Below are 72,089 nucleotides of genomic sequence, written 5' to 3'. Positions count from 1 at the left end.
GTTTACCAGTGGAGGCAAAATTTGCAAACTTGAAATTCTTTTCATACCTTACTGAAGGAAATATGCCCTAGAGGCAATAATAAAGTTGTTATTTATATTTCCTTATATCATGATAAATGTTTATTATTCATGATAGAATTGTATTAACCGGAAACTTAGTACATGTGTGAATACATAGACAAACAGAGTGTCACTAGTATGCCTCTACTTGACTAGCTCGTTGAATCAAAGATGGTTATGTTTCCTAACCATAGACATGAGTTGTCATTTGATTAACGGGATCACATCATTAGAGAATGATGTGATTGACTTGACCCATTCCGTTAGCTTAGCATTTGATCGTTTAGTATATTGCTATTGCTTTCTTCATGACTTATACATGTTCCTATGACTATGAGATTATGCAACTCCCGAATACCGAAGGAACACTTTGTGTCCTACCAAACGTCACAACGTAACTGGGTGATTATAAAGGTGCTCTACAGGTGTCTCCGATGTACTTGTTTGTGACGCCCGGATAATTATGCTACAGTAAACCTACGCTAATGATGCCTCGTCACCTCTGTTACTGTTGCTAACCTCGCGTTAGATCAAAACGTTTCAAAATCAAATTTAAATTTTAGGCAAACATTAAAAGTTTTCGAACATAAAAACTAAAATGTTCTAGAGGTGAGAAATATTGCATAGTTAATTATGGTGGAGAATCCACATATTTATAAAATATTTAAGTGCACTAAAATAAAATATTAAAACTATTTTATTATGGGCTAAGAATTAATCTGACAGTACTTTATTTATAAATACAAATTTAGATACTAGTGGTAATTTTTATAAAACTAAAAATAAAAGAAACTAGAAATAAAACAGAAAAGAAAAATAAGAAAAAGAACTGACAAAACAAATAAAGACAAAAGAAAAAGAAAACCCCCTCCCTCCCTGGGCCTCGGCCCAGCTAGCCATCGGGCCAACCAGGCCGGCCCACCCCAACCCCCTAGCCTAGATGGCCTTCCCAGGCCAAACCCTAACACCCCCCCGACACCCACACTCTCCCCCACTCGCTCTCTCCTCCACCCCTTGATCTGGATCGGGATCGAACCCGATCCCGTCGCCGTCCATCGCCCGAGGACCTCGCCGGACCTCCCCGCCGGCCTGCCTTCCCTGCGTACGACGTCTCCGACCTCCACCTCGCGCCCCACTGCCCCGTCCCTACAACATCCCATGAGCCCCCCTTCCTCCTTTCCCCGCGGTCACCGCCGCGACGCTCTTCGCCTTGCCTCGTTGCAACAGCTGCGGCTGCTGCCCATGGACATTGCCGAAGCCACTCGCTGTTGCTCCCATCGTGGCCACGGCCTCGTTCACGGCCCCGTCCGCGCCCCCGCGGCGCTGGCCTCCCGCCACTGCCACTCGCCTGCTGGAGCCTCATCGCGCGTGCACGCGTCGCGCCATCCGCGCCAGTGCATGGCCGCCTCTGCTCCCCCTCGACGCGCTCACCGCGGCCCCCGCACTAGCCCTCGCCCGCGCCGGCCCGCGCTCGCGCGTGGCCTCACCCTACTGCTGCTCGCGCTGCCTCCCACTCCTTGGCACGCCCCCGCATGCGCCCGTGCCGCGCCGTGCGCCGTGGCTGCTGCCGCTCCTCCCCTACTCTGCTCTGCTGCTCCGCCGTGCTGCGCGCTGTCACCACCGTCGCCTCGCCCCTACTTGCCCGCGCGCATCCGCTCCTGCTGCTGTCGCGGCCACCCCGTGCCTCCCCGTCCACGCCACTGGCCGCCGTCGCTCCGACCAGCCAGCTCCCGTTCCGGCCACGGCCAGCGCGCCTCCCCGCTCCCCACATCGCCCGCTCGCGACCACCACCGCCCCACGCCATCCCGCTGCAGTTCGCCAGACCCGCCGCTTGCCTCCACCTCGCTTCCAGTTGCCCGCTGTGGCTCCTCGCGCGCGCACGTCGCCCTGCTCGCCGTCTCTACTCGAGACCGCCCGCGGCGACCCCGCCGGCCACCGCGGCCATCTGCGCCGGCCTCCTGCTCCAGTTCCACCCCTCCGCCGCTTCCCCTGGCCGGCGTCATGGGCGCTGACGGCCGTGCCGATGGCCTCGCCCGAACTAGCGCTTGGGCTCACCCCTAGTCGGGCGCGCCCGTTACCACCAACGCCTGTCGCCCGACCCACTATAGGCCATTGGGCCTATGTCACGAGGGCCCCACGCCCTAGTACAGTTTTATATAAAAAAGAGATATAAAAAGAAAATAAATAATAATTTAATTAATTAATTAACTAAATTAATTAACATAATTAATTGTGATTAACCAACCTAATCATTTAACTAATCTAATTAATCCTGATTAGTTAGTCTCAATGAATGACAAACGGGACCCACCCGTCAGCTTGACTGGTCAAAGGTCAAAGCTGACCGCTGATGTCATGCTGATGTCATGATGATGTCATAAATGCAAATTCAAATTAAAATAATCTGTTAATTGTAAAAATGATTTAAATCTTTAAAAATTAATATAAAATAATCTGTAACTCGTATGGAAAAACTTTCTACATGAAACTTGCTCAGAACGACGAGACGAATCCGGATACGCAGCCCGTTCGTTCGCCACACACCCTAGCATATCGAACACGCAACTTTCCCCCTCCAGTTCATCAGTCCGAAAACGCGGAACACCGGGGATACTTTCCCGGATGTTTCCCCCTTTGCCGGTATCACCTCTTACCGCATTAGGGCACATCTAGCACCGCTCATTGTCTTGTCATGCACCGTCATGCTTATGTTTGCATTATATTTATTGTTTCTTCCCCCTCTTCTCTCGTTAGACACCGAGACCGACGCCGCCTCTGCCCGATCGACTACGGTGTTGACGACCCCTCCTTCTTGCCAAAGCAACCAGGCAAGCCCCCCCCATTGATCACCAGATATCGCCTATTCCTTCTCTCTACTGCTTGCATTAGAGTAGTGTAGCATGTTACTGCTTTCGGTTAATCCTATTCTGCTGCATAGCCTGTCATTGTTGCTACAATTGTTGATACCTTTACCTGCTATCCTAATGCTTAGTTTAGGATGCTAGTATTCCATCAGTGGCCCTACATTCTTGTCCGTCTGCTATGCTATACTATCGGGCCGTGATCACTCGGGAGGTGATCACGGGTATATACTATATACTTTATATACATGACACATGTGGTGACTAAAGTCGGGTCAGCTCGTTGGGTACCCGCAAGTGATTCTGATGAGGGGGCTGAAAGGACAGGTGGCTCCATCCCGGTAGAGGTGGGCCTGGGTTCTCGACGGCCCCCGACTGTTACTTTGTGGCGGAGCGACAGGGCAGGTTGAGACCACCTAGGAGAAAGGTGGGCCTGGCCCTGGTCGGCGTCCGCGGATACTTAAAACTAACACGCTTAACGAGTTCTTGGTATTTGATCTGAGTCTGGCCACTGGCCTATACGCACTAACCAACTACGTGGGAAAGTTATGGGCACTCGACGTCGTGGTATCAGCCAAAGCCTTCGTGACGTCAGCGACTGAGCGGCGCGCGCCGGACTGGAACATAAGCCTGCTCTTGTATTAAGGGGGCTAGTTCTGCTTCCGGCCGCGTTCGTGATACGTCTCCAACGTATCTATAAATTTTGATTGCTCCATGCTATATTATCTTCTGTTTTGGACATTATTGGGCTTTATTATTCCCTTTTATATTATTTTTGGGACTAACCTATTAACCGGAGGCCCAGCCCAGAATTGCTGTTTTTTGCCTATTTCAGAGTTTCGCAGAAAAAGAATATCAAACCGAGTCCAAACGGAATGAAACCTTCGGGAACGTGATTTTCGGAACGAACATGATCCAGGAAACTTGGACCCTACAACAAGGAAGCTTCCAGGAAGCCACGAGGTAGGGGGGCGCGCCCTCCACCCTCGTGGGCCCCATGTTGCTCCACCGACGTACTCCTTCCTCCTATATATACCTACGTACCCCCAAACTGTGACACACAAAATTTTATTTGGCTTTTTCAAAAAAACTTTTATTTAAATTGAGGGAGGTTATTTAAATTTTTCTTCTGAAGAACTCTCCCTCTCAAAATATTTTTTTTATGACAAGTGTTTCATTTGAATTCACCCAAGACTTGGTTTTTGGTCTTGGAGGTTTTCCCTTTTTGTTTGGACTCAAAACCAAATGCTTTTCACTTGGGAAAATTTCTTTTGAAAAATCTTTTAAATAGCCCTATGGCATTTTGAGTGATCCTTTCCCCTTTTCAAAATCCCTCTTGCCATGACATGAGTGGAAATCCCCTCCCATAAGCCTTTTCCCATCTCTGGATCATGATATACTTCAGATCCAGAAGTTTGAACCTCCCCATAATTTTGTTTCCATTTATTTCTCATCAAAAACAATTTCTGCCTTCTATCTTGATCCTTGGAGGTTTACAAAGGAGCTACACTTTCTGCTTTGAGTTTTGCCTCCAAACCAACTTCCCTAGCTAGTCCTTTGAGCCCTCAACCAGGATCCATGAAGATCCACTGGTCTCCAGTTCAAAATTTTCAAACTATACTTACTGCAAGTTTGAACCAGATTTGCCAAATTTGATGAAATTCATTTGAATTCTTCTCCTAAAAATCTGAGAAAATTCAGGCAGCCTCTGGGTGCATTGAGAGGTCACCTCACCAAGTCCCAGCTCCAGAAAAAAATTTCTTCATGCCAAATCTTTTCGTCGAACACCTGCAGGGCATTGTCACTGTCATGTTCAGAAATTCAGAGATACAGTGTCTGAAACTACTGTCGTTTTCTTCAGTGTTCGTTGTCAATATCGCCAGTAGCCGCGGTGGCGCCTTGCTCCCCGTCCCCTCCTTCTTGTCCCTGCGCCGCACGAACGCCTGGAAGGTTGCGGGCGTCGGCGACGAGCAGGAGGAGGTGCGCCACCCCGTGAGCGACGGCAGCGGCGGCTTTGCGGCCGCCAGAGAGAGGCGCAGCGTGGACGGCGCCGTCCAGCGCCGCCCAAGCCACCGGAGGCCGCCGCGTGGCCATCCACTCGCCCGTGCGCGCTGACACCCTCGTCGTGAACTGCTAGGCGCGGAGCACGCTCTCTGCCGCCGCCGTGCCCGTACGGCCGCCCCGTCGAAGACCGGCGCTACTACGCCAAGCCCGACCAAGTTTAGCAGTGGAACGGGACCAGTAACTCTCACTGATGGTGCCTAGCCTCCTAAACCCACTGCCCAACCACTGCCTCACCGTAATCGCTCGCCGGAGATTTCCCGTTCACGGCCACCCCCTCGGATCGCCTATAAATAGAGGCCCCGAGCTCAAACTCGAACCCACACCACCTCTACACACCTCCAACACCACGCCTAGCCACTGGAAGAGCCCCGAGGGAGCCTTCTTCCCCAACTCCGGCCGCCGCGACCCGCCACGGGACCCAGCTCGATTTGCTCCCGTGCGTGCACCTCTAACCCTCAGCTCTTGCAATTAGCTCTCTAGTGCATCCACTCTGCTGACCCGCGCTTCAATTCGGAGTTTGCAGCACCCACCGGAGTTCTCCACCATCACCCGAGCCGCCGTCCGCCGGAGAAAGTGTCGCTGTCGACGTGGTGCTCTCCGTCGGTCAAGTCCACCACCCACCGACGTGGAAGGATGCACTGAACCTCTTGGTACCCTCCGATCTCCCTGCCTCGCCGTGGTTCAACGCCGGCGACCACCGCAGCCTTCGGGCGCCGGCGAGGTTTTTAAACCTGACATGTGGGACCCCCCGTCAGCCTCTCTTCTGTTTATCTCTCGAACCGTTTTCTGTTGGCGCCTTCGGGCAAATACGTTTTCTCTTTGGGCTGGCGCGTTTCTCTCCGAACCGTTTTCTGCTTTCTCAGTTAAGTCCCTGGATCTTTTCTGTTTCATCACAGATTAGTCCCTGGACAAAAACCCTTATAACTTTTTAATAAAAGATGATTTTTGAGTGATTCTTTTTCTGTCAGTCTTGTATTTTTGTCTAGTTTTTTTATAGTATTTATTTGGAAATTTTTTGGAACAATTTTTATGCACGCGTTGATTTTCACGTTAGTGTACGTTTTCGCTATACCGTAGGTTCCGGAAGAGGTGACGGAGCCGCGAACTTTGCCGAGCTAGACTCCGACTTCTCCGAACCAGGCAAGCATGTTTGAACCTTTGATATGACGGGTGTTTTGCATGTTTGCTTGAATGGTTTGTGCATGGCATATGAGCATCGGTGAGTATCTCGTTGCATGTGAGGCAACTATCCGTGAGTTCCAAAGTTACTGTGATCTCTGATGAGAGATGGCCTAGTCATGTGGTGACATGAAAGGCAGTAAGGTGGTATTGTTGTAGCATGCCAGCCTTACGACATCCGATAAACTCCAACGTTAACGTGGACTGAATCACGTTATCGTTCTTCCCCTTCCGTGCCGCCACATGTTTTCTGCAAAGAGTTCGGTTTAGTAAGTTGATAACCTCTTTCCGTGTACACACCAAATGGAGGGGCCGGGATGAGGGTTCCATGGCCCTGGATTAAAGCCAGTCATCCGGTCAGGGGGCATGGGTGTTTCCGGTTGGGACCGAGAGGGGGGCACCCCTTAGAGCGCGCGTATATAAATTTGATCCCATGCTACGCGAGGTTGTAGCCTCCCCGTCTCAAAGTTTTTCTTGAACGTTTCCGAGGGTGATTCCTGGCTTCGGAATGTTGAATGGGTGTGTGCTGGTTAGATGTGTTTCTTCCAAAACACCGGAAACGGAACTAGTCCCCGTGACTACTGAAATCCGTTGGCTGTGGTTAAAGTACAAACTCTGCAGAGTCAAATCCTTCCGAGTCATCGTATCCATGGTCAAGGACCGTGACCAGTGTATCCATATCTATGTCACATCCTCGTGGTTTTTCCCCGGTGAACAAGCTTGAGTGGTAAATTGGTTGAACGTTATTCCGTGGATGGACTAACTCTGTTGTTTATTTCATACCTGATTATGCCCTTGAAATGATTTAAATTCTTGAGCTACTGAGATATCAAGTTATGAAATATAAGCCCTTTATGTGATGTCGCTCAGACGTCCGACTTTGGCACTCTTGTTATTTACTTTTGATATAAGCCCTTTATGTGATGTCGCTTAGACGTCCGACTGTGGCACTCTTGTTATTTACTTTGGATATAAGCCCTTTATGTGATGTCGCTTAGACGTCCGACTGTGGCACTCTTGTTATTTACTTTTGATATAAGCCCTTTATGTGATGTCGCTCAGACGTCCGACTGTGGCATGCACTGTTATTTATATTCTGTTATAAGCCCTTTATGTGGCATCGCCTTGACGCCCGACTGCGGCATTGTTATTTCTTTTGTTTCCTCTCGAGGAGTCATTCAGACACTCGTTTGGCCCTCGGTATTATTTTGGGATTTCGGGAGGACTACCGCCCGACTTCTCTTTTATTTCTCATGCATTATTATCTCATTGTCTGAGTGCGCTTTGCTAATCTGTTCATATGCATCATGTTTACATTTGTTATATCTTATGTCCGAACTGTCTTGCGAGTACTTTCATAGTACTCACCTGGCTTGTTGATTTCGCCAGATGTTGACGAAGGCGATCTCATGGATGAAGAGTTTGATAGTGAGTCCGACGCCTAGAGGAATCCCAGTCAGCCCCGTGCGATCCTGGATATTGGTCACTTGTATCATATACGCTTCCGCCACCCACAATAAGTCTCCTCGAGCCTCACTCTGACGCTCGAAGAGCTGTTAGTTTTCAGGAGTCATATCACCCACTTCGCTGTGATATATCCACCACCGCTTTTATCGTGAGTTAGTAGTTATGCCACCCTATCCGCCGTTATGCTTTATCGGCGTGCTTGTAATAAATCGTTGAGCAGTCTCCGCTCAACCTTGTATTATATTCAGTACTCCTGGTATTTTCTTCTGTGATCAAGATTTTGTCTACCAGTAAGAAGGATTCTTCTCTACTGGTCCGTAAAAGGGATCGATTTCTCAATAAATATTTTTATTGGAAAACCGGTCGTGACAAGCTTGGTATCAGAGCCAGGCTGACTGTAGGAAGCCACTAGGTGCGATCGCTAATCGGTTATTAGCGTCTTTTGTGCTTTTTCAGCATTTTGCAAATGTAGCTATTTTCTGTTGGTCATCATAAATTTATGACATGACTACTCAGAATTTTTGCCTACTTTTGTAGATGGCTGGCAGCAACTGCGACACTCGGGTGTTCACTAACGTGCCCGAGGGGTTTGTCAAACTCCTCGTCTCCATCTCCAAGCTCGCAATCGGGCCAGCGACTCGTCCGGAGTTCACGCTTTACCAGCACAAGCTCAACGACGACGTGTCTATGCACCAGGCCGTGGTGCAATTCAAGGGAGGACGTTCGGTGTCTCACCACTTCCGTTTTGTGGGAAGGGCCATGCCTACGGAGAGGCATGCCATGCAGATGGCTGCCCATGAGGCGATAGCTCGCCTTCGGGACATTCTTCCTATGATGAAGACTCGTCGCTACCGCTACCTCCCATGCCATGTGCCATATACTTGTCACTATGCATTCGCCTGCCATAGGGGAGAGCGAGATGAAGCCATCGAGATGGTTGTGGAGTATCTCAAAGCTCTGGAGGAATCTTTCGATAACCTCGTGGACGATCTTGTGGCTGCCCGCATGGACTTAGTTCGGGGCGGTCCTGCCAGCAGGAAGGAGCTTCTCCACATGGCACCGCCTCTGACATTCGTCTCGTCTTCAGCATCTTATGCACCGGCCATTTTGGCCACTGCTCGCCGTCTGCCTACCACTGAGGAGTTCGACCGAGTCATCGCTCCTACTCCAGTCAGAGCTGCACCGCCTGCCGCACCCGCACTGCCGCCTGTCGCTCCCGCGCCATCACCTCAGCGCAGTGGTACGCGCCTGGAGCCTGCTAGAGAGGGGGTGGAGGTTGAGTCTCCTGCACCGCTGGGTCTTACCCTCGGCAAGGGGAAAGACATCTTCACCATCTCCGACTGAGTGCGCCGAGTAGCCGCACGATGTGCCTGCATGTATGATGTGTTCTTTTTGTACGTTAGTTTGTAGTTTTCTTGTGCGCTTCATGTAGGGTCCCGGAGGAGTGTGCTAGTCTAAATAACATGTCAGGAATGTGTACGCACATCCTGAGTGCTGTATTGTATGTTTGCGTATCGCGTGTAAGATTTGTGTTAAGCAGTCATTCCTCGTGCGAAATCGTTTATGTTTTCTTGAAAAATCTTGAGGTCTTTTAAATTTTTGCCCTTGCAAGATTTTCCTTGTGCCACACAGTTCTCCTCATGAGTTTTGCAAAATAATACCCCAAAGTGGAAAATGTCTCGTCCATGGACTCTTTCCATGCCCAATCAACCAGAAGAAGCTTATGGAACACAAACAAGCAACAACTTCACTCAGGGACAGTCTAGTCAACAGGACAGCGAGGCAGCCTTATCTCAAGTATGCCGCCTCTTCGAACAAAGCCAGCAACAGCACCAAGAGATGATGAATCACGTCATCAATATGGGAAACCACCGTGAGCCGTACCAACCACACTCCAAGTTGTCTGAACTGCAGAAGACACGCCCTCCAACGTTTGCTCACACTGATAGGCCACTTGAAGCCGATGATTGGCTTCGTGACATCGAAAGGAAGCTGATTATTGCTCAGTGTTCAGATCATGAGAAGGTGCTTTATGCACCTCACAACCTCACTGGAGCAGCTGCAGCATGGTGGGAAAACTTCCTGCACATGCATCCCAGTGAACACAACAACACCTGGGAAGAGTTCAAGGAAGGCTTTCGTGGGGCACACATCCCCAGGAGCATCATAAAAATCAAGAAGAGAGAATTTGATGACCTCAAGCAAAGGGGCATGTCAGTGACAGAATACAACGGTCAGTTTACCCAGCTATCTCGTTATGCCTACGACGAGCACATGACAGAAAACAAGAGGATGGAAAAAAATTTGGACGGCCCGGCGCCAGCATTAAGATGCCAACTGGTCGTGCACACTTTCCCGGATTTTAAAACTCTGGTGGACAAGGCCATTACCTTGGAGAATGAGCGCCGTAGTCTGGAGGATATCTGTAAGCGAAAGAGGGATAAGACGACTCTTGCTCGCAACAACCGAAGCAAGACTGATGTTCAGAGGACTGAAGCAAGGAAATCCACGACTACTGATCTAAGGCCAACCAGACAGTTTCATTCCAGGGACAAGGACTTCACGTACCGTCCAGGGGTCACATGCTATGCTTGTGGTGAAGAAGGGCACTATGCTAAACAGTGCCCAAAACCAAGGAACTCGGCCCCCAAGCCGAACAATAGTGGGAACAATCCAGCCCCCAAGCGCAACAATTTCAATCCCAGCAACAATCACAGGAAGGGCCACCTGAACCATGTGACCAGGGAAGAAGCGCAGAATGCCCCAGACATCGTGCTCGGTACGTTCCCTGTCAACACAATACCTGCCACGGTTTTGTTTGATTCTGGAGCTTCCCATTCGTTCATTTCGAAGAATTTTGTTTTGCAACATGGTTTTCCGATACTTCCCTTGGAAAAATCTATGATCATCAAGTCCCCCGGGAATAAGCAGATCGCTCAGAGTTACTGCCAAGGAGTGATCATTGAGTTCGAAGGACTAAAGTTTCAAGCTAATCTCATCGTGTTGGAAAATAAAGGACTGGATGTCATCCTAGGGATGGACTGGTTGACCACCAACAAAGGATTTATTGACTGTTTCAATCGGACTGTGATCCTCACTCACCATCACGGCAAGACAATAAAGGTTACAGCTCAAGAAAGACCACGGTCCCGACATCCAAAACTGAACAAAGTGGACCTTTCAGAATTGAGAAAAGTTCCAGTGGTGTGCGAATTTCCCGACGTATTCCCTGAAGAACTACCAGGCATGCCACCAAACCGAGAGGTAGAGTTCAGCATTGAACTAGCACCTGGCACCGCCCCCATCTATAAGAAACCTTATAGAATGGCACCCTCAGAATTGGTAGAATTGAAGAAGCAGAAAAAGGAATTATTGGACAAAGGATTTATTCGAGCCAGCTCCTCACCATGGGGTTCACCAGTGTTGTTCGCCAAGAAAAAGGATGGGACACTGAGATTGTGTATAGACTATCAAGCTCTCAATATGGTCACCATCAAAAACAAATATCCGATGCCACGGATCAATGATTTGTTTGACCAGCTCGCACAAGCCAAGGTGTTCTCAAAAATTGATTTGAGATCGGGATATCATCAATTAAAAGTACGGACAGAAGATATCCCTAAGACAACATTCACCTCCAGATACGGATTATATGAGTTTACAGTAATGCCGTTTGGTCTGACGAACGCCCCCGCATATTTCGTCCACCTCATGAACAAAGTGTTTATGAAATTCATGGACAAATTTGTTGTGGTGTTCATTGACGATATTCTGGTATACTCAAGGACACCAGAAGAGCATGCTGAGCATCTCAGAATTGTTCTGGGAGAATTAAGGAAACATCAGTTGTACGCCAAATTTAGCAAGTGTGAATTTTGGCTAAGGCAAGTTGGTTTCCTAGGCCATATATTAACCCAAGAAGGCGTGGCCGTAGACCCAGAAAAGGTCAAAGCCATACTTGACTGGAAACCACCAGCCAACGTGACAGATGTGCGAAATTTCCTGGGAATGGCCGGATATTACAGAAGATTTATTGAAGGATTCTCCACTGTGGCAAAACCAATGACACAGTTGCTCAAGAAAGACAAGAAGTTTGTATGGACGGAAGCATGCGAGAAGAGCTTCCAAGAACTCAAGAAGAAACTAACAACCGCACCGGTCTTAACTGTGCCAGACATACACAAGAGTTTTGAAGTGTATTGTGACGCATCTCGAAAGGGGCTCGGATGTGTGCTGATGCAGGATGGCAAAGTTGTCGCGTATGCTTCCAGACAACTACAGAAGCATGAGGAAAATTATCCAACTCATGACTTGGAGCTAGCAGCGGTCATCCATGCACTCAAGGAGTGGAGGCACTTTCTGTTGGGAAATCGTTGTGAAATATATACGGACCATAAGAGCCTTAAATATATTTTCACACAACCAGAGCTAAATTTACGCCAACGACGCTGGTTGGAATTGGTCAAGGACTATGATGTCGGCATTCACTACCATCCAGGGAAAGCAAATGTAGTGGCAGATGCTCTTAGTCGGAACCCCAGCCCGGGCAACGACAGTCCACAAAACTTGAGGCCTGAGTTTCAACAGGAGTTCATTAGACTCAACATGGTGTTAGTCTCTGAGGGCACCGTATCAAATCTGGAGATACAACCCACCCTAGTGGAACAAATTAAGAAGGCTCAGCAGGGACATCCCAGCATCGAGGGTATAAAGAGGAAAATGAACCTTGGCAAGGCTTCAGAGTTCGTCACAGACAGTGAAGGAATATTATGGTACGGGGACAGACTTTGCGTACCTAACATTGAGGAACTCAAGCAACAAATCCTAACCGAAAGCCACACCGCTCCATACTCGATCCACCCGGGAGGAACCAAAATGTACAAAGACATTCAGGAAAGATTTTGGTGGCACGGTATGAAAAGGGATATAGCCGCATTCATTGCTTGTTGCAATTCTTGCCAACGCATAAAAGCCGAGCATCAAAAGCCAGCAGGGCTCCTCCAGCCAAACAGGATACCGGAGTGGAAATGGGATGAAATTGGAATGGACTTCATCGTCGGACTACCTCGATCGCAACGCGGAAATGATGCCATATGGGTCATCACAGATAGGCTAACCAAGGTGGCACATTTCATTCCCGTAAAGACGACCTACTCCACTCAAAGACTCGCCAAGCTTTATCTCTCCCGTATAGTTTGTTTGCATGGAGTCCCAAAGACTATAATATCCGACCGAGGCACTCAATTTGTCTCTAAATTCTGGGATCACTTACAACAAGCTCTGGGCACTCAACTAGCATTCAGTACAGCGAACCACCCTCAGACTGATGGGCAAACGGAACGCGTGAATCAAATCCTAGAGGACATGCTGAGAGCCTGTGTGCTCACCTACGGATCCAGTTGGGAAGAAAGTTTGTCGTATGCCGAGTTTGCTTACAACAACAGTTACCAAGCCAGCTTACAAATGGCACCCTTTGAAGCATTGTACGGACGGAGGTGTCATACCCCACTGAACTGGTCAGAGACAGGTGACAGTCGTATCTTCGGCCCAGACATGCTCAAGGAGGCCGAGGAGAAAGTTAAACAGATCAGGGACAGACTCAAGACAGCTCAAAGCCGACAAAAGAGCTATTACGATCAAAAACATCGTGAGGTCAGCTTTGAACCCGGTGATTTCGTATACCTACGAGTGTCTCCTATGAGGGGCCTGCAACGGTTCAAAATTAAAGGGAAGCAAGCCCCGAGATTTATTGGACCATTCTGTATAGTTGCACGAAGAGGCACAGTGGCCTACAAGCTAGACCTACCCAAGGAGCTGTCAGACGTCCATGACGTGTTCCACATCTCACAATTGAGGAAATGTTTGAACAACCCGGAAAAGCAGGTATCTCATGAGAGCATTGATGTGCAACCAGACCTCACCTGCAGAGAGCGGCCAGTAAAGATTTTGGAAGAGTCTGAAAGGAGAACCCGTCAGAAAACAACAAAAATTTTCAAAGTCCAGTGGAGCAATCACACCGAGGATGAAGCTACATGGGAAAGAGAAGATTTTCTTCTGGCAGAGCATCCATATCTATTTGAGGATCAGCAGAAATCTCGAGGACGAGATTTTTCCTAAGGGGGTAGGTGTTGTGACACCCAAAATTTTATTTGGCTTTTTCAAAAAAACTTTTATTTAAATTGAGGGAGGTTATTTAAATTTTTCTTCTGAAGAACTCTCCCTCTCAAAATATTTTTTTATGACAAGTGTTTCATTTGAATTCACCCAAGACTTGGTTTTTGGTCTTGGAGGTTTTCCCTTTTTGTTTGGACTCAAAACCAAATGCTTTTCACTTGGGAAAATTTCTTTTAAAAAATCTTTTAAATAGCCCTATGGCATTTTGAGTGATCCTTTCCCCTTTTCAAAATCCCTCTTGCCATGACATGAGTGGAAATCCCCTCCCATAAGCCTTTTCCCATCTCTGGATCATGATATACTTCAGATCCAGCAGTTGGAACCTCCCCATAATTTTGTTTCCATTTATTTCTCATCAAAAACAATTTCTGCCTTCTATCTTGATCCTTGGAGGTTTACAAAGGAGCTACACTTTCTGCTTTGAGTTTTGCCTCCAAACCAACTTCCCTAGCTAGTCCTTTGAGCCCTCAACCAGGATCCATGAAGATCCACTGGTCTCTAGTTCAAATTTTTCAAACTATACTTGCTGCAAGTTTGAACCAGATTTGCCAAATTTGATGAAATTCATTTGAATTCTTCTCCTAAAAATCTGAGAAAATTCAGGCAGCCTCTGGGTGCATTGAGAGGTCACCTCACCAACTCCCAGCTCCAGAATTTTTTTCTTCATGCCAAATCTTTTCGTCGAACACCTGCAGGGCATTGTCACTGTCATGTTCAGAAATTCAGAGATACAGTGTCTGAAACTACTGTCGTTTTCTTCAGTGTTCGTTGTCAATCTCGCCAGTAGCCGCGGTGGCGCCTTGCTCCCCGTCCCCTCCTTCTTGTCCCTGCGCCGCACGAACGCCTGGAAGGTTGCGGGCATCGGCGACGAGCAGGAGGAGGTGCGCCACCCCGTGAGCGACGGCAGCGGCGGCTTTGCGGCCGCCAGAGAGAGGCGCAGCGTGGACGGCGCCGTCCAGCGCCGCCCAAGCCACCAGAGGCCGCCGCGTGGCCATCCACTCGCCCGTGCGCGCTGACACCCTCGTCGTGAACTGTTAGGCGCGGAGCACGCTCTCTGCCGCCGCCGTGCCCGTACGGCCGCCCCGTCGAAGACCGGCGCTACTACACCAAGCCCGACCAAGTTTAGCAGTGGAACGGGACCAGTAACTCTCACTGATGGTGCCTAGCCTCCTAAACCCACTGCCCAACCACTGCCTCGCCGTAATCGCTCGCCGGAGATTTCCCGTTCACGGCCACCCCCTCGGATCGCCTATAAATAGAGGCCCCGAGCTCAAACTCGAACCCACACCACCTCTACACACCTCCAACACCACGCCTAGCCACTGGAAGAGCCCCGAGGGAGCCTTCTTCCCCAACTCCGGCCGCCGCGACCCGCCACGGGACCCAGCTCGATTCGCTCCCGTGCGTGCACCTCTAACCCTCAGCTCTTGCAAGTAGCTCTCTAGTGCATCCACTCTGCTGATCCGCGCTTCAATTCGGCGTTTGCAGCACCCACCGGAGTTCTCCACCATCACCCGAGCCGCCGTCCGCTGGAGAAAGTGTCGCCGTCGACGTGGTGCTCTCCGTCGGTCAAGTCCACCACCCACCGACGCGGAAGGACGCACTGAACCTCTTGGTACCCTCCGATCTCCCTGCCTCGCCGTGGTTCAACGCCGGCGACCACCGCAGCCTTCGGGCGCCGGCGAGGTTTTTAAACCTGACATGTGGGACCCCCCGTCAGCCTCTCTTCTGTTTATCTCTCGAACCGTTTTCTGTTGGCGCCTTCGGGCAAATACGTTTTCTCTTTGGGCTGGCGCGTTTCTCTCCGAACCGTTTTCTGCTTTCTCAGTTAAGTCCCTGGATCTTTTCTGTTTCATCACAGATTAGTCCCTGGACAAAAACCCTTATAACTTTTTAATAAAAGATGATTTTTGAGTGATTTTTTCTGTCAGTCTTGTATTTTTGTCTAGTTTTTTTATAGTATTTATTTGGAAATTTTTTGGAACAATTTTTATGCACGCGTTGATTTTCACGTTAGTGTACGTTTTCGCTATACCGTAGGTTCCGGAAGAGGTGACGGAGCCGCGAACTTTGCCGAGCTAGACTCCGACTTCTCCGAACCAGGCAAGCATGTTTGAACCTTTGATATGACGGGTGTTTTGCATGTTTGCTTGAATGGTTTGTGCATGGCATATGAGCATCGGTGAGTATCTCGTTGCATGTGAGGCAACTATCCGTGAGTTCCAAAGTTACTGTGTTCTCTGATGAGAGATGGCCTAGTCATGTGGTGACATGAAAGGCAGTAAGGTGGTATTGTTGTAGCATGCCAGCCTTACGACATCCGATAAACTCCAACGTTAACGTGGACTGAATCACGTTATCGTTCTTCCCCTTCCGTGCCGCCACATGTTTTCTGCAAAGAGTTCGGTTTAGTAAGTTGATAACCTCTTTCCGTGTACACACCAAATGGAGGGGCCGGGATGAGGGTTCCATGGCCCTGGATTAAAGCCAGTCATCCGGTCAGGGGGCATGGGTGTTTCCGGTTGGGACCGAGAGGGGGGCACCCCTTAGAGCGCGCGTATATAAATTTGATCCCATGCTACGCGAGGTTGTAGCCTCCCCGTCTCAAAGTTTTTCTTGAACGTTGCCGAGGGTGATTCCTGGCTTCAGAATGTTGAATGGGTGTGTGCTGGTTAGATGTGTTTCTTCCAAAACACCGTAAACGGAACTAGTCCCCGTGACTACTGAAATCCGTTGGCTGTGGTTAAAGTACAAACTCTGCAGAGTCAAATCCTTCCGAGTCATCGTATCCATGGTCAAGGACCGTGACCAGTGTATCCATATCTATGTCACATCCTCGTGGTTTTTCCCCGGTGAACAAGCTTGAGTGGTAAATTGGTTGAACGTTATTCCGTGGATGGACTAACTCTGTTGTTTATTTCATACCTGATTATGCCCTTGAAATGATTTAAATTCTTGAGCTACTGAGATATCAAGTTATGAAATATAAGCCCTTTATGTGATGTCGCTCAGACGTCCGACTGTGGCACTCTTGTTATTTACTTTTGATATAAGCCCTTTATGTGATGTCGCTTAGACGTCCGACTGTGGCACTCTTGTTATTTACTTTGGATATAAGCCCTTTATGTGATGTCGCTTAGACGTCCGACTATGGCACTCTTGTTATTTACTTTTGATATAAGCCCTTTATGTGATGTCGCTCAGACGTCCGACTGTGGCATGCACTGTTATTTATATTCTGTTATAAGCCCTTTATGTGGCATCGCCTTGACGCCCGACTGCGGCATTGTTATTTCTTTTGTTTCCTCTCGAGGAGTCATTCAGACACTCGTTTGGCCCTCAGTATTATTTTGGGATTTCGGGAGGACTACCGCCCGACTTCTCTTTTATTTCTCATGCATTATTATCTCATTGTCTGAGTGCGCTTTGCTAATCTGTTCATATGCATCATGTTTACATTTGTTATATCTTATGTCCGAACTGTCTTGCAAGTACTTTCATAGTACTCGCCTGGCTTGTTGATTTGGCCAGATGTTGACGAAGGCGATCTCATGGATGAAGAGTTTGATAGTGAGTCCGACGCCTAGAGGAATCCCAGTCAGTACCGTGCGATCCTGGATATTGGTCACTTGTATCATATACGCTTCCGCCACCCACAATAAGTCTCCTCGAGCCTCACTCCGACGCTCGAAGAGCTGTTAGTTTTCAGGAGTCATATCACCCACTTCGCTGTGATATATCCACCGCCGCTTTTATCGTGAGTTAGTAGTTATGCCACCCTATCCGCCGTTATGCTTTATCGGCGTGCTTGTAATAAATCGTTGAGCAGTCTCCGCTCAACCTTGTATTATATTCAGTACTCCTGGTATTTTCTTCTGTGATCAAGATTTTGTCTACCAGTAAGAAGGATTCTTCTCTACTGGTCCGTAAAAGGGATCGATTTCTCAATAAATATTTTTATTGGAAAACCGGTCGTGACACAAACAATCAGATACGGAGCAAAAAACCTAATTCCACCGCCGCAACCTTCTGTACCCACAAGATTCCATCTTGGGGCCTGTTCCGGAGCTCCGCCGGAGGGGGCATCCATCATGGAGGGCTTCTACATCAACACCATAGCCTCTCCGATGAAGTGTGAGTAGTTTACCTCAGACCTTCGGGTCCATAGTTATTGGCTAGATGGCTTCCTCTCTCTTTTTGGATCTCAATACAATGTTCTCCCCCTCTCTCGTGGAGATCTATTCGATGTAATCTTCTTTTGCGGTGTGTTTGTTGAGACCGATGAATTGTGAGTCTATGATCAAGTTTATCTATGAACAATATTTGAATCTTCTCTGAATTATTTTATGTATGATTGGTTATCTTTGCAAGTCTCTTCGAATTATCAGTTTGGTTTGGCCTACTAGATTGATCTTTCTTGCAATGGGAGAAGTGCTTAGCTTTGGGTTCAATCTTGCGGTGTCCTTTCCCAGTGACAGTAGGGGCAGCAAGGCACGTATAGTATTGTTGCCATCGAGGATAACAAGATGGGTTTTTTTTATCATATTGCATGAATTTATCCCTCTACATCATGTCATCTTGCTTAAGGCATTACTCTGTTCTTATGAACTTAATACTCTAGATGCATGCTGGATAGCGGTCGATGTGTGGAGTAATAGTAGTAGATGCAGGCAGGAGTCGGTCTACTTGTCTTGGACGTGATGCCTATATACATGATCATACCTAGATATTCTCATAACTATGCTCAATTCTGTCAATTGCTCAACAGTAATTTGTTCACCCACCGTAAAAATACTTATGCTCTTGAGAGAAGCCACTAGTGAAACCTATGGCCCCCGGGTCTATCTTCATCATATTAATCTTCCAACACTTAGTTATTTCCGTTGCTTTTTACTTTGCTTTTATTTTACTTTGCATCTTTATCAAAAAAATACCAAAAATATTATCCTATCATGTCTATCAGATCTCACTCTCGTAAGTGACTGTGTAGGGATTGACAACCCCTTATCGTGTTGGTTGCGAGGATTTTTTTTTTGTGTAGGTGCGAGGGACTCGCGCGTAGCCTCCTACTGGATTGATACCTTGGTTCTCAAAAACTGAGGGAAATACTTACGCTACTTTGCTGCATCACCCTTTCCTCTTCAAGGGAAAACCAATGCAGTGCTCAAGAGGTAGCAAGAAGGATTTCTGGCGCCATTGCCGGGGAGGTCTACGCAAAAGTCAACATACCAAGTACCCATCACAAACCCTTATCTCCCGCATTATATTGTTTGCCATTTGCCTCCCGTTTTCCTCTCCCCCACTTCACCCTTGCCGTGTTATTCGCCCTCTCTTTTCCGTTTGCCTCTTTTCGCTCGTCTTTCTTTCGCCATGTCTGAATCTGGGGAGGTTATCACCAATGAAGGCAATAATAATAACTTGGGAACCTTTGATGATGTCGATGATCCTCTTGAGGAACCTACATCTTGCACACCAAAAAGTTTCGAGTCGGTAGTGGCAATATTATTGGGAAAGGAGTTATTCAAGATTTCTTTACTTGTGCTGGAGCTTTGCCTGTTATGGGTGTCTCTATTCTTCATAAAACTAGTAGCCTTGCGGATGCAATATCTTTGCTTGTAGTTGAACTTGAAAGGCAATTTCTTCATATGCATCCTTGCATACAAAGAATTTTCCTAGAATTTTCTAATATTGAGCATTCTTCTATTAAGCGTGCCGCCACTATCTTTTTGGCTCATGAGTTTAGATTCATAATGAAAGAGGCTAGAGAAATCTTTGCGCATTATAGGGTAGATGCTAGTCATCCTCCCATAGAAGCTATCCTTTTTAATCAAGAAGACATGATGCGTTTACAATCTTTGGATCACGTTGCTTATAATGAAAATCTTAGGAAAAAGGTTCCATCTGATGTTCTAGTTCATAGAATTTTCGAGCTTAATGATGATTTTTCTATTCAGAATAATGGATTAGGTTTTTCTCTTGAACGAAGGCTTGTGACTTTTTTGCCAAAAGAATGCTTGTAATGATGAATTGGTTGTGCAATACAAAGGGCCAAGGGAGGAACCCATACCTCCCGAGATTGATCTTGGGGACTTTTGTCCCATTAAATTTAGCCCTTTTGATTATTTTTGCTTGCCTCAAAGAAAACTTGCTGCTGAACGTAGAGAATATGAGAAAAGTTTTCATAACTTGTTGTACCATTATTATGGCAATACCTAGATCTATCCTTGCTTTTATGCCTAGCTAGGGGCGTTAAACAATAGCGCTTGTTGGGAGGCAACCCAATTTTATTTTTAGTTTTTTTGCTTTTTGCTTCTGTTTAGGAATAAATATTTGTCCTGGCCTCTGCTTAGATGTGTTTTTATGTTTTAATTAGTGTTTGTGCCAAGTTAAACCTATAGGATCTTCTTGGATGATAGTTATTTGATCTTGCAGAAAATTCCAGAAACTTTCTGTTCACGAAAAAATTGTTAAAAATCACCAGAACGTGATAAAATATTGATTCCAATTGCTGCTGATCAATAAACAAATTTTCTAGGTCATCCTATTTTGTCTGATGTTTTGGAGTTCCAGAAGTTTGCGTTAGTTACAGATTACTAGAGACTGTTCTGTTTTTGACAGATTCTGTTTTTGGTGTGTTGTTTGCTTATTTTGATGAATCTATGGCTAGTAAAAGAGTTTATAAACCATAGAGAAGTTGGAATACAGTAGGTTTAACACCAATATAAATAAACAATGATTTCATTACAGTACCTTTAAGTGGTCTTATGTTTTCTTTCGCTAACAGAGCTCACGAGATTTTCTGTTAAGTTTTGTGTTGTGAAGTTTTCAAGTTTTGGGTGAAAGATTTGATGGATTATGGAACAAGGAGTGGCAAGAGCCTAAGCTTGGGGATGCCCATGGCACCCCCAAGATAATCTAAGGACACCAAAAAGCCAAAGCTTGGGGATGCCCCGGAAGGCATCCCCTCTTTCGTCTACTTCCATCGGTAACTTTACTTGGAGCTATATTTTTATTCACCACATGATATGTGTTTTGCTTGGAGCGTCTTGTATGATTTGAGTCTTTGCTTTTTAGTTTACCACAATCATCCTTTCTGTACACACCTTTTGAGAGACACACACATGATTCGGAAATTGTTAGAATACTCTATGTGCTTCACTTATATCTTTTGAGTTATATAGTTTTTGCTCTAGTACTTCACTTATATCTTTTAGAGCACGGTGGTGGATTTGTTTTATAGAAACTATTGATCTCTCATGCTTCACTTAGATTATTTTGAGAGTCTTAAATAGCATGGTAACTTTCTTAAAAAATCCTAATATGCTAGGTATTCAAGATTAGTAAAAACTTTCTTATGAGTGTTTTGAATACTAAGAGAAGTTTGATGCTTGATGATTGTTTTGAGATATGGAGGTAGTGATATTAAAGTTGTGCTAGTTGAGTAGTTGTGAATTTGAGAAATTCTTGTGTTTAAGTTTGCAAGTCCCGTAGCATGCACGTATGGTAAACGTTATGTAACAAATTTGAAACATGAGGTGTTCTTTGATTGTCCTCCTTATGAGTGGCGGTCGGGGACAAGCGATGGTCTTTTCCTACCAATCTATCCCCCTAGGAGCATGCGCGTAGTGCTTGGTTTTTGATGACTTGTAGATTTTTGCAATAAGTATGTGAGTTCTTTATGACTAATGTTGAGTCCATGGATTATACGCACTCTCACCTTTCCACCATTGCTAGCCTCTTCGGTACCGTGCATTGCCCTTTCTCACATTGAGAGTTGGTGCAAACTTCGCCGGTGCATCCAAACCCCGTGATATGATACGCTCTTTCACACATAAATCTCCTTATATCTTCCTCAAAACAGCCACCATACCTACCTATTATGGCCGTTCCATAGCCATTCCGAGATATATTGCCATGCAACTTTCCACCATTTCGTTTATCATGACACATTCATCATTGTCATATAGCTTCACATGATTATGTAGTTGACATAGTATTTGTGGCAAAGCCACCATTCATAATTCTTTCATACATGTCACTCTTGGTTCATTGCATATCCCGGTACACCGCCGGAGGCATTCATATAGAGTCATACTTTGTTCTAGTATCGAGTTGTAATCGTTGAGTTGTAAATAAATAGAAGTGTGATGATCATCATTTTCTAGAGCATTGTCCCAAGTGAGGAATAAAAAAAAGAGAAAGGCCATAAAAAAGAGAAGGCCCAAAAATTGAGAGGAAAGAGAGAAGGGACGATGTTACTATCCTTTACCACACTTGTGCTTCAAAGTAGCACCATAATCTTCATGATAGAGAGTCTCTTGTTTTGTCACTTTCATATACTAGTGGGAATTTTTCATTATAGAAGTTGGCTTGTATATATTCCAACAATGGGCCTCCTCAAGTGCCCTAGGTCTTCTTGAGCAAGCAAGTTGGATGCACACCCACTTAGTTCCTTTTGTTGAGCTTTCATATATTTATAGCTCTAGTGCATCCGTTGCATGGCAATCCCTACTCCTTGCATTAACATCGATCGATGGGCATCTCCATAGCTCATTGATTAGCCTAGTTGATGTGAGACTTTCTCCTTTTTTGTCTTCTCCACATAACCCCCATCATCATATTCTATTCCACCCAAAGTGCTATGTCCATGGTTCGCGCTCATGTATTGCGTGAAGGTTGAAAAGTTTGAGATTACTAAAGTATGAAACAATTGCTTGGCTTATCATTGGGGTTGTGCATGATGAGAGCATTCTTGTGTGACGAAAATGGAGCATGACTAAACTATATGATTTTGTAGGGATGAACTTTCTTTGGCCATGTTATTTTGAGAGGACATAATTGCTTAGATAGTATGCTTGAAGTATTATTATTTTTATGTCAATATGAACTTTTATCTTGAATCTTTCGGATCTGAATATTCATACCACAATTAAGAAGAATTACATTGAAATTATGCCTAGTAGCATTCCACATCAAAAATTCTGTTTTTATCATTTACCTACTCAAGGACGAGCAGGAATTAAGCTTGGGGATGCTTGATACGTCTCCAACGTATCTATAATTTTTGATTGCTCCATGCTATATTATCTTCTGTTTTGGGCATTATTGGGCTTTATTATTCACTTTTATATTATTTTTGGGACTAACCTATTAACCGGAGGCCCGGCCCAGAATTGCTGTTTTTTGCCTATTTTAGAGTTTCGCAGAAAAAGAATATCAAACGGAGTCCAAACGGAATGAAACCTTCGGGAACGTGATTTTCGGAACGAACATGCTCCAGGAGACTTGGACCCTACGACAAGGAAGCTTCCAGGAAGCCACAAGGTAGGGGGCGCGCCTACCCCCCTGGCCGCGCCCTCCACCCTCGTGGGCCCCACGTTGCTCCACTGACGTACTCCTTCCTCCTATATATACCTACGTACCCCAAACGATCAGATACGGAGCCAAAAACCTAATTCCACCGCCGCAACCTTCTGTACCCATGAGATCCCATCTTGGGGCCTGTTCCGGAGCTCCGCCGGAGGGGGCATCCATCACGGAGGGCTTCTACATCAATACCATAGCCTCTTCGATGAAGTGTGAGTAGTTTACCTCAGACCTTCGGGTCCATAGTTATTAGCAAGATGGCTTCCTCTCTCTTTTTGGATTTCAATACAATGTTCTCCCCCTCTCTCGTGGAGATCTATTCGATGTAATCTTCTTTTGCGGTGTGTTTGTTGAGACCGATGAATTGTGGGTTTATGATCAAGTTTATCTATGAACAATATTTGAATCTTCTGAATTCTTTTATGTATGATTGGTTATCTTTGCAAGTCTCTTCGAATTGTCAGTTTGGTTTGGCCTACTAGATTGACCTTCCTTGCAATGGGAGAAGTGCTTAGATTTGGGTTCAATCTTGCGGTGTCCTTTTCCGAGTGACAGTAGGGGCAGCAAGGCACGTATAGTATTGTTGCCATCGAGGATAACAAGATGGGGTTTTTTATCATATTGCATGAATTTATCCCTCTACATCATGTCATCTTGCTTAAGGTGTTACTCTGTTCTTATGAACTTAATACTCTAGATGCATGTTGGATAGCGATCGATGTGTGGAGTAATAGTAGTAGATGCAGGCAGGAGTCGGTCTACTTGTCTTGGACGTGATGCCTATATACATGATCATACCTAGATATTCTCATAACTATGCTCAATTCTGTCAATTGCTCAACAGTAATTTGTTCACCCACCATAAAAATACTTATGCTCTTGAGAGAAGCCACTAGTGAAACCTATGGCCCCCGGGTCTATCTTCATCATATTAATCTTCCAACACTTAGTTATTTTCGTTGCTTTTTTACTTTTCTTTTATTTTACTTTGCATCTTTATCACAAAAATACCAAAAATGTTATCCTATCATATCTATCAGGTCTCACTCTCGTAAGTGACCATGTAGGGATTGACAACCCCTTATCGCGTTGGTTGCGAGGATTTATTTGTTTGTGTAGGTGCGAGGGACTCGCGCGTAGCCTCCTACTGGATTGATACCTTGGTTCTCAAAAACTGAGGGAAATACTCACGCTACTTTGCTGCATCACCCTTTCCTCTTCAAGGGAAAACCAATGCAGTGCTCAAGAGGTAGCAGTTCGCAATGTGCAGGTGTGCAAAGGGCGACGGGCCCAGACCCCTACGCCATAGGATTTAGACCGGCGTGCTGACCTCTTTGTTGTGCCTAGGTAGGGCTGTGATGTGTTGATCTTCCGAGGCCGGGCATGACCCAGGAAAGTGTGTCCGGCCAAATGGGATCGAGCTTGTTGGGTTATGTGGTGCACCCCTGCAGGGAAGTTTATCTATTCGAATAGCCGTGTCCCTCGGTAAAAGGACGACCCGGAGTTGTACCTTGACCTTATGACAACTAGAACCGGATACTTAATAAAACACACCCTTCCAAGTGCCAGATGTAACCCGGTGATCGCTCTCTAACAGGGCGACGAGGAGGGGATGGCCGGGTAGGATTATGCTATGCGATGATACTTGGTGAACTTACCATCTACTCTCTTCTACATGCTGCAAGATGGAGGCTGCCAGAAGCGTAGTCTTCGACAAGACTAGCTATCCCCCTCTTATTCTGGCATTCTGCAGTTCAGTCCACCGATATTGCCTCTTTACACATATACCCATGCATATGTAGTGTAGATCCTTGCTTGCGTGTACTTTGGATGAGTACTCACTGTTGCTTTCTCCCTCTTTTCCCCCTTTCCCTTCTACCTGGTTGTCGCAACCAGATGCCGGAGCCCAGGAGCCAGACGTCACCGTTGACGACGACTCCTACTACACCGGAGGTGCCTACTACTACGTGCAGGCCACTGACGACGACCAAGAGTAGTTTAGGAGGATCCCAGGAAGGAGGCCTGCACCTCTTTCGATCTGTATCCCAGTTTGTGCTAGCCTTCTTAAGGCAAACTTGTTTACTTATGTCTGTACTCAGATATTGTTGCTTCCGCTGACTCGTCTATGATCGAGCACTTGTATTCAATCCCTCGAGGCCCCTGGCTTGTATTATGATGCTTGTATGACTTATTTATGTTTCAGAGTTGTGTTGTGATATCTTCCCGTGAGTCCCGGATCTTGATCGTGTTTGCGTGCATGATTAGTGTACGATTGAATCGGGGTGGTCACAAGTTGGTATCAGAGCCGACTGCCTGTAGGAATCCCCCTTCCACACTCCTTGGCCGAAGTTGGGTCTAGTCGATGAAAACTGTTTTACTAACATGGCTGTGCGGCCCATGGGCCCACGTCGCCATTGGGTGGTAGTAGGATCTTTTATTCCTCGTCTATACTCTGGGACTCTGATCTCTCTTCTATTCGGGTTATATGAATTTTGCTAACTCTAACATTAGGATCTCGTGAGCACTTCCAACTGGAGAGCCCCTTGTTACCGATGACCCCCTGCTGCACCAGAAGATTCCGAAGATACTCTACGATGTGCTCTCGAGACTATGTGCCATCGCTTTTGCAATTCACTTCCATCGATAATTTCCTCTGGATAACTACTTACACCTGTCGTTCATATTGTCATCCCCAGTTGCTCTTGTTATTACAAGATGTCCTCAAATACTCTCCGATATTCCGAGAATTCTTTATGCTTACTGCCATGCAGTTCCTTGCCGCATGAATATCCCTACAGTTAATTACTCGCGCTTGCCAAGTATCCGTTCATCCAAAGTTGTTCATGTGTTTCACAAAATTCTTTGATATTCGGTTCTCTGAAAATCCTCAGCGTCCTATTGCTCCTGAATCCTTTGCCTTCCGACACTATAGTTAATTCCATATTTCTAGCAATCTCCGTTGGCATTCCTTGTCAATATCATTTTGAGTCTGTTGATTCAAAATGTTGCGAATGCTCGCAGTCCTCAATCAGATCCTAGAATTCATCCTTCCGGCTCAGACATCATTTTAAACATCAGTTGGTTATCGACCAATCAAATTGTTGTCGATTGTACCCCTAAGTCTATTCAACTTATCCATTCTTAATGAGAGCGTTGGCTTTTGATCCCTTGATTTGGAAATTATGATTCTTTGTCTTTGAGCTTTGAATTAGTCAGTAGTTTCTATAATCTAATGCCTTTGCATTGATTCTTCCTCTGGTTGTGCGCCGATGCACACATCAACTCCGTTATGGACCGTCGGGTCCTTTGTTGAATTATCATCCGACAGTGTCCTTCGTATCCAAAAATCTCAAGAAGTTCTTTCCCTGATACATAATGCCATTGATAAATATTATTCTCTGTTTTGGCCAACCATGCTCTGCTCTCGAGCTGGTGATGTTTACTATGAAGTTTGTGGTATATGTTCCTAAGATGCCTCGATGGGTTGAACCAACGCATTCCCTAATCTGTGTGAACCCAAAGGATTTCGCGGGTCATACTTATCTGGTATTGCACTAGGTAAATCTTTCCACAACTAATGTCATTTTCGAAATACGAGAGGTCAATGTAAGGTTATGCATTGAGGAAGTGGGAGTCGACCTTGAACCTTTGTGTTCATGCCCATGGACACGATGTAGACCCTATCATGGAAGCTTCTTGTAATAATAACTATTTCCTTGATATAATATCCTTTGGTATCGGTGAATTGATCCTTTACAATTGTGGTTCCGACCATATGTTCTTCTTTGATTCCATTTCTCAGGCAAGTGAAAACACTTGTCTTCTGCAGATCAATACATCTCTGCACCTCCTATGTAGATCTTCCTTTGTGTAATACCCTTCAGTATCTCGAGAGTATCAAAGAACTGTGTTGCTTCCTATGAGTCTTCATCTAGTATTGCTTCTCACCGATTTCAGATTTCCCCCGGGTTCTGAGTTATTTCACTCGAGAACACCAATAAGTGAATCAATTCCACACTCCGATTCTATAACTCTAAGTAATTTTTGTTGCTTATGAATTTAATAATCCTTCAAGCCATTCCTAGCCTGATCGGCTATATCCTTATCGTGCAACTTTTTAACTTTGCTACCTGGTCCTTATTCCCGGAGCATCACTTTTGACGATGAGCTAAGCTTACGTCGATTTTCCTCGTCATATCATTTCGCCTTGAACAGCAAGCTTGATTTCGAGTTTGTGTCGAGTCCGTGGTTCCAATAACCCCTTACTTCACCATTGCTTTTGCTTGGAGTCATCGATGATCAATTACATCTTCAAGAAACCTCTTGACTAAATATCTGGCATCATCAACATTCTGAGCTCTTCCAGAATAACAATCGAATTCTTGATGAGAAATACCATCTTTGCCCCTCGATGATTTGTGTTATCAACGACAACTTTATTGCCCTCCTCCGACACAAAACTGTCCATGTTTTGTGTAGTACCTTGAGTTTATTTCTATCCAGCTTGTGTTATGATCTACCTTCGAGTATTACAATCTTTTATGTCAAGAAGGTCGTGGGAATTTCACCACCTCTTAAGAATTCTTGATATAGTAATACTTCTCACCATCACAATTCTTTCTTGGTACCCGTGTTGATTCTAACTGGGTTACCAACAGGCGAACAATGTTGTTTGGATTCTGCCCTTCTAGCAACCCTATTGCTTTGAAGTTAATGGTCGACCGTTCATTCTTAGACTATTGATTATTGAATCACCATTCTAACATTGATCATGCTACCTAAGGCCATATTTCGGGCGCACCTTTCAACCAATGTTTAAATTGGGTATGTTTTCCTCGAGCATACACCATTATATCATTTGATCTGACAAATGTTATCTCCTTGTTCACATAAGCGTGCAAATCCATCTTTTGAAAATCTCAATGAATTGTCGCTGAGTCAATCAGCCACCCCCTCATCCTCCCCTTGGTTTAATGATGAACTCTTGTTTCGGAACTCGCTTCCATACTTCATTTCCTGAGAATCTTACAATGACATCTCGTTAATTTGTGTTGCACCTTTTTCTTCTCAGGCATCCTGTGTCGTGGTATTCTCACGGGGGGTTGCGAGGCGACAGATGCCACAAGGGCTTAGTGTGAGGGTAAGACTGCTGCTGATAGGACCGGGAGCGGGTATGCGAGTAGCACGCGCTAGTTTACCCAGGTTCGGGGCTCTCCGGAGAGATAAGACCCCTACTCCTGCATGTCTGAGTATATATCTGAGATGTACATCGGGCAGTACAAAGTGCTCCTGGAGCTGTATCTGAAGTCAGTGCCATAGGCATCTGACTTGGTATATATGCGTATGAGCTAGAGGCTGCATGTGCCTGAGCATGCATGCGTCAGTGGCCTTGTGGCCGGCCAAGTGCATGTGGCGTGGCTGTGGGTGTTCTCCTCTCCTTGGTGATGGATGGATGCCCATATAAATAGGCATGGCTAGCTTAGCATGGGTGGTGGTGGCGTTGGTTGTAAGCTACCTTGGGTAGCTTACAAACCAAGCCATGTAGTAGTATGGGCAAGGCATGATGAGTGTCATGCTTGTCCCCTGGGCACTTTATAAAATAGTGCCAAGGGGACAGGTACACTGTAGATGATGTCGCGGTGTGGCTGTCCCGTCAGGGTCTTGTCGGGGTCTTGTCGGTGCAGTGGCCGACTTCGGGCAGTCGGCAACCGGCAACCGGCAGCCGGCCGGGTGGAGCAGTCGGACGGGGAGCCGGCAGAACCGGCCGGGCAGTCGGACTGAGGGGCTTTGCTAGCCCCGATGTCTTGAATTATTGTCTTGCCGTCTTCGGGGTACCCGTGGTCAATTACTCCATCAGTAGCCTCCAAGCCTCCGGGTAACTTGGCAAAGTTGGGCGAAGGTTTTTTGGCGGGTGTTGATGTAGAAAATGCCGATGACGGCCGGCTGCAGGCCGCAGCCTAGCTTGCTTCGAGCGGGGGCGCACCAGCGCACCCGCTGGGCGGAGGCTTTTCGCGTTTGTTGGTGTAGACGATGGCATCGAGGGTGCCGGGCGCGGACACGAAATCCGCCGACCGGTGCTGTCGGGCGCGGACGCGGGGTCCGCCGACTGATGGTGTCGCTGGCAGCCGGCTGCGGGCTACAGCCGGCGCGGGTTGCTTCCAGTGGGCCGCGCCAGCTTACCCACTGGGCGTAGCCTCCCAGCCTCCGAGTGAGGAGGGGGGTTCCCCACGAAAATGATCATGCGAAAGACAAAGTTAGTCCACGTAGATATATCAAATGTTTGCTTTTAGCACTGCAAGTTTTATGCGAAGGGTGCTGACTCGGTTTCGTCCGAGCCCCCTTCAATCTTTTTCATGTTCCCTCCACTCTTTGGCTTGTGCTCTCGCTTGCCGGACAGCCGCTCTGCGGTCTGTGGCTGAGAGTGAGCCGCAGAGTGGAGTGTACAGTACTCAGACTCTGGGAGCGGATTTGACCGAGAGATACTCGTAAAGAAACGACCGGGTCGCCCGAACCGTTTTTTCTTCCCGGACGTTTTTCGCGTGGGTGGCCTCCAGCGTTCACTCTTGCTAGCCGGACAGCCGCTCTGCGGTCTGTGACTAAGAATGAGCCTTTGGTACCGCGCACGCTACTAAGCCGTCTGCGGGAAGTAACGTCTCAGGCCAAGCGGCCAGCCTCCGGGCCAACTATGGCTGGCGCCGGGGCGAACAGTGGTGCAACTGTAATAAAAACGGAGGTGGTCCCCGAGCGTCGCTCGAGGTTATCCGTGTTTGCGTGGTGCAAAAATAAGCGGGTGAGGAGCTCACATTGCTTTGACGCAGACGAGGCGGAAGTTGATGAAGACAGCCGGTGCGGCGCGGCGCTCGCGGAGCGCGCCGACGCACCCGCTGGGTGTAGCGTTCGAGCCTCCAGGTGCTCGAAGGGGGGTCTCGGCCGGTCAGGCTCGACCGGCCAGGCGTCGAGGCGGGACGCGGCCGAGCCGGCTTGGCGCAGCCGGCCAGGCGGCGAGGCGTCTGGCAGCGCCCTTTTTCTTCTCTTCTCTTCGGTCGGCTTCTGGCAGCCGGTCGAAAAAATTTCTTTTTCTCCTGCCGACTATGGGCAGCTGGACGTTTTTCTTTTTCTCGTGAGCCGGCTGTAGGCAGCCGAATGCACGTCCCTCTTTTTTTCTCTTTTTCAGTCCGACTCCACGCAGGCAACTGGACCCCCTTTTTTTAGGCTGTGGGCAGTCGGCCCTTCTCTTTCTTTTCTCTTTCTCCAATTGGACCACACCTCGCCCTTTTTCACTGGCAGCCTACCACATCGGTCGGGTGGGGGAGCCGGCGGGGACGCGCGAAGCCGGCAGGCGGCCGGTTGCGCTGGAGCCGGCAAGCGGAAGGCCGGCCGAGTGGCAGGAGCCGGTAGGCGGCCGGGCGCGTTGGAGCCGGAAGGCGGAGGGCCGGCCGAGTGGCGGGAGCTGGCAGGCGGCCGGGCGCGCTGGAGCCGGCAGGCGGAGGGCCGGCCGAGTGGCGGGAGCCGGCAAGCGGCCGGCGCACGCGGAGCCGGCTTGGGTGCGGACGGGGGCGCATGAGGCGCGGTGCGATCCGAGCGGAGATGGCCGAGGCACGAGCGGAGCCTGCCCGGCGCAGGCCTGTTGGCGGAGGCGGCTCGATGCAGACTCTGGGTCGGCGCTTGCGCGGGCACACGTGGTGGACGGGCGCGACCGGGCTCGAGGCGGCCGGGTGCGACGCAGACGCTGGAGACGGGGCCGGTCATCGCGGCGACATACGGGAGCGGAGGTGCCCGGGGCAGAGGAGGCCCTGGACGCCCGTCGAGCGCTCGAATGCAGGGAGGAGCAGGAGGGCGATGGCGGGCCTGGTGGCTGGAGCGGAGCGGAAGCGAGCCGAGACGGCTGCGCACACGCGTGGGCGGAGCAGAGTGGAGGCAAGCGGGGCGGCAACACGACCGCGCCGGCGGAGAAGAGCACAGGCGCGCTACTAGTGTGGCCATAGTCTGGAACGAGTATCTGAGACATCTACGACTTGTGTCTGAGGCATATATGATGATTATCTAGCCATTGTCTGACTAGTAGCCGGCCATTGCACGGGAAGTGTCTGACTGGGATGTGCAAGTGTATGGTCATGGTGTATGACCACGGTTTGACTTGTGTCTAGCTAGCTTGCATAACCGGTTGTGGAGGAGCGAACGCGCGTTTCGGCCGGAGCAAGGCGCAACGCGGAGGGAAGCAGACGCGAGCGACGTGTGGACGGATGCGGCCGACCGAAGCGAAGTCCGCGCGTGGCGTGCGCGCGGACGGACGGCCGGCGTTGTGGTGGTGGTGACGAAGAAGGCGAGGCCGACGGCGAGGACGTGCCGGCCCTCGCGGCCATTCCGGGGGCATGTCGATGTCGAGCCCCCTGACCGCTATCGGAGAGACGGCGCGACGCCGTGGCGGTGAAGACGAAAATGGTCCCGCCCGGACTGCGAAACCAGCAGTAGCGTGGTAGCATAGTAGTAGTACCACACCACGGTGGGCGCCAACTGTCGTGGTATTCTCACGGGGGGTTGCGAGGCGACAGATGCCACAAGGGCTTAGCATGAGGGTAAGACTGCTGCTGATAGGACCGGGAGCGGGTATGCGAGTAGCACGCGCTAGTTTACCCAAGTTCGGGGCTCTCCGGAGAGATAAGACCCCTACTCCTGCATGTCTGAGTATATATCTGAGATATACATCGGGCAGTACAAAGTGCTCCTGGAGTTGTATCTGAAGTCAGTGCCATAGGCATCTGACTTGGTATATATGCGTATGAGCTAGAGGCTGCATGTGCCTGAGCATGCATGCGTGAGTGGCCTTGTGGCCGGCCAAGTGCATGTGGCGTGGCTGTGGGTGTTCTCCTCTCCTTGGTGGATGGATGGATGCCCATATAAATAGGCATGGCTAGCTTAGCATGGGTGGTGGTGGCGTTGGTTGTAAGCTACCTTGGGTAGCTTACAAACCAAGCCATGTAGTAGTATGGGCAAGGCATGATGGGTGTCATGCTTGTCCCCTGGGCACTTTATAAAATAGTGCCAAGGGGACAGGTACACTGTAGATGATGCCGCGGTGTGGCTGTCCCATCAGGGTCTTGTCGGGGTCTTGTCGGTGCAGCGGCCGACTTCGGGCAGTCGGCAGCCGGCAACCGGCAGCCGGCTGGGTGGAGCAGTCGGACGGGGAGCCGGCAGAAGTGGCCGGGCAGTCGGACTGATGGGCTTTGCTAGCCCCGATGTCTTGAATTATTGTCTTGCCGTCTTCGGGGTACCCGTGGTCAATTACTCCGTCATCCTGAGTCTGAGGTATCCTGACACCAATCAGATCTAAATCTCGGTCAGATGTGATTGTTGGAACATATTTTCTAGAGTTATAGCATTGGTCCTCATATGACCCGGTAAGGTGATGTCATGCCTAGCATACCTGGCCGGAGGACCTAGTGTTACAGTTTCCTTTTTAGCAAGGATAACCACTCTTCCATGAGAAAATTGAATGACTTGTTTTATAAATTTTTCCTGATGGATCCTTTGTGTTTTTAAAGTCTGACCTTTGCTTGAAAACCATGTCAATGCTATCTCGAAGCATGAATGTGGTACTCTGATTTCAATAAGAACATTTGAAGCACAATGCTAAATTTTCTTTATCAAATTATCCAAACACCGTTGTATGGGTAATGTCATGAAATTTATCCCCCCTTTCCTAAAGGGTTTTCTACATTATATCCTGTCGTGGATATCATGCTCTGCTTGTCCTTGGGAAGGGTATACCTCTGGTATATGTGCCAAACACATTTTCCTTTCCATTGTTCTGTTTGATCTGATGATCACATTTTCCTTTTCATTGATTTGTTTAACCTTTTCGGTGATCTATATGATCTAAGCAGTAATATTCTTCTGCTTACGTAAACACCTAGGTGTACAATCGTGTCGGTAAGACCCTGTTACTATTGTTGATGACATTCCGGTAGCCACCGATGGACGAGAACTTTGCCTATTGGTCCACCTCGTTCAACGAGCAGGAAAATGGTTCTCTTCTTCCCTCGCCCTTGGTACCGATGTTGTTGCCGACATAACTGACAGTCTATCCGCTGACATGTCTTGCCTACATGGTCATACAAGACGTCACCGCCCTTCCTACCGTTAACTCACGTGATGGGCCCATAACCCACAGTTCCACAGGATCGAAACCTGACTCTCCTCTACACCCTGTTGTCAAAGTTCACGGGCCACCTGCCTAGTGATCTATTCTGGTATCAGACGCAATACTGGTTCTCATTGCTCTGAACCCCTTTCACCTTCTGATTAGGCCATCGAACGATTGCTTGCCCATTGGAAACTTCTCATGGTACCTTCTAACTTTACTCTCGATATTTTCTTAAGTATCTATTCGAGAGTTACTTTCTACCACATTCCCTGAGTTATCTGCCAGATAGTCAACCTTGTAAGGTCCGTTCTTCTGAATTTACCCCTTGTCCTTTCGTAGTATGATGAAATTTCCAAAGAAAGGATGATGACTTCATCATGATGACCTGAAGCAGTGGAATGAAGACATCAATGTAATGGATCGATCTCTTCAAGAAGAGCAACCAAGACCGAGAAGAATCGTTGGAATTTCGTAACCTAATCTTCCCCCTTACTCCCCTCTTAAATCTCGGGATGAGATTTCTTGTAGTAGAGGAAAATTGTGACGCCCGGATAATTATGCTACAGTAAACCTACGCTAATGATGCCACGTCACCTCTGCTACTGTTGCTAACCTCGCGTTAGATCAAAACGTTTCAAAATCAAATTTAAATTTTAGGCAAACATTAAAAGTTTTCGAACATAAAAACTAAAATGTTCTAGAGGTGACAAATATTGCATAGTTAATTATGGTGGAGAATCCACATATTTATAAAATATTTAAGTGCACTAAAATGATTTAACCAGTAGTGAAAACAATTAAATAAATGTCTATTGAATTTTCTAAAATATTAAAACTATTTTATTATGGGCTAAGAATTAATCTGACAATAGTTTATTTATAAATACAAATTTAGATACTAGTGGTAATTTTTATAAAACTAAAAATAAAAGACACTAGAAATAAAACAGAAAAGAAAAATAAGAAAAAGAACTGACAAAACAAATAAAGACAAAAGAAAGAGAAAACCCCCCCTCCCTCCCTGGGCCTCGGCTCAGCTAGCCATCGGGCCAACCAGGCCGGCCCACCCCAACCCCCTGGCCTTTATGGCCTTCCCAGGCCAAACCCTAACCCCCCCCCCCGACACCCACACTCTCCCCCACTCGCTCTCCCCTCCACCCCTTGATCTGGATCGGGATCGAACCCGATCCCGTCGCCCCCAACGGCCCGTCGCCGTCCATCGCCCGAGGACCTCACCGGACCTCCCCGCCGGCCTGCCTTCCCTGCGTACGACGTCTCCGGCCTCCACCTCGCGCCCCACTGCCCCGTTCCTACAACACCCCGTGAGCCCCCCTTCCTCCTTTCCCCGCAGTCACCGCCGCGACGCTCTTCGCCTTGTCTCGCTGCAACAGCTGCGGCTGCTGCCCATGGACACTGCCGAAGCCACTCGGCGTTGCTCCCATCGTGGCCACGGCCTTGTCCACGGCCCCATCCGCGCCCCCGCGACGCTGGCCTCCCGCCGCCACTGCCGCTCGCCCGCTGGTGCCTCATCGCGCGCGCACGCGTCGCGCCATCCGCGCCTCGCGGATGGCCGCCTCTGCTCCCCCTCGACACGCTCACCGCGGCCCCCACACTGGCCCTCACCCGCGCCGGCCTGCACTCGCGCGTGGCCTCGCCCTACTGCTGCTCGCGCTACCTCCCGCTCCCTGGCACAGCCCCGCGCGCGCCCGTGCCGCGCCGTGCGCCGTGGCTGCTGCCGCTCCTCCCCTACTCTGCTCTGCTGCTCTGCCATGCTGCGCGCTGCCGTCACCACCGTCGCCTCGCCCCCTGCTTGCCCGCACGCATCCGCTCCTGCTGATGTTGCAGCCACCCCGTGCCTCCCCGTCTGCGCCGCTGGTCGCCGTCGCTCCGACCAGCCAGCGCGCCGCCCCGCTCCCCACGTCGCCCGCTCGCGACCACCACCGCCCCGCGCCGTCCCGCTGCAGTTCGCCGGACCCGCCGCTTGCCTCCGCCTCGCTTCCAGTTGCCCGCTGCGGCTCCTCGCGCGCACGTCGCCCCGGTCGCCGTCTCTACTCGAGACTGCCCGCGGGGACCCCGCCGGCCACCGCGGCCATCTGCGCCAGCCTCCCGCTCCAGTTCCACCCCTCCGCCGCTTCCCCTGGCCGGCGTCATGCGCGCCGACGGCCGTGCCGATGGCCTCGCCCGAACCAGCGCTTGGGCTCGCCCCTAGTCGGGCGCGCCCGTTACCACCAACGCCCGTCGCCCGACCCACTATAGGCCATTGGGCCTATGTCATGAGGACCCCACGCCACAGTACAGTTTTATATAAAAAAAGAGATTATAAAAGAAAAGAAAATAATAATAAAATAATAATTTAATTAATTAATTAATTAGTAAACTAAATTAATTAACATAATTAATTGTGATTAACCAACCTAATCATTTAACTAATCTAATTAATCCTGATTAGTTAGTCTCAATGAATGACAAACGGGACCCACCCGTCAGCTTGACTGGTCAAAGGTCAAAGCTGACCGCTGATGTCATGCTGACGTCATGATGATGTCATAAATGCAAATTCAAATTAAAATAATCTGTTAATTCTAAAAATGATTTAAATTTTTAAAAATTAATATAAAATAATCCGTAACTCGGATGGAAAAACTTTCTACATGAAACTTGCTCAGAACGACGAGACGAATCCGGATACGCAGCCCGTTCTTCCGCCACACACCCCTAGCATATCGAACACGCAACTTTCCCCCTCCGGTTCATCTGTCCGAAAATGCGGAACACCGGGGATACTTTCCCGGATGTTTCCCCCTTCGCCGGTATCACCTCTTACCGCGTTAGGGCACATCTAGCACCGCTCATTGTCTTGTCATGCACCGTCATGCTTATGTTTGCATTATATTTATTGTTTCTTCCCCCTCTTCTCTCGTTAGACACCGAGACCGACGTCGCCGCCGCCCGATCGACTACGGTGTTGACGACCCCTCCTTGTTGCCAAAGCAACCAGGCAAGCCCCCCCTTGATCACCAGATATCGCCTATTCCTTCTCTCTACTGCTTCCATTAGAGTAGTGTAGCATGTTACTGCTTTCGGTTAATCCTATTCTGCTGCATAGCCTATCAGTGTTGCTACAATTGTTGATACCTTTACTTGCTATCCTAATGCTTAGTTTAGGATGCTAGTATCCCATCAGTGGCCCTCCATTCTTGTCCGTCTGCTATGCTATACTATCGGGCCGTGATCCCTCGAGAGGTGATCACGGGTATATACTATATACTTTATATACATGACACATGTGATGACTAAAGTCGGGTCAGCTCGTTGAGTACCCGCAAGTGATTCTGATGAGGGGGCTGAAAGGACAGGTGGCTCCATCCCGGTAGAGGTGGGCCTGGGTTCCTGACGGCCCCCGACTGTTACTTTGTGGCGGAGCGACAGGGCAGGTTGAGACCACCTAGGAGAGAGGTGGGCCTGGCCCTGGTCGGCGTCCGCGGATACTTAAAAATAACACGCTTAACGAGTTCTTGGTATTTGATCTGAGTCTGGCCACTGGCCTATACGCACTAACCAACTACGTGGGAAAGTTATGGGCACTCGACGTCGTGGTATCAGCCGAAGCCTTCGTGACGTCAGCAACTGAGCGGCGCGCGCCGGATTGGAACGTAAGCCTGCTCTTGTATTAAGGGGGCTAGTTCTGCTTCCGGCCGCGTTTGCAACGTGCAGGTGTGCAAAGGGCGATGGGCCCAGACCCCTGCGCCATAGGATTTAGACCGGCGTACTGACCTCTCTGTTGTGCCTAGGTAGGGCTGCGACGTGTTGATCTTCCGAGGCCGGGCATGACCCAGGAAAGTGTGTCCGGCCAAATGGGATCGAGCTTGTTGGGTTATGTGGTGCACCCCTGCAGGGAAGTTTATCTATTCGAATAGCCGTGTCCCTCGGTAAAAGGACGACCCGGAGTTGTACCTTGACCTTATGACAACTAGAACCGGATACTTAATAAAAACACACCCTTCCAAGTGCCAGATATAACCCGGTGATCGCTCTCTAACAGGGCGACGAGGAGGGGATCGCCGGGTAGGATTATGCTATGCGATGATACTTGGTGAACTTACCATCTACTCTCTTCTACATGCTGCAAGATGGAGGCTGCCAGAAGCATAGTCTTCGACAGGACTAGCTATCCCCCTCTTATTCTGGCATTCTGCAGTTCAGTCCACCGATATTGCCTCTTTACACATATACCCATGCATATGTAGTGTAGATCCTTGCTTGCGGGTACTTTGGATGAGTACTCACGGTTGCTTTCTCCCTCTTTTCCCCCTTTCCCTTCTACCTGGTTGTCGCAACCAGATGCCGGAGCCCAGGAGCCAGACGCCACCGTCGACGATGACTCCTACTACACCGGAGGTGCCTACTACTACGTGCAGGCCGCTGACGACGACCAGGAGTAGTTTAGGAGGATCCCAGGCAGGAGGCATGCGCCTATTTCGATCTGTATCCCAGTTTGTGCTAGCCTTCTTAAGGCAAACTTGTTTACTTATGTCTGTACTCAGATATTGTTGCTTCAGCTGACTCGTCTATGATCGAGCACTTGTATTCGAGCCCTCGAGGCCCCTGGCTTGTATTATGATGCTTGTATGACTTATTTATGTTTTAGAGTTGTGTTGTGATATCTTCCCGTGAGTCCCGGATCTTGATCGTACACGTTTGCATGCATGATTAGTGTACGATTGAATCGGGGGCGTCACATTGTTGAGTTGGCATAGATCGAGATTAGGATTTGTCACTCCGATTATCGGAGAGGTATCTCTGGGCCCTCTCAGTAATGCACATCACTATAAGCCTTGCAAGCAATGTAACTAATGAGTTAGTTGTGGGATGATGCATTACGGAACGACTAAAGAGACTTGCCGGTAACGAGACTGAACTTGGTACTGAGATACCTATGATCGACTCTCGGGCAAGTAACATACCAATCACAAAGGGAACAACGTATGTTGTTATGCGCTTTGACCGATAAAGATCTTCGTAGAATATGTGGGAGCCAATATGAACATCCAGGTTCCGCTATTGGTTATTGACCGGAGATGAGTCTCGGTCATGTCTACATAGTTTTTGAACCCGTAGGGTCCGCACGCTTAAAGTTCGGTGATGATCGGTATTATGAGTTTATGTGTTTTGATGTACTGAAGGTAGTTCGGAGTCCCGGATGTGATCACGGACATGACGAGGAGTCTCGAAATGGTCTAGACATAAAGATTGATATATTGGATGACTATATTCGGACACCGGAAGTGTTTCGGGGGTCATCGGATAAATATCGGAGTGCCGGGGGGTTATCGGAACCCCCGGGCGGACTATTGGACCTACATGGGCCATAGGGAAGAGGGGAGGCAGCCCACAAGGGGCAGCCGCTGTAACACCCCGGATGTAACTTTCCATATTTGTAACTCCAACTCTTGCCATTTTCGGCTATGTGCTATGATATTCCCTCCGTGGTCGGGTTTTGTCTTTCGTTTTGTATTTTGTTCATGTCATGCATTTCATATCATGTCATCATGTGCATTGCATTTGCATACGTGTTCGTCTCATGCATTCGAGCATTTTCCTCGTTGTCCGTTTTGCAATCCGGCGCTCCCATCTCCTTCGGCGCTCCCCTCTTGTTTTTCTTTCGTGAGCGGGTGTTTAACGTTCTTGGAATGGACCGAGGCTTGTCAAGTGGCCTTGGTATACCACCGGTAGACCACCGGTCAAGTTTCGTTCCATTTGGAGGTCCTTTGGTACTCCAACGGTTAACCGGGTAACCGTAGATGCCTTCTGTGTGTTGCAGCAAAACCCCCTCTCTAAACAGCCCAAAACCCACCAAACTCTCTTCCACGTTGTAGGTCGTTCGATCACAATCGTGTGGGCGAAAACCGCACCTCATTTGGAGTCTCCTAGCTCCCTCTACCTATATATTTGCTCCCCTCCCGAGACATTCGCAGTCCAAACCCTAGAAAATCGTCTCCGGCGCCGCCGGACGTGTCCGTACCGGCCGGACGCAAACCCACCGCCGCTCTCGCCCACTCGCAGGACGCCACATCAGCGCCCGGTCGCCACCGCCGCCGAAGCCCGCCCGGGCCCGGGGCAAGCCCTCCCGGCCTGCGAGCCCTGCCCGCGCCTCCTCCGCACCCCCGGCTGCCCTCGCCGTCCCGCGCCGCCGCGGCTCCCCCGCCGCCCGCCGCCCTACGCCGGACGCCGCAGCGCCTGTCGCCGCGCGCCGCCGCCTCCTGTCGCCGGCACCACGCCCCTCCACCGCCGTCCTCCGCGCCTTCTTCCTCCTCCGACGCCGGCCGCCGCCCCTCTCCTCCGGCCTCCTCCAGCTCCGGCCATCGGCGAGCCCGAGCTTGAGCCCCGATCGGATATGAGAATGAAGGGTTGACTTTTTCTCTCCCCCCCCCCCCGATATTTCTAAGTCCCGGATTCTCATATTACATGCCCATGTTCTTAGCATCATAACTCTCTGCATATAGCTCCGTTTCGCGCGCGTAATATATCGAAATGTTCGTCTCATGATGCTCTTCATTTTGTTCAATTGCATCATGTTCATTAGAGTCCATCTTGTTGCCCAAATCTCTGATGCAATAGTGCTAGTTGCTGTTATCTGCTGGTTCATATCAGAACTTGGTGATTTGTTATTTTTTATCATTTAATCTGTGGATACTATATACTTTATATACATGACACATGTGGTGACTAAAGTCGGGTCAGCTCGTTGAGTACCCGCAAGTGATTCTGATGAGGGGGCTGAAAGGACAGGTGGCTCCATCCCGGTAGAGGTGGGCCTGGGTTCCTGACGGCCCCCGACTGTTACTTTGTGGCGGAGCGACAGGGCAGGTTGAGACCACCTAGGAGAGAGGTGGGCCTGGCCCTGGTCGGCGTCCGCGGATACTTAAAAATAACACGCTTAACGAGTTCTTGGTATTTGATCTGAGTCTGGCCATTGGCCTATACGCACTAACCAACTACGTGGGAAAGTTATGGGCACTCTACGTCATGGTATCAGCCGAAGCCTTCGTGACGTCAGCGACTGAGCGGCGCGCGCCGGATTGGAACGTAAGCCTGCTCTTGTATTAAGGGGGCTAGTTCTGCTTCCGGCCGCGTTCGCAACATGCAGGTGTGCAAAGGGCGATGGGCCTAGACCCCTGTGCCATAGGATTTAGAACGGCGTACTGACCTCTCTATTGTGCCTAGGTAGGGCTGCGACGTGTTGATCTTCCGAGGCCGGGCATGACCCAGGAAAGTGTGTCCGGCCAAATGGGATCGAGCGTGTTGGGTTATGTGGTGCACCCCTGCAGGGAAGTTTATCTATTCGAATAGCTGTGTCCCTCGGTAAAAGGACGACCCGGAGTTGTACCTTGACCTTATGACAACTAGAACCGGATACTTAATAAAAACACACCCTTCCAAGTGCCAGATATAACCCGGTGATCGCTCTCTAACAGGGCGACGAGGAGGGGATCGCCGGGTAGGATTATGCTATGCGATGATACTTGGTGAACTTACCATCTACTCTCTTCTACATGCTGCAAGATGGAGGCTGCCAGAAGCATAGTCTTCGACAGGACTAGCTATCCCCCTCTTATTCTGGCATTCTGCAGTTCAGTCCACCGATATTGCCTCTTTACACATATACCCATGCATATGTAGTGTAGATCCTTGCTTGCGGGTACTTTGGATGAGTACTCACGGTTGCTTTCTCCCTCTTTTCCCCCTTTTCCTTCTACCTGGTTGTCGCAACCAGATGCCAGAGCCCAGGAGCCAGACGCCACCGTCGACGACGACGACTCCTACTACACCGGAGGTGCCTACTACTACGTGCAGGCCGCTGACGACGACCAGGAGTAGTTTAGGAGGATCCCAGGCAGGAGGCCTGCGCCTCTTTCGATCTATATCCCAGTTTGTGCTAGCCTTCTTAAGGCAAACTTGTTTACTTATCTCTGTACTCAGATATTGTTGCTTCAGCTGACTCGTCTATGATCGAGCACTTGTATTCGAGCCCTCGAGGCCCCTGGCTTGTATTATGATGCTTGTATGACTTATTTATGTTTTAGAGTTGTGTTGTGATATCTTCCCGTGAGTCCTGGATCTTGATCGTACATGTTTGCGTGCATGATTAGTGTACGATTGAATCGGGGGCGTCACATTGTTGAGTTGGCATAGATCGAGATTAGGATTTGTCACTCCGATTATCGGAGAGGTATCTCTGGGCCCTCTCGGTAATGCACATCACTATAAGCCTTGCAAGCAATGTAACTAATGAATTAGTTGCGGGATGATGCATTACAGAACGACTAAAGAGACTTGCCAGTAACGAGACTGAACTTGGTACTGAGATACCTATGATCGACTCTCGGGCAAGTAACATACCGATCACAAAGGGAACAACGTATGTTGTTATGCGCTTTGACCGATAAAGATCTTCGTAGAATATGTGGGAGCCAATATGAACATCCAGGTTCCGCTATTGGTTATTGACCGGAGATGAGTCTCGGTCATGTCTACATAGTTTTCGAACCCGTAGGGTCCGCACGCTTAAAGTTTGGTGATGATCGGTATTATGAGTTTATGTGTTTTGATGTACTGAAGGTAGTTTGGAGTCCCGGATGTGATCACGGACATGACGAGGAGTCTCGAAATGGTCTAGACATAAAGATTGATATATTGGATGACTATATTCGGACACCGGAAGTGTTCCGGGGGTCATCGGATAATTATCGGAGTGCCGGGGGGTTATCGGAACCCCCGGGGGGACTATTGGGCCTACATGGGCCATAGGGAAGAGGGGAGGCAGCCCACAAGGGGCAGCCGCTGTAACACCCCGGATGTAACTTTCCATATTTGTAACTCCAACTTTTGCCATTTTCGGCTATGTGCTATGATATTCCCTCCGTGGTCGGGTTTTGTCTTTCGTTTTGTATTTTGTTCATGTCATGCATTTCATATCATGTCATCATGTGCATTGCATTTGCATACGTGTTCGTCTCATGCATTCGAGCATTTTCCCCGTTGTCTGTTTTGCAATCCGGCGCTCCCATCTCCTCCGGCGCTCCCCTCCTGTTTTTCTTTCGTGAGCGGGTGTCTAACGTTCTCGGAATGGACCGAGGCTTGTCAAGTGGCCTTGGTATACCACCGGTAGACCACCGGTCAAGTTTCGTTCCATTTGGAGGTCGTTTGGTACTCCAACGGTTAACCGGGTAACCGTAGATGCCTTCTGTGTGTTGCAGCAAAACCCCCTCTCTGAACAGCCCAAAACCCACCAAACTCTCTTCCACGTTGTAGGTCGTTCGATCACGATCGTGTGGGCGAAAACCGCACCTCATTTGGAGTCTCCTAGCTCCCTCTACCTATATATTTGCTCCCCTCCCGAGACATTCGCAGTCCAAACCCTAGAAAATCGCCTCCAGCGCCGCCGGACGTGTTCGTACCGGCCGGACGCAAACCCGCCACCGCTCTCGCCCACTCGCAGGACGCCACATCAGCGCCCGGTCGCCGCCGCCGCCGAAGCCCGCCCGGGCCCGGGGCAAGCCCTCTCGGCCCGCGCGCCCTGCCCGCGCCTCCTCGGCTGCCCTCGCCGTCCCGCGCCGCCGCGGCTCCCCCGCCGCCCGCCCGCTGGCGCCGCCCTCCGCCGGACGCTGCAGCGCCCGTCGCCGCGCGCCGCCGCCTCCTGTCGCCGGCACCACGCCCCTCCACCGCCGCCCTCCGCGCCTTCTTCCTCCTCCGACGCCGGCCGCCGCCCCTCTCCTCCGGCCTCCTCCAGCTCCGGCCATCGGCGAGCCCGCTCGAGCCCCGATCGGATCTGAGAATGAAGGGTTGACTTTTTCTCTCCCCCCCCCCGATATTTCTGTCCCAGATTCTCATATTACATGCTCATGTTCTTAGCATCATAACTCTCTGCATATAGCTTCGTTTCGCGCGCGTAATATATAGAAATGTTCGTCTCGTGATGCTCTTCATTTTGTTAAATTGCATCATGTTCATTAGAGTCCATCTTTTTTCCCAAATCTCTGATGCAAGAGTGCTAGTTGCTGTTATCTGCTGGTTCATATCAGAACTTGGTGAATTGTTATTTTTGTATCATTTAATATGTGCACCTTATGGGCATGAGCTCTACATGTGTTTTGTTGTATGCCATGCCATCTTTCCAGTGGTGTATGCCATGTATTTTTGTGATCTCTGTGGTGACTAGCACAAGCATGCAAACTAGGCTCCGTAATGTTTCTGATTTCAGGGACAGTAATTTCTCTAAGTCTTTGTCTGCTGTTATTTTGTTGCCATGTAAACTTGATTCTACAGAGAGATCCATGCATATTTTGGTGATGTTCATTAAGGATGTTTTGTAGATATTGTTGTAATTGATCCATTCCTGCCCTTGTTTACAATTATGGAGTACAATAGCATGACTCAATCTTGCTCTACTTTTGCTATAAAATATTTCTGCCAGATTGTTTACGTGTTATTCAATTTTGCCAAGCTTATTGTAGTTGATCCATACATGCTAGGTATTTCCTCTTGCCATGGATAGCTTCATAAACATGCCATCTTGCTGTAGGTATGCTTGTTTTTTCATGCATTGCTTTGTGGTGAGTGCGTCAAGCTCACCAAGATGCCTTCATATTATTGTTTCTGCCATGCTCTGTTTTCTGCCAAGTCTGAGATCTGTTAACGAAACTTGCTATGTTTACAAGGTTGCCATCATATCTTTTGGTCATTTTTGGCTTATGGTCAGTAAGGGAATTTTGTCATATGCATGTAGTAGAACACTTCCATGCCTTGTTTTGCCATTTTAAGTTCCTGTTGCATGTTGATTTCGTGCTCTGAACATTGCTACCTGATGCTGTTTTCTGCCATGTCCAGTAATTTCACTAAGTCTGTGAACCTGTTATCTTTTGCACTTTTGCCATGCTTGTTCGAGCTTGTTATGTTGTGATCTAGCCGTAGCTCATTGTTCATCTTTTGTCAAGCATCTCCTGTAGATTACTGTCATATGCTTTGTTGCTATGTTGGAGTGCTGTAGCATTGTTACTTTTTGCATTTTAAGTGCTATCATGCTGTTAATCGCAGATTCGTGTCATTCTTGTTTTGCTTGCCATTTGCAAACCGTGCATCCGTTTCCGGTGATCTTTATATCGATTTCGACCAAAATCATCTCATCTTTCCAGTGGCATGCTTGGTTTGCCAAGTTACTGCCTTGTTCACCATTTTTCTTCCGGAGCACGCATATGCATCGCATATCATATCTTGCATATCATTCATGTATTGCATCATGTTGCTTGTTGCACTTCTCGTGATTGATTGTGGTTCCGTTGCTTGTGTTCTTGTCTTGGGTAGAGCCGGGAGACGAGTTCGTGAACGAGGAACCTGTTGAGTACGCTTACGAGGATCAAGCTTTCGACAACTCTGAGAACCTTGCAGGCAAGATGACAACCCCTCGAAATCACTTCTATCTTTGCTTTGCTAGTTGTTCGCTCTATTGCCATGTTGCGCTACCTATCACTTGCTTTATCATGCCTCCCATATTGCCATGTCAGCCTCTAATCATCCTTTCCTAGCAACCGTTGTTTGGCTAACTTACCGCTTTTGCTCAGCCCTTGCAACTAGCGTTGCTAGTTGCAGGTGAAGTTGAAGTTGGTTCCATGTTGGAACATGGATATGTTGGGATATCATAATATCTCTTATTTAATTAATGCATCTATATATTTGGTAAAGGGTGGAAGGCTCGGCCTTATGCCTGGTGTTTTGTTCCACTCTTGCCGCCCTAGTTTTCTGTCATACCGGTATTATGTTCCTTGAGTTTGCGTTCCTTACGCGGTTGGGTGATTTATGGGACCCCCTTGACAGTTCGCCTTGAATAAAACTCCTCCAGCAAGGCCCAACTTTGGTTTTACCATTGGCCACCTAAGCCTTTCCCCCCGGGTTTTCGCGAGCCCGAGGGTCATCTTTATTTAAACCCCCGGGCCAGTGCTCCTCTGAGTATTGGTCCAACCTGTCAGTCGCCGGTGGCCACCAGGGGCAACTCTAGGCTCGCCTATCGGAAGCTTGGACAATCTGGTGTGCCCTGAGACCGAGATATGTGCAGCTCCTATTGGGATTTGTCGGCACATTCGAGCGGCTTTGCTGGTCTTGTTTTACCATTGTCGAAATGTCTTGTAAACCGGGATTCCGAGACTGATCGGGTCTTTCCGAGAGAAGGTTTATCCTTCGTTGACCGTGAGAGCTTATGATGGGCTAAGTTGGGACACCCCTGCAGGGTATTATCTTTCGAAAGCCGTGCCCGCGGTTATGAGGCAGATGGGAGTTTATTAATGTCCGGTTGTAGAGAACTTGTCACTTGACCCAATTAAAATACATCAACTGTGTGTGTAGCCGTGATGGTCTCTTCTCGGCGGAGTCCGGGAAGTGAACACTGTTTGAGTTATGCATGACATAAGTAGGAGTTCAGGATCACTTCTTGGTCATTGCTAGATGACGACGGTTCCGTTGCTTCTCTTCTCGCTCTCATTTGCGTATGTTAGCCACCATATATGCTTAGTGCCTGCTGCAGCTCCACCTCATTACACCATCCTTCCTATAAGCTTAAATAGTCTTGATCTCGCGGGTGTGAGATTGCTGAGTCCTCGTGACTCACGGATTCTACCAAAACAGTTGCAGGTGCCGACGATGCCAGTGCAGATGATGGGGTCAATCTCAAGTGGGAGTTCGATGAGGAACGTGGTCGATACTATGTGTCTTTTCCTGATGATCAGTAGTGGAGCCCAGTTGGGACGATCGGGGATCTAGCATTTGGGGTTATCTTATTTTCATTTGGATCTTGACCGTAGTCGGTCTATGTGTGTATTTTGGATGATGTATGAATTATATTTATGTTTTGTGTGAAGCGGCGATTGTAAGCCAACTCTTTATCCCATTCTTGTTCATTACATGGGATTGTGTGAAGATGACCCTTCTTGCGACAAAACCACAATGCGGTTATGCCTCTAAGTCGTGCCTCGACACGTGGGAGATATAGCCGCATCGTGGGTGTTACAGCCGCGCCCCCTCCCTATAGGGAGTCCGAATTGGACTAGGGAGGGGGCGCGCCCCCTTTGCTTCTCCTTTCCCTCTCCTTCCTTCCCCCTTCCTCCTCCTAGTTGGACTAGGAAAGGGCGAGTCCTACTCCTACTAGGAGGAGGACTCCTCCCCCTCCTTGGCGCGCCCCAAGGCCGGCCGGCCTCCCCCTTGCTCCTTTATATACGGGGGCAGGGGGCACCCTAGGACACACAAGTTGATTGTTCCAATCCGTGTGCGGTGCCCCACTCCACCATATTCCACCTCGATCATATCGTTGCAGTGCTTAGGCGAAGCCCTGCGCTGGTAGCTTCACCATCACCATTATCATGCCGTCGTGCTGACAAAGCTCTTCCCCGACACTCTGCTGGATCGTGAGTTCGTGGGACATCACCGAGCCGAATGTGTGCAGATCGCGGAGTTGCGGTACCTTTGGTGCTAGGATCGGTCGATCGTGAAGACGTACGACTACATCAACCGCGTTGTCATAACGCTTCCGCTTACGGTCTACGAGGGTACGTAGACAACACTCTCCCCTCTCGTTGCTATGCATCACCATGATCTTGCGTGTGCGTAGGAATTTTTTTGAATTTACTACGTTCCCCAACACTTACTGTCCCATCTTTAAACTTTGATGGTTTCAAAATACCTCTTTGTGCATGTGTAGTCATACGTGCTGGTGTGTCGTCGCATACTCGATCAGCAGCCGTAGAAGATCCCGACCCACCTCCATCCAAAAGAGGGTCTGCGGGCGAATCCTCCTCGACTGCCACGCTCAGATCGCGTGCGGGCACAGGCGACGCACTGCCTGGACTCGGAGAACGCGCAGGTGGACTAGGAGACACACCGCCCGCAGCACGTGACTACGAAGGCGCACCCGGCCCTCTCGTACTGGAGTCTGGCGCGTGGCACGCACTAGAGGAGGGCGAGGGGACATCGGGTCCACCCGACCAATCATCAGCCGGCCCACCCGACCGGTCTCCATGGGAGGCAGGCGGCGCCAGAGGATCCGCTTGGGGATCCGTCGCAGCGTCAGCCTGCATGCTGCCATTGAATCTTGCAGGATCAGCGCCCACAGGCGTATCTGCATGTGTCCCGCGCCGCCAGGAGTTCTCTGTTGCTGCATAAAATCACGATTTGGAGCACCGTTTTTTTCACCGATGTCTCCGTTAGGGTTATTAAACGAATGATCATCAGCAATATTTTCACCCCCTTGATCAGTAGGATTTAATAGGTCTGGAGAAAGCAAAAGAATCTCAGCACGTAAATGAGCACCGGCGTTAGGATGGAGGGTAGCAAAGGGAAAAACGTTTTCATCAAACACAACATCTCTGGAAATATAGACACGTCCGATGGAGATATCAAGGCACTTAAAACCTTTGTGGAGATTGTTGTACCCAAGGAAAGCACATTGCTTAGATCGGAATTGAAGTTTATGGTTATTGTAGGGTCGAAGATTAGGCCAGCAAGCACACCCAAATATGCGAAGAATAGAATAGTTGGGTTTCTCATGAAAGAGTCGTTCGAAAGGTGTTTCGAAGTTGATGACTTTGCTAGGAGTCCTGTTTATCAAATAGGTTGCGGCAATGAAGGCTTCATCCCAAAACTTCAAGGGCATGGAAGCTTGGGCAAGAAGTGACAAACCTACCTCGACTATGTGTCGATGTTTCCTCTCGGCCGACCCATTCTGTTGATGGGCGTGAGGACAAGATACATGGTGAGATATGCCTATGCGGGTGAAAAAGAAGTTTAGTTTCACATACTCCCCTCCCCAATCTGTTTGGAGAGCAAGAATCTTGCGATCAAACTGTCGTTCTACAACATTCTGAAAATCATGAAATTTCTGAAACACCTCAGACTTGTGTTTGATAAGATATATCCATGTAAACTTACTGAAATCATCTATGAAACTCACATAATATTGCTTTCTCCCTACTGTTTCAATAGCAGGACCCCAAACATCGGAAAACACAAGTTCTAAAGGAAACTTTGATTCATTTATTGAATTTGGATAAGGAAGTTGGTGACTTTTTCCTTTTTGACAGGCGTCACATACAGACTCTTTATTGAAATCACTGACACACAGGAGATTATTTTAACTAATGACTTTGCTAACAATAACTGAAGATGGATGTCCTAAGCATCGATGCCACCTATCTGGAGATATCTTGGTGGCACTTAGCACTTGGTTGTTGACGCTGGTGCCCGTGTGCCTTACTGGGTAGAGACCTCGTCTACGCTTGCCTTGAAGAAGTACCTTCCTCGTTCCCAGTTCCTTTACAAAAAAAGAATAGGGATGAATTTCAACAAAGGTGTTATTGTCAACGGCGAGACGGCTAGCAGAGATGAGACTTTTGTTGGCTTCGGGTACATGAAGTATTGTTTAGATAAAGATCATGATCTAGGGTGTGAATAGCCGAATGACCAACGTGTTCAATAACCATACCTGAGCCGCTTGCGGTATGAATCTGCTCGTTGCCGTTGTAGCGGCCGTGCACGGTCAGCTTCTCCAGGTCGCCGGTGATATGGTCGGTGGCACCACTGTCAAGATACCAGTTGGTGTCCACCCCATATTGTGGAGCTGCAAGATTGGCCGATTTTCTCCTCCACACCTTGGTAGGATTCATCATAGCGTTTCCAGCATTTCCATGCCGGATGGCCCATCTTCCCGCAAATTTGGCAATGAACCTTGGGAGCAGAGGCATGGTTGTTGTAGTTGCCTCCGCCGCCGCCGTTGTTGCCGCCTTGTCCGCCACCATGTCCGCCGCCGCGGCCTCCTGGCTTAAAGTAGCTACGGCCGCCGCGATCACCACCATTGCCGGCTTGTCTGCGGCCGCGGTCACCACCACCACCGCCGCCTTGTCTGCGGCCTCGGGTGACAGCGTTGGCAGATGACTGCGATCCGCCGCCATGAAGATTCAGCCTTGTCTCGAAGCTGAGCAGCTGAGAGAACAGCTCATCCGCGGTGACTGGTTCTACCCTGGAGCACATGGCAGAAACCACAGGGTCAAACTCTTCGTCAAGTCCACCTAGGATGTGGGAGACAATGTCTTCCTTGTCCACCCTCTTCCCTGCAGCGATCAGCTCGTCGCAGAGGGTTCTAATCTTCCCGACGTAGTCGGTGATGGAGAGGTTGCCCTTCTGCAGATTGGCGAGGGTGATCCGGACGTTGGTGGTCTGGGAGCGGGTGCGAGATGCAAGCATCCCTTCAACCGTGTTCCACAACTCTGCCGAGGTATGACATGACGCAACCTGGATGGCTATCTCGCGAGGAAGGGTCGTCAGAAGATAGGAGAAGACTTGTTGGTCTTGCACATACCAGGTCTGGAAGTCAGGATTCGGCGCCTTCGCCGTGGTCTTGCTGTCGATGGAGGTCACGTCGATCTGCATGGGCGGTGGCGGCTGCTCAACGTCGAGGTACTTCGCCATCTAAGCTCCCCGGATGGCGGAGAGCACAGTTGCCCACCACAGAGCCTGATTGCCCTTGGTGAGCTTCTCGGTGGCGGCGTGAACGAATGGCGAGGAGGGGAAGGAACTTGAAGACGTTGCCATGGATGAGCTCGAGGATTGCTCTGATACCATGAAAGAATGAGAGGCGAGAAGCGTATGCTGTTCGGCAGAGACGCATTCATGTTATATAGTCATGACAGATTACAATGAGGCGCAGGTTGTTGCTAAACTTGACCTCTACTCCAAGCTATACCAAGATAAGATCTATCTAGCTAACAACCTGCCGCACCAGATACATGTATGCGTTACAATATACATATGTGACAACATGTCACGTATTTCTATCCTATACATTCTCTACAAGCCTATTGTTTAACACAGGGCACTGGTTCTCACTTTCATAAAGACTTCCCGTCTATCATCGACAAGGTAAGCCGACTCCGATATGGGAGCGGCGACTGGTGAGTAAATAGACAATTTTTCAATTAATTTAATCCAAGAAATAATCTTGAACATGGCATTGACAGAATTAATGATATACTGATTGCAATCTAGATAAGCACGTACTACACATATAGTGGAGACATCACACACATAGCTAGTATGGTTAAGACAGAAAGAAACAGGAGCGGGATAAACATGTTATACCCTCCAGTTGGCCGGTGGCGGTGGCCTCCTCGGCCGCCTTGTGGTCAGCGGCAGCCTTCTCGGCAACGGCTTTGTCGACGTCGATGGACATGATGATGATGAAGACGACGCGAACAAGGACGATATAGAGGAGGAAGACGAACGACAGCGAGCAGTCGCGTAGGGAACGCTCCCCGAAACCTAATCACCCTCTCCCATACAGGATCCGAAGAGGCGGGGTCTCGGAGGCCTGCTCTCCTGTTGACCGCGTACGCGACGGACGGGATGGGATCACCGGTGGCAGCAACAGCAGAAGGAACGACAGTGTGCGTGGAGGCAAATGTGATCTGTTTGGCGTGACGGCTAGGGTTGGCAGACGCCTCAGATATATAGGCACGTCCACGTGGAGAGATGTGGGTTGAACCACGTTCGATTCAATGACAGTCCATGATCCGACGTCTTAGATCGTGGCCCAGTTGACAAAAACTCCTCAATCCTGACCGGCAAAAATAAGCGCATAGATGTGAGCTTACCTCATTCCCGCGATGTGTCGTGGCAAGGCAGGCGGCGAAGAAGGAGCGCGGGAACATTTCTCTTCTCAAGCTCCAATAGCATGCGGAAAAGAATCCCTTATAACGAGGTCCAACTCCTCTACAACTAGCGGCATGAGATTAAACTTCACACCACACCTTTTTTTAGAATACTTCTCACCACACCTAATGCCATATAACCCACACAGGCCTTTAGAGATTTTCTGAAATTGTTAGCTGGGCTTTAGGCCCACCCTAATATTTCAACAATGATAACGATGCATTGGCGACTCATTGTAGGGCCAGTAGTGGTTGTTCGGTGGTCTAGAAATCTTAATGTAATTTTTATTATGTGTGAAATCCTTTATATTTTTTATGAACTTTTATAATAGACCTAGATTTTTTTTTAAAAGGGGTCCTTATAGTTTGAAAAGACCATTGGCCCCAAATTAAGAAGAAATGTGGCACTAGAATGCAAAGAAAAGTTCGTGAAAAAAATGCAACGAAAGTCCACACATATACCACGCTTAGTCAAAGTCGCCGATCCACACACAAGCTCACCCATAGATACACCCGCGCCCGTCAATGGCGGCAACGAGGACTGCAGCGGGGAGCAGCGAGCATGGCGAGCCCGTCGAGCAGCCTGTGGGGCGCCCTGGGGCAAGCCTCCACCATGGCGCAGCTGGTGGGCGTGGACGTGCTCGGGCTGGTCTCCATGGTCTTGCAGGCCGCCCTGGTGGCGCGCCGCCACCGGGATGCCTGCTTGCGGCTCGCGCAGCACGTGGAGCTCGTCGGCGGCCTGCTAAGGGAGCTGGAGCTCGCCGAGCTGATGCGGCGGGAGGCCACCATGCGACCGCTGGAGCAGCTCGGCGGCGCGCTACGGCGGTGCTACGCGCTGGTCACGGCGTGCCAGGACTGCGGCTACCTCCGCCGCCTGCTCCTGGGTGCCCGGATGGCCGACGAGCTCCGCGTGGCACAGCAAGAGATCGACATGTTCATCCGCCTCATCCCGCTCATCGCCCTCGTCGACAATTCTACTGCAGATAGTCGCCGTGTCAAGGTTAGTACTAGTATCAAAATTGGGGCAATCACTGATTTCAGAGCTGATATCAAAACTGAAACCTGTCTGGTTGAGGAAAATCACTAATTTCAGAGCGATTTTACTTAAATTCGGTTGAACTGATCTATTCAAGTGACTGCGTCTGAATTGGGGTCAAATTGCAGATTGTTAAAGGTTAATTGCCAGTTAAACAATTCGATATGAATTTACAATGAGTGATGCTAGAGCTACGGGGGATTGCTTACTGGTTTAACGGACTAATTAATCGTGGACCAATAGTATTGGAGATTGGGGGAATGAGGGGCTACAGCTAACCTCAATCATACAATCTGTGCTGGTTAGTGTATATCAATAACGATGATATTTGATATTGTCTAGCAGGCTGATGAGGGGGTGCTCTCTGTAGTCACAGATAGTTCAAATCATCACATCAGGTCAGCTTATTCTTCCATTATGTAGCTTATTACAGGATTTACACCAGATCAATGAATTTGTTTGACTTAATATACAAAATGATTTGACATATTCCTAGCACTTTCGTCAATAAGCATGATTTTTCCTTGTTAAGTTGAGTCAGTGTCATGCTCAAGTTATGTAACCGTGCCATAAGTTCAGCTATACAGACTCAAATGCATTAGGCTTCCCACTTCTTATGACTGTTGAAACCAAAGGTGGGTGGCACATTAATGATGAGATTTACCTACGTTTAGGTTTCCAACAAAATCTTTGGAGTTGACCAAAATCCGCATTCAAGGAGCTACTGAACTCTGCAATGCTGGAGAACAACCATTTGTAGGTAAGCACTTAAGTGAATTTCCTATTGGGCTTAATCATGGACTCGGATGTATGGAATCTAATAGGCTTAAGTTTCATGTCAATGTTGTAAGTTTCAAGGATTTCAGAATTTCTTCGTTATGTCGATAATGATATTGATATTACTTTTGTTATACACATGCATACTTTTTCATGAATAAATTTTGTGTCACCACATAGAATTTAATTGTGGTAAAAAATAGAAGTTAATAAGCACATGTATCATGGAAGAGCACTAGCTAGTGAAAGCAATTGTACATGTACTCCCTCCGTTTCCACTTTAGACTACATACGGAGCAAAATGAGTGAACATATACTCTAAAAGGCGTCTATATACATCCGAATGCAGTCTCTATAGTGGAATCTCTAAAAAGACTTATATTTAGGAACGGAGGGAGTACAAAATAAGAACTTCAATCAAACTACAGTTCTGGACTTGAGAAATTCCTTTAGCACATAAGTATTTAATCCATTAGTAATCACATGAAACACAAACAAACTGGAGCATTTTATCAATAATTTGTATACTTTTAGTAGTGTCAATGTTCGTTAAATCTCCATTGGTGACAAGGATAGATTATCTGTGAGTCAGGAAAAGTGGACCTGCGAGAACAGAATATCGTTGACATTGAAGAACTTGTGGAACTTTGTACCCGTATGGAAGAGGCTTGCTCGGGATTCACAAGGTTCGGTTTCTGTCAGATCTTGGATGCTACAGACAATTTCTCAGAGAAGATGATAGTTGGGTGGGGAGGATTTGGGAAGGTGTACAAGGTAAGCCAACATAGAAACAAGTTAACAAAGTGAATGCATATCTCCCTTGTCCTCCTAATAAAGTGTGGATGTCTGCTTAGAGAAAGTTAATTTTAACTCCCTTTTTAAAAATTGCAGGGCCAGTTGCCTGGTGGACTTAATGTTGCCATCAAAAGAGCTGATGAGCACGCAGCAATGCTTGAAGTCAACAGTGAATTGCAGCTTGCAAAGCTTCAGCATGCCAATGTGATTAGGTTATTGGGGTGGTGCATCCATGGGAAAGAAAGGATTCTAGTGTATGAGTTCATGCAAAATGGTTCCTTGGATCGTTACCTATGCGGTAAGTTTTCCCTACTGTAAGTTATTTCCAAGCGCGCCTCATTTAATTCCAAGTATGTATGTGCACGAATGCAAACCGTCTACGATTAAATCAAGGCTACAACAACCCTAATTCCATATCATAATTGATTTGAAACTATTGTAATTTGATTTAGAGCAGAAGAAAAGATTCCAAAAAAATAATCATTCTTCGAACATTTTGCAGACAGAACAAAAGGGCCAATGCTAAACTGGTCTAAGCGATTCAAGATAATTACAGGGTTAACAGAGGGAATTGTTTACCTGCATAAGCACTCCATGTTCTGGCTTGTCCACAGAGACTTGAAACCACATAATGTCCTCTTGGATTGTAACATGCTCCCAAAGATTGCTGATTTTGGATCAGCTAGAGCTCTGAGTTCAGAACTAGCAGAAGAGCGCACGAGTAGGGTCGTGGGAACCAGGTATCAGCTACCTAATATATCAATCATCACAGATTCCCACCATTTTATCTTCAGATGTTCTAATCTTACAGTTTCGATATCTTTTGTTTCATTTTCAGTGGTTACAAGGCTCCGGAGTATGCATCTCGAGGAGTTTACTCGATGAAGACAGATGTGTTCAGCTTTGGCGTTTTGGTTCTGGTGATTATTAGTGGCCGAAAGAATACCATACTCGACAAGCGAGGGGTTGGTGATCTTGTACGAGATGTGAGTGAACTGAACATATATATTTAAAGCAAGATTTCTTATGCTAGTTCACATTCACGGGATGTTTACTTTTGTTGCCAGATTATTTTCCTTCTTCTGCACTGCAGTTCTCTCATGTCCAGCTTGTTGAAAAACTATTTCAGGCCTGGCGTATGTGGAAGGACCAAAAGTTGCATGAGCTTGTGGATCCATTGTTAGGGGATGGATATGAAGTCTCTGAGATAACGAAATGTGCTCAGGTGGCACTACTTTGTGCTCAGGAAGATCCAACAGATCGGCCCACCATGACAGATGTTGCTGCAATGCTGAACTCTGAAAGTATAAGCTTACCAATGGAGCCTAAGCAGCCCGCTGCGCTGATCCATGGGTGTGCCGAGAGAGACACGACATCAACATATGTGAGCCAATCAAGCAGGACAATAGACATAACGATAACGAGTTCAGCTCCAATGTCGACCAGAGTTCGAATCATTCTAGACCCGGAGGTTTGATATAATGGAGAACATTCAGTAGTAGCATATATATACCAAAAAAATGTAAGCAAGGATTATGGTCTTTTTACGGCTCAGGTAGTGTATATATTCGAGATATTAAGACCAGTTTTGTATAGTGAAAATAAACATGATTCTGTAGTACCAACTACCAAAATCTTTGCAAGCTTGATCTTCAGGTTTCTGAGATCATACATGGCAAACCAAAAGCTGGCATGTTCAACTTGAGAATAATCAGACTTCAACTCATTTTTTTTTTCTGTTTTTTTTGCGCATAATCAGATTTCAACTTGACAAGCAGCAACTACAGAGCTCAGAGTTAAGATCTGTAGCTGCACACACTACAAACACATCAGGATCTCCAAATAAGCGCTGTTCTGGATTGAGAAAAGACCCTGATGCGCCTGAATATCTCCATACAAACACATCAGGAACTCTGAACTGAAGCAGAGAGACGTAAGCAACGACACATAGTAATCAGAAGCCATGCCGACTCGGATTCAAAAACGAAAGTGCGCGTTTTAACTATGCCTGGGCCGACTTCGACTCGGATTCAAATCGCTTGCCGCCCGCGTTCCTGTTTTCTTGATCGCCCCGATTTCCCCAAATCCCGATCCATCTGACCTCGCCCTCCGATCAGCCTCCCTCGATCCATCTTCCTCTCCCTCCCAACGCCGGATCGTTGCTCCTCGATCAACTCCGCGGCCGCGACCATGGCCGGCACCACGGTGCTCCCGCCGTCTCTGCTCCCGCGCCGTAGCGCCGCCGCCTCCGCCGACCTGCACTCCTGCTCCTCCCGCGTGCGCGTGAACCCCGCCTTGATGGCGAACCCCGCGGCTGCCAAGAAGCCAAAGCGCCCCGGATCCGTGCGCGACGAGCAACCGCCGCCGGCGAAGCGCGTACGCGGTGCCTGCTCTGGGGGCGAGCTCCATGTCGCCGTCCCCGCCAACATCAAGAACGGCAGCAAGCTTCCGTCTCCCAGCAGCGGCAAGGATCCACTCCACTTCTCCGCAATCAATAACCAGGTCGCCGAATCTCCGGCTGCCGCGACGCAATCGAAGCCGCAGATGAGCATGCGCGAACTGATCGAGAAAGCTCGCCTCACCATGGCTCGCCTCGACAAGGCTCGCTCTGCCTCCAAAGACGTGGCCAACCGTCGGCAGGAGATCGAGCGCAGCAGAGCAGAGGCCCGGCGAAAGGTGGAGCAGATGGCGGACACGGTGCAGTTCAACGACCCCTGGATCCATCACTCCGACGTGACCAAGTCCCCTGAGGAGCTTCTCAAAGCAAGACAGCACGCATGGCGTTATCAAGCTCACCTCCTCGAGATGGCTCGTCGACGGGACTTTGCTCAAGCGATGCAAATCCACGGATGACTGCAACCCACGGGTGATCGAAGGAGCAGAGGAAGAAATCATCAGCAGTGCAGGCTTGCTGGTGGTAGTCTTGCATCAGAGGAAGCAAAGCAGAGGAAGCAGAGGAACCAATTCCTTTCTTGAGTCCGTGTGGGTGAGCCTTCGAGTTAAGCTAGTCCTTCCTAAACCATTCACACATGAGTTTCATTTAATCTTTGCATCTCTAGGTTCTGCACTTAATCACCAAGATTTCTAGTGTTCTTTCAATCCCTTTCAGTCATTAGTAATTTTACAAGAGTGTCAGCAGAATCTCCATCTGGCTAGGCAGCAAAAACCTTGTTAAGATGTGTACGGCATAGTTACACTACATCCACACCTGGTCCTAAGTAAGGGTTTAAGTAAATAAAGGGCATTTTCAATAAATCAAAGTAAAGCAGATGAGCCTAAAAAGGAAGCTCATGTACTGCAATTCCGGCACGAGACAGAGCGTACAACGCACTCGCCGCAAAATCCAAAACGCCCGTTTGCTACCCGGCTTGTAGCAGGAAAAAAGGAGTAGAATTGAACTTGTCGATACACACAGTAATCATGTGAGCTGCCTAGCGTCTGGAGACTATGCTGACCCTCCTGTAAAATTAATCTTGGCTGACTTGGATTCTTAGGCATTGGCGTCGTGGTGAGTTATAGTTGCAGTTTCTGACGAGTAGCATTGGTTGGTGAACTCTTGTGTGTATGTGTGAGTGAAGCTTTGAGCTAAGCAAGTCCTTGATGTACCGACTATCAAGTCATACTGTAATCAATTTTGGATATGAATGAGAAAATTGTTGGTCTGAATTTTGCAGAGCATTTGAGTAATCTTTTCGTATCTATTTATTCTTGTATGCTTCTGTGGCTTCTTAAAGCATTCTGCTGCTCTAGTCGGAAAAGTGTGTACTGAGGCACAGATCCAATGGATTCATCTCTGATTTCACAATACTTCGTTTGAGTGGTGATGCACATAACCATGTTCAGAAAAGAGTAACTAGTCAAGAATCTGAAAAAGAACCAGATCTCTTTCTATGTTTTCGGTCTGTGACTTGGATTGTTCTGATGTATGCAAGTAGCACCAGATCTCTTTCTATGTTTTCGGTCTGTTGTATTTTTCAGTCTGTTGTATGCAAGCATTGGATCTGATGGATGCAAGCACATCAGGAAGATCACTTCTGTGCTTAACTACTATTCCAGATGACTGCTATTTCCTGGGGAAGAACATATATGCTGCCTGAATTTTGCAACTGCTGCAAATTTCATTCAATACAATTGGTATATATGCCAGACTAGTTTCATGTCACACTGCAGAGAAAATCAATAGTACTTGACGGCAATGGTGTTTACTGCATTTAATTAACATATTCCTTGACATGGATCCGTTGAGGTAAGGGAATTAGAATGCATGATCCATCATCTGAATTCAAACTACACAGCTTCATTGGAAATCAACTCAGCTACAATGAGAAACGTTGGCAACATCCACAGGTATTGCAGTTCTTCCTCCTCTGTACCTTCAGCGTCATCCGCAACTTCTCGGCTTTTTTTCCTGAAGAGAAATCACGAGTGCGCACTTTAACACGCTTGGAAATGGAAAGATTAGCTCTGCTCTGTACAAGTTTTGTAGCTCCTGGGGTGACAGATTCTTTTTCCTCTGTGAACGCCAGTAGTTTGTTTGTATCTTGTGTGCTAATAAAGGGGCTTATTTCTAAGAGCTAGACCTCCTTTAAGCATAGCTTGGAACCTCAAGATGATGTAGGCACAAAACAATCCTGAACTTGTAGCAGCTCTGGACTTCAGGGTTAATATTGATGTTTCCTTCCCTAAATAGCACTTGTCATCAGTAGTTAAATGAACTACTAGTTGAAAAGATAGTATGATCAACTTGAACGATCCATCTTTGCCCCCATTTGGCTATCACCAGTCATTTATCTCCAATTCTCAAGGCAGAACTTCCAGCAAGACATTCAGAATACTAGCCATCACGGACGTATGGGACTAGTGTTCTCCATGTCACTATACAAACAAGGTCATTCTTCATTTCAGCCTTTTTCTTTCATTTGTTTTCTTTGCTTCATCATAAGTGGTTTGATCCGAAATCAACTATTGATCCTATTTTCTACTACATCCATAATAGTGATCTCAGAATCTAACCTGGATCAATCAAGTTTCTGAGATCATAGATGGCAAACCAAAACTTGAGAACCATCAAACTCAACTCAACAAGCAGCAATCACAGAGTTCAAGTGTTAAGACCTGTAGACTGTAGTTGCACATACCTACAAAAGATTGCATCTCTATTCATTGTGCTCCTGGTGGAAGATTATATGTGTGTACCATCCCCAATGGAAATCAGAGCCCATCATCCCTAAAATTGCAACCTGTCATGTTAGATTACCTTTCCTCGAAGATTAACAGGGTCATAGGCATTTCACATTTTTTCCGATTTTAGCACACCGCAAAATGAACTCAATGCTACAAGCAGGCAGTCTAGATTTCTTATACTGGTAGCCACCTCCCTGTTTCGCCACCGTGTGGAGCAGGCCGAGTGCCCCCTGGCTCCTTCCATCCTCACATAACCTCTTAAGAACTAGTGTATGTTGTATGTGCCGTGTGGGCATCCTATGAAGCAGTACCTCGACGGCCTCGTCGGTCCGCTTGGCGCAGCAGAGGCACTTGAGGAAGCTGTTGGCGACGACCTGGTCTGCGTTGAGGCCCGTACTGAGGAGACGGCCAAGAAAGGCGAGCAGCAGCAGTCCGTGAGGATGCCGTAGGTGTACGCTGTGGGACGCGCCACCCACGGACCGGCTTCCGCTCGGAGCACGCGGCTGAAGAGGGCGACGGCGAGGGCGGGCCCATCTGTGACGCAGGATGCGGAGGACGTGGCGCGGGCGAGCACGGGAGGGAGGTCGTTCAGGGGGCGGCTGGGGACCGGGGTGTCCCGCCGTAACAATTCGTCGAACAGGCGGTGTGCGTCTGGTCGGCCGAGCGTGCCTGAACGGACGCGCTCTGTGGCCGCGGCGAAGGCGGCGCGGGGCGACCAGGAGCGCGAGGGCGCCGAGGTGGTGGTGGAGGAGAGGTGGCAGCGGCAGCGGATGCGGACGCGGGACGCGCACGCCGTGGTGGAGTAGAGGCGTGTCATCAGGAATGGTTTCAGCAACGTACGCCCGAAGCACACAAGCTCGCGGCCGGCGTGGAGGAGGGAGAAGAAGCGGGGACGTCACTACGTCAGCGTGTGCGGGCTGGCGGGGAAGGCGGAGGCGCGCGAAGCTCTTTTTAGTTTTTACCGGTGGCGGTATGTAGCGTCGAACAATCCACCGCTCGTGTGCATGCTGAGATTCATGCCGCCGTGCTCCGTATAATAGCAAGATTAATTATTTCGATTTGAATACTGTGCATTACATCTCTGACTTGGACAAGCAACAGGCCCACGTGTGTACTCCTGTTAGTTTTTGTCATAGAAAGCTACGGTAGGTCCCATGCAGGTGCATCCATTATTTCTCCTCTGCATCTCAACAAATCCATGCCATTTATTTTCTCTTTCACAATTTCAATCAATCATATCTTTTAAACTACAACTTCGTTTTCCAATTTGTGTGTGTGTGTGTGTGTGTGTGTGTGTGTGTGTGTGTAATCCCGATGCAAGAACTTTAGAACAAGACCAATTTTGAATATATTTTATACTCGTTTCACTATGTGAAATACAAGTTCAAATATATGAAACTGATATTTTTTTTTCAAATATATGAAAAGCATTCCAGTGATTTTTATTTCAAATATGTGCAATGGGTTATTGCAATTAGCTAAAATTGATTTCACATGTTTGAAACTAGTGAAATAGGTAAAATAATATCTGAAATATGCTAAAATGCTAATGAAGTATTGAAATAGTGAAATATGTTTTGTGAAATATGGAAGATATTTTTTTGAACATTTTTTTTAATGAACAATATATGGACAATCTTGTGATAAGGAAGATATTTTGGTTCAGATTTGTGAAAGAAAGTGATTTTGGTTTCATCTTGTGATATCTGAAATACTTCTTTGTGAAGGGGATTTTGGTGATAAGTGAAATAGTTTTTTGTAGGTTCTCTGAAATACGTGAAATTGATAATGAAATAGTGAAATGTGTTTTGTTAAATAGCGAATTTGAAATTCTGAAATATATTTTGTGAAAGTGACTTTTGTAATATGTGTTTTGTGAAAGTGGTTTTTGTAATATGTGACATATTACCACGCAAAAAAGTGACATACTTATTTTATGTTTTGTTAACTTGTTAATGAAAGAGCGAAATATTGAAACTCTAAAACATGCTCTATGAAATATGGAAATAGGTTTTGGTTCCGATTTGTGAAATAAAGATATTCTTATCTAGATCTGTGATATACCGTATGAAATATGTGGATGACATCACGATATTGGGAGCTGCTTAGAACAAGACCAATGAGTGAAATAGGTTTTCATTTTTTGTGAAATTATATTTTTGGAATGTGCGAAACATGTGTTTCTGAAAAGGAGTGAAGGTTTTCTAGTGAAATTAGTTTGTTTCAAAAGAGTGAATTTTTAAAAGTATTTTGAAAAAGTGAATATGTTATGAAATTATTGAATTGTAGTAACTCATTATTTTTGAATTATGGAGTCTTATTTGAAATAAATGAAATAGCATTCTAAAAAAGTGTAATACATCTGAAATAATTTAAATGGTTGTAAGAAAAAATTGAAACTGAATTCTTGAACCAAGTGAAATAATATATGAATCTGGTTTTTGAAATGATTTTTTGAAATAATTCAAAATATGTTTTGAAAGAAATGAAATCGGGATTTCAACTGACTGAAATAGTTAAAGTGAAATAAATCAATTGAAACATTCAAATTTAAACATGTTTGAAATATATTCAAGACTAGTCTTGTTTTAAAGGTCTGAACGCCATGAGTTCAAATATATTGAATAAACTTAATAATGAAATTATGGTTTAAAAGATACAGATGAGTTAAATTAGCAAAGGTGAAATAAAAGTATGGATTTATTATGTAAGAGAAGAGAGTTGTCATGTTCTTGCAATGCATGCATGTGAATGACATCACGTGGTGGGCCAGAGTGTTGGAATACCAACATTTAGTAAATAAACGCAAACAGTGTTATACTGCATGTGGTATAAACTACACAATGTGGTGGTGCGAGGTGATTGCCTGAAGTTGAACTGGTAGCTACCGGTTCCGGTAGAAACACTTTTTCGGGCAGAGGCGAGGCATCACGAATTCACGATGGATTCACACGTAGGTATCTTCATACCTAGTTCAATCTCGTTACCGGCAAGTCTCTTTACTTGTTCCATAATACATCATCTCGTGACTAACTTCTTAGTCGTTTGCTTGCAAGCTTATGATGTGTATTACCGAGAGGGCCCAGAGATACCTCTCCGATACTCGGAGTGACAAATCCTAATCTCGATCTATGCCAACTCAACAAACACCTTCGGAGATACCTGTAGAGCATCTTTATAATCACCCAGTTACGTTGTGACGTTTGATAGCACACAAGGCATTCCTACAGTATCCGGGAGTTGCATAATCTCATAGTCGAAGGAATATGTATTTGACATGAAGAAAGCAATAGCAATAAAACTGAACGATCATAATGCTAAGCTAACGGATGGGTCTTGTCCATCACATCATTCTCCTAATGATGTGATCGCGTTATCAAATGACAACTCATGTCCATGGTTAGGAAACCTTAACCATCTTTGATCAACGAGCCAGTCAAGTAGAGGCTTACTAGGGACACGGTGTTTGTTTATGTATTCACACATGTATTTAAGTTTCTCAATACAATTCAAGCATGAATAATAAACCTTTATCATGAATAAGGAAATATAAAATAACAACTTTATTATTGCCTCTAGGGCATATTCCTTCAGTCTCCCACTTGCACTAGAGTCAATAATCTAGATTACATTGTAATGAATCTAACACCCATTGGTGCTGATCATGTTTTGCTCGCGGAAGAGGCTTAGTCAACGGGTCTGCTACATTCATATCCTTATGTATTTTGCAAATTTCTATGTCTCCCTCCTTGACTTGTTCATGGATGGAGTTGAAGCGTCTCTTGATGTGTTTGGTTCCCTTGTGAAATCTGGATTCCTTTGCCAAGGCAATCACTCCAGTATTGTCACAAAAGATTTTCATTGGACCCGATGCACTAGGTATTACACCTAGATTGGATATGAACTCCTTCATCCAGACTCCTTCATTTGCTGCTTCAGAAGCAACTATATACTCCGCTTCACACGTAGATCCCGCCACGACGCTCTGCTTGGAACTGCACCAACTGACAGCTCCACCATTCAATATAAATACGTATCCGTTTTGTGACTTAGAGTCATCCGGATTAGTGTCAAAGCTAGCATCGACGTAACCATTTACGACGAGCTCTTTGGCACCTCCATAAACGAGAAACATATCCTTCGTCCTTTTCAGGTACTTCAGGATGTTCTTGACCGCTGTCCAGTGATCCACTCCTGGATTACTTTGGTACCTCCCTGCCAGACTTATGGCAAGGCGCACATCAGGTCTGGTAGACAGCATAGCACATGATAGAACCTATGGCTGAGGCATAGGTAATGACTTTCATTTTCTCTCTATCTTCTGAAGTGGTAGAGCTTTGAGTCTGACTCAACTTCATATCTTGCAACACAGGCAAGAACCCTTTCTTTGACTGATCCATTATGAACTTTTTCAAAACTTTGTCAAGGTATGTGCTTTGTGAAAGTCCTATTAAGCGTCTTGATCTTTCTCTATAGATCTTGATGCCCAATATATAAGCAGCTTCACCGAGGTCTTTCATTGAAAAACTCTTATTCAAGTATCCTTTTATGCTTGATAACCCACAAGTATAGGGGATCTATCATAGTCCTTTCGATAAGTAAGAGTGTCGAACCCAATGAGGAGCAGAAGGAAATGACAAGCAGTTTTCAGTAAGGTATTCTCTGCAAGCACTGAAATTATCGATAACAGATAGTTTTGTGATAAGGTAATTCGTAACGGGTAACAAGTAACAAAAGTAAACAAGGTGCAGCAAGGTGGCCCAATCCTTTTTGTAGCAAAGGACAAGCATGGACAAACTCTTATATAAAGGAAAGCGCTCCCGAGGACACATGGGAATTATCGTCAAGCTAGTTTTCATCATTGTCGGTTCTATATCCGGCGTATCTCGTAGTAGAGGTCCTAAGCTAGGCGTCTTGGAGCGATGGTAACATGGACACAGGGTTTTACCCAGGTTCGGGCTCTCTCAAAGAGACAATACCCTACATCCTGCTTTTGATTGTATTGATATGGGTATAGTACAGAGTACATGTTTCTACCACAAGACGATAGTAATGAGATTGTCTACTGACTAGCCTGGCCTCGGTTTATATATGCACCGTAGACCTAGGGGTTAGAGGAATCCTTGTCTTGGGCGCCAAGTCCCGTGGGATCTTCCTTGTATGCGGCGTGGGCTGCCCGAAGTGGCTCATGAGTGAACCGCCATGGGGGTCCTCGACCCGATCCAGCTGGTCGGGAGACGACGTGGTGAGTCCCCCCTTGTCCAGGACACCGTCAGTAGCCCCTTGACCGTTCTTGAAGTTGGGGAAGCTCCTCGATTCTTCCGAACTGTTCTTCATCTTCGGTCATCGGTCTTGAAAACTGGTTCAACAAATCTTCTCATCTTCGATCTTGAGGATCGCCGAAGTGCATCCGAAGAGTTTACACGTCGGGTATCCGAGGAGCCCCTTTAAGTTTCCGCCCTTTATCAATGCCTTGTTATTTTTATGCCACACCTCGGGTTTGAAGTTGTTCCCGGGTGGCAGCGTCCTCTTGCGTCCGAGCTCCAACACCGGACAACATTCGAGGTATCTTTAGTAGCCGAGCACCAACGCCGGACCGCTTCCGAGCTCTAACGCCGGAATGTATCCGAGCCCCAATGCCGGACTGTATCCGAGCTCCAACGCTGGACTATGTCCAAGCTCCAACGCCGGACTGTATCCCAGCTCCAACGCCGGACTATATCCGAGTTCCAACGCCGGACTATGTCCAAGCTCCAACGCCGGACTGTATCCGAGCTCCAACGCCGGACTATGTCCAAGCTCCAGCGCCGGATGATACGTCTCCAACGTATCTATAATTTTTGATTGTTCCATGCTATTATATATTCTGTTTTGGATGTTTAATGGGCTTATTTATACACTTTTATATTATTTTGGGACTAACCTATTAACCGGAGGCCCAGCCCAAATTGCTGTTTTTTGCCTATTTCAGAGTTTCGCAGAAAAAGAATATCAAACGGAGTCCAAACGGAATGAAACCTTCGGGAACGTGTTTTTCGGAACAAACGTGATCCAGAGGACTTGGAGTCCACGTAAAGTAATCAACGAGGAGAGCACGAGGCAGGGGGAGCCTACCCTCCCCAGGCGCGCCCTCCGCCCTCGTGGGGCCCACGTTGCTCCACCGACGTACTTCTTCCTCCTATATATACCTACGTACCCCAAACCATCAGAGGCATCCACGAAAACCTAATTCCACCGTCGCAACCTTCTATACCCGTGAGATCCCATCTTGGGGCTTTTCCGGCGTCCTGCCGGAGGGGGCATTGATCACGGAGGGCTTCTACATCAACACCATAGCCTCTCCGATGATGTGTGAGTAGTTTACCTCAGACCTTCAGGTCCATAGTTATTAGCTAGATGGCTTCTTCTCTCTCTTTGGATCTCGATACAAAGTTCTCCTCGATTCTCATGGAGATCTATTCGATGTAATCTTCTTTTGCGGTGTGTTTGTCGAGACCGATGAATTGTGAGTTTATGATCAAGATTATCTATGAACAATATTTGAATCTTCTCTGAATTCTTTTATGTATGATTGGTTATCTTTGCAAGTCTCTTCGAATTATTAGTTTGGTTTGGCCTACTAGATTGATCTTTCTTGCAATGGGAGAAGTGCTTAGCTTTGGGTTCAATCTTGCGGTGCTCGATCCCAGTGACAGTAGGGGAAACGACACGTATTGTATTGTTGCCATCGAGGATAACAAGATGGGGTTTATATCATATTGCATGAGTTTATCCCTCTACATCATGTCATCATACTTAAAGCATTACTCTGTTCTTATGAACTTAATACTCTAGATGCATGCTGGATAGCGGTCGATGTGTGGTGTAATAGTAGTAGATGCAGAATCGTTTCGGTCTACTTGTCACGGACGTGATGCCTATATACATGATCATACCTAGATATTCTCATAACTATGCTCAATTCTATCAATTGCTCGACAGTAATTTGTTCACCCACCATAATACTTATGCTCTTGAGAGAAGCCACTAGTGAAACCTACGGCCCCCGGGTCTATTCTCTATCATATTAATCTTCCAACACTTAGCTATTTCTATTGCCTTTTATTTTACTTTGCATCTTTATTTTTCTTTATCATAAAAATACCAAAAATATTATCTTATCATATCTATCAGATCTCACTCTCGTAAGTGACCGTGAAGGGATTGACAACCCCTTTATCACGTTGGTTGCGAGGTTCTTATTTGTTTTGTGTAGGTGCGTGGGACTCGAGCGTAGCCTCCTACTGGATTGATACCTTGGTTCTAAAAAACTGAGGGAAATACTTACGCTACTTTACTGCATCACCCTTTCCTCTTCAAGGGAAAAACCAACACAGTGCTCAAGAGGTAGTGTCGGGGGGATGGACTCCGGGCAGGCAACGGAACCCGGATCCTCTTCAAAAACAATGGGGCTGGCATCGCCCCTCAATACCGGTGCGCGCTTGGCCGGGTCGCTCGACCCGGCCAAGCCCCCCAAGCCGGCGAGACTAGCCGACCCGGCAAGACACGTCGACTCGGCCCCAACAACTAGCGCAAGACAGCCGAACCCGGCACGGCCAAGGCCTCCCCACCAAGCCAGCGCCACCCATGGCGTGCTACGCAATCCAGCCGTGGGTCAACTCCCGTCCCATCCAGACCGTATGACGGGGACAAGACTTCAATCAACGATGACCGAGGCAACAGTGCCCCGCCCATGCCTCTGGTCAGCAGGAACGTGGCAACAGTGCCCCTCACCTACCCGCTGACCAGGGCGGCGTGGCAACAGTGCCCCCACCCTCACCGCTGACGACAGCAAGCGGCAACCTGACGGAGAGCACTGTACGCGGCTCGACTCAGCCACGCCCTGACGATCGACAAGACGGCGCACAGTCCCCCTAGGCTGGCGGGCCCGCACCTAGGGGAACCCGGCGAACCACAAGCCCTCAACGGGGCCCAGCCCAGGTCCCCGGACACCGACTACACGGACCCACCGACTTATAACATTACCATTGTACCCCTGAGGGGTTGGACTATAAAACCCCCGGGAGCCCACGATCATTCGGGGGCGAAGCAAGAGGACTAGCCACGAAACAGCAACACCGGAGAGAAGGAGCAGCCCAAGCCTTGGCCAGCTTCCTTCCTCCTTCATACAGCTCCAGGAGCAACATTGTACTATCGATCATCCAACTACACTCGGCAGGACTAGGGGTATTATCTCTCCGGAGAGCCCCGAACCTGGGTATGTCCGGCGTCCCGCGCCCGCTCATGCCAACCTCGCCTCTGGAGCCCACCAGCGCCCTCGAGCCTCCTCCTCTCTTTAGCCATCCCTTGGCATCTGCCGTGCGCCCACCACGACAGTTGGCGCCCACCGTGGGGCAGCTCGAGGAGTTGGCCGGGAGCATGCTTCGGACGGAGCCCTTCTCCTACGCCGACGAGTCCATCGCTCTGGCGGACGACGTCGTCGGCGCGCTTGTCGCCTCCTTCGCCGCACTGCGCATCTCTGATGCGTTCGCGGCCGACGAGTACCCCAGCGAGGTGCTCAGCTACTCCGACTCTCCCCTCTCCCTCGGCGGCGGCGTTTCCGCCGGGGCAATGGACGTCCATGTGGAGGTCTTCGTCACCGCGACGGTGCCTCCTCCTCATCGAGCAAGACGAGTAAGGCTGCCGAAGCCAGGGCCGCAACAGATCGGATCGAGCCGCCCGATCCGTTGCGCGCCGCGATGCAGAGCCTCCGTATCCCCATCGGCACCGACGTCGACGCCAACAACGTCGCTGAGGCCCGAACCCAGCTCGAGGAAAGGCGCCAGCAGATGCTGGACCTATCTGAGACGCTCGCCGCCACTCAGCGTCGCCTGGACGTCGCTCAGCTGGAGCGCGACGCCGCCTACGGATTCACGCCCGCCGCGGCCGAGCCAAGCCGGGTCGCCGATGTGCGTGCCCGGGGAGGAGCGATCGGCCGGGCCCTCGGCGCTGTCCCAACCGCCTACGAGACCCCAGCGAAGAACATGCGCGCTGCCCAGGCAGCCGCAGTCGGCCTGGACCAGCTCGCGGGTGAGGAGCTGAAAGAGCGCATCGGGCGGATGCGCGAACTCCTCCACGCCGCCAACACCCAGCAGGACCGCCTCAACCAGCTCGCCAAGCCGGCGGGGTCCGGCTCCGCCCGCCTTGGTGGGCCCGGCGAGCTTGTGCACACCGCTTCCTCGCCACCTGGCGAGGCGCACTCCGGCCAAGCCCGGACTCGGCGCGTTCTGGCCGCTACAGCCGCCGGCGGATTGGGCAACGAGCCCGTCCTAGAGACCCAGCACGGACCCGGCCAACATGGCCGGCGTCCGGCTCCAACCGACCCGGCCCCCCGTGGTCTGGCCGCAAGTCGACTTGGCCCGCGCGCCATCGACGACACCGACGCTCGCCACCGCCTCGATCAGCTCGCTCGCTCCCTGGAGGTGGAGGAGAGCGGCGCTATCGGGCCGGCGTGCTTCGGCCCGCGCATCCGGGAGGAGCCCTTCCCCAAAGGATTCATGCTCCCCCGCGACACCCCCAAGTACAATGGGACGGTGAAGCTAGAAGACTGGCTCACCGACTACACCACGACCATTGGCATCACCAGTGCCAATCGTCGTCTCGCCGTGCGCTACGCACCACTCATGCTCCAAGGGTCGGCCCGCACGTGGTTGAACAGCCTGCCGATGGGCAGCATCAACACGTGGGTGGACTTCAAGGAAGCCTTCGTCCGCAACTTCACGGGGACCTACAAACGACCCGGCCGCCCTAGCCAGCTCGCCATGTGCGTGCAAGGGCCTACGGAGACCGGCCGCGAGTACCTCGCACGCTGGACCGAGCTCCGGAACAGCTGCGAGGGCGTCCATGAAGTCCAGGCGATCCAGTACTTCGTCAGCGGGTGCCGAGACGGCACCCTCCTCAAGCACAAGCTCTTACGCTCCGAGCCGGCCACCATGGCCGCGCTCATGGTGACGGCGGACAAGTACGCCAACGCCGACTCCGCCATGAAGATCCAGGTGACGCTGGATGAAGCCGGCAAGGCGAAGCCGGTTCCCCTTCCAAAGCCGGTCGGCGAAAGCAGACGGCAGCAGCATCACTAGAACAACAAGCGCAAGGCCGACCAGCCGGCGCCGCGTCACGACAACCGGCTCGTCGTGGCCACCGAGCCCGCGGCGGACCCGGCGGCGAAGCGCCGGCAAACCGGCAAGACGGCATGGCAACCCGCCATGAGCTTCGAGCAGATGCTCGACGCCCCCTGCAAGCACCACAGCGGCGCAAGACCCTCCACGCACACGGTTCGGCAGTGCGCCATCACCAAGCGCATCATGAGGGGCGACGTCCCGCCTCCTCCGGCTCCGCCTCCAGGTGCGGGACAACCGCCTCCGCCTCCATCGCCGCCTCCGGCTGGCGGCGCGATGCGCGACGACGCCTACCCGGACCAGAGTGCGGCCTACGTCGTCTTCACCAGCCTCGGCGACGACAAGCGCAGCGAGCGCCTCCTTCGGCAGGAGGTGAACACCGTCGTCCCGGCCAAACCGGAGTTCATGCATTGGTCGGATCGCCCGATCACCTGGACCCGGGAGGATCACCCGGCAGTCATGCCGAGCCCGGGTGGTTACGCCCTCGTCCTCAACCCCACCATCATCGCGCGGCGCACATGCAAGTTCTCCCGAGTCCTCATCGACGGCGGCAGCAGCATCAACATCCTCTACCGCAACACGATGACCAAGCTCGGCCTCAAGGCCGAGGACCTGGAGCCAACCCGAACGATCTTCCACGGCATCGTACCCGGCCTCTCCTGCTCCCCCATTGGCCGGGTCCGGCTAGATGTCCTGTTCGGTGACAGCGGCCACTTCTGGCGCGAACCGATCTGGTTCGAGGTGGTGGACCTGTCCAGCGCGTATCACGCGTTGCTGGGCCGGCCCGCGCTCGCCAAGTTCATGGCGGTTCCCCACTACGCGTATCTGAAGATGAAGATGCCTGGTCCCAAGGCCTCATCACCATCGCCGGCGATTACCGCAAGTCCCTGGAGTGCGCCCGAGACGGCTCCAAGTTGGCCGAGTCGCTGGTCATTGCCGAGGAGCGGTGCCAGCTTGACCGGATCATCGCCCTGGCAGGCGAGGCCTCCACCGCGTCAATCCCGACCCCGGACCCGGCCGACGAGGCCGCCTTCAAGCCCTCCAAGGAGACCAAGAAAGTGAAGCTCAACCCAGAAGACCCCAGCTGCAGCAAGTACATTATCGTAGGCGCCCGCCTCGACAGCAAATAGGAAGGCGAGCTCGTCGACTTCCTCCGTGAGAATCCGGATATCTTCGCATGGACCCCCAAGGACATGTCGGGTATCCCGAGGAAGTACGCCGAGCACAAACTTCACGTCCGCAAGGACGCCAAGCCTGTCCGTCAACCCCTACGACGATTTTCCGAAGAGAAGAGAAGAACCATTGGTGAAGAGGTCGCCAAGCTTTTGGCGGCCGGCTTCATAATGGAAGTATTTCACCCCGAGTGGCTGGCCAACCAAGTCCTTGTCCTGAAGAAGAACAAGACCTGGGGCATGTGTATCGACTACACCAGCCTCAATAAGGCCTGTCCCAAGGATCCGTTCGCCCTCCCGCAGATCGACCAAGTCATCGACTCGACCACCGGGTGTGAGCTCTTGTCCTTCCTGGACGCTTACTCCGGCTACCACCAGATCAAGCTGGACCCGGCCGACGCCCTGACGACGTCCTTCATCACGCCCTTTGGGGAGTATTGCTACATCACCATGTCGTTCGGCTTGAAGAACGCCGGCGCCACGTTCCAGCGCTGCATGCAGAAATGTCTGCTGCCGCAACTCGGCCGTAATATCCACGTATACGTGGACGACATCGTGGTGAAGACCAAGCAGTACCTCACGCTCCTCGACGATTTGAAGGAAACCTTCGCCAACCTCTGCGAATACAAGGTCAAGCTTAACCCGGAAAAATGCGTCTTCGGCGTCCCGGCCGGAAAGCTACTCGGCTTCCTCGTCTCGGAACGCGGCATTGAGGCGAACCCGGAGAAGATCAAGGCCACCGAGCGCATGCGCAAGCCGGCTCGGCTGCGCGATGTCCAGAAGTTCACCGGATGCTTGGCCTCGGTCAGCCGGTTTCTAAGCCGGCTGGGCGAGAGGGCGCTACCCCTGTACCAGCTGATGAAGAAGACGAGCCCGTTCGAATGGAACGGCAAGGCAGACGAGGCCTTCCAAGACCTCAAGCGCATGCTCTCCACCACGCCAGTCCTGGCCGCGCCGACCGACAAGGAGCCGCTGTTGCTCTACATAGCCGCGACCTCGCGGGCGGTCAGCACGGTGCTGGTGGTCGAGCGACCAGAGAAGGGCAAGATCCAAGCCGTCCAGCGCCCAGTCTACTACCTGAGCGAGGTGCTCTCCATCTCCAAGCAGAACTACCCGCACTACCAGAAGATGTGTTACGGCGTGTACTTCACCGCCAAGAAGCTGAAGCAGTATTTCCAAGAGCACGTCGTCACCGTGGTTAGCACGGCGCCTATCGGAGAAATCATCGGGTGTCGGGATGCCTCTGGCCGGGTTGCCAAATGGGCGATCCAGCTAGCCGGTCACACCATCCTCTACGAGCCCCCCACCGCGATCAAGTCTCAAGCCCTGGCCGACTTCCTCGTCGACTGGACCGAAACCCAATACTTGCCGCCGCCTCCCGATTCGGCGCATTGGCGCATGCACTTCGACGGGTCCAAGATGTGACTCGGTTTGGGGGCCGGCATCGTACTGTCGTCCCCGAAGGGCGACCGGCTCCGCTACGCGCTCCAGATCCACTTCGCCTATGAAGCCCTTGTGCACGGCCTCCGGCTGGCCAAGGAACTCGGCATCTGGCGCATCCTGTGCTACGGCGACTCGGACCTGGTGGTGTAGCAATGCTCCGGCGAATGGGACGCCCACTTCGCCCTAAAGCCACAGATCCAGCTTTGGCTGTCGGCTGGCAAGCACAACGGGCCAAAGCTCCTTTACGCTTCATACACTAAGCCAAAGGTCGCCGGGTCGATCAACCCGGTCCGCCATTCATCAAATGAACAGCCGCACGACCGGCTGCTCGCCAACCGGCTTCGCCGGATTGCCGCCAGCCAGCCCAGTGGGTGTTTCGCTCGCGCTCAACGTTTCGAGGGACCCAAGTCCTGCGCGCTCCTCTCAAAGAACCGAACTCCATGTCACGGACCGGAGCCTCGGCCGT

The 72,089-nt window shown here is 49.0% G+C and overlaps 1 protein-coding gene and 1 non-coding gene across 3 annotated transcripts; one reads left to right on the top strand and one right to left on the bottom strand.

Moving 5' to 3' along the window:
- Positions 1-49,319: 49,319 nt before the first annotated feature.
- Positions 49,320-49,458, bottom strand: LOC120965703 (small nucleolar RNA Z247). The gene has a single exon (XR_005758730.1). It is a non-coding gene; the product is annotated as a small nucleolar RNA Z247 (small nucleolar RNA).
- Positions 49,459-51,495: 2,037 nt separating this feature from the next.
- On the top strand, positions 51,496-55,378 carry LOC109735936 (putative cysteine-rich receptor-like protein kinase 20). Of its 2 annotated transcripts, none has more exons than XM_020295138.4 (8): positions 51,496-52,059; positions 52,438-52,493; positions 52,770-52,855; positions 53,465-53,646; positions 53,764-53,965; positions 54,170-54,407; positions 54,506-54,653; positions 54,797-55,378. In XM_020295138.4, exons 1-8 carry the CDS (start codon positions 51,622-51,624, stop codon positions 55,142-55,144), a joined length of 1,698 nt encoding a protein of 565 aa, XP_020150727.1. In that variant the 5' UTR covers positions 51,496-51,621; the 3' UTR covers positions 55,145-55,378. The 2 variants fall into 2 exon arrangements, with proteins under 2 accessions (XP_020150727.1, XP_020150728.1); XM_020295139.4 differs by having other exon boundaries at positions 51,528-52,059; positions 52,441-52,493.
- Positions 55,379-72,089: the final 16,711 nt, after the last annotated feature.

Source organism: Aegilops tauschii, chromosome 5 (assembly GCF_002575655.3).
Source record: "Aegilops tauschii subsp. strangulata cultivar AL8/78 chromosome 5, Aet v6.0, whole genome shotgun sequence".
In the NCBI taxonomy this organism is placed as follows: Eukaryota; Viridiplantae; Streptophyta; class Magnoliopsida; order Poales; family Poaceae; genus Aegilops; species Aegilops tauschii.
The sequence above is the reverse complement of the archived record's forward strand: the minus strand, read 5'-3'. Positions and strand labels throughout refer to the sequence as shown.

Excerpts from the sequence above, each read along its gene's own strand:
- LOC109735936 (XM_020295138.4), top strand. The coding sequence starts at position 51,622 with ATGGCGAGCCCGTCGAGCAGCCTGTGGGGCGCCCTGGGGCAAGCCTCC. Across the intron at positions 53,647-53,763 it reads GATTTGGGAAGGTGTACAAG|GGCCAGTTGCCTGGTGGACT; the intron begins GTAAGCCAACAT and ends TAAAAATTGCAG. Across the intron at positions 54,654-54,796 it reads TTGGTGATCTTGTACGAGAT|GCCTGGCGTATGTGGAAGGA; the intron begins GTGAGTGAACTG and ends AAACTATTTCAG.